The 69,384-nt window shown below is 37.9% G+C and overlaps 3 protein-coding genes across 6 annotated transcripts; 1 reads left to right on the forward strand and 2 right to left on the reverse strand.

The window, feature by feature from the left end:
- Positions 1 to 20,896: 20,896 nt before the first annotated feature.
- On the reverse strand, positions 20,897 to 23,375 carry ccdc25 (coiled-coil domain containing 25). The gene is made up of 9 exons (XM_039692189.2): positions 23,206 to 23,375; positions 22,911 to 22,958; positions 22,779 to 22,818; positions 22,637 to 22,688; positions 22,476 to 22,551; positions 22,297 to 22,400; positions 21,933 to 22,135; positions 21,478 to 21,523; positions 20,897 to 21,393 (listed from the first exon to the last, which is right to left on the reverse strand). The coding sequence occupies exons 1-9, from the start codon at positions 23,228 to 23,230 to the stop codon at positions 21,364 to 21,366; spliced, it is 624 nt and encodes a 207-aa protein (XP_039548123.1). The 5' UTR covers positions 23,231 to 23,375; the 3' UTR covers positions 20,897 to 21,363.
- A 477-nt stretch (positions 23,376 to 23,852) lies between these two features.
- Positions 23,853 to 29,392, forward strand: esco2 (establishment of sister chromatid cohesion N-acetyltransferase 2). Of its 2 annotated transcripts, none has more exons than XM_039693372.2 (11): positions 23,853 to 23,991; positions 24,489 to 24,543; positions 24,635 to 25,532; positions 25,613 to 25,691; positions 26,080 to 26,116; positions 26,784 to 26,922; positions 27,006 to 27,137; positions 28,173 to 28,262; positions 28,346 to 28,489; positions 28,579 to 28,763; positions 28,866 to 29,392. In XM_039693372.2, exons 2-11 carry the CDS (start codon positions 24,500 to 24,502, stop codon positions 28,996 to 28,998), a joined length of 1,881 nt encoding a protein of 626 aa, XP_039549306.2. In that variant the 5' UTR covers positions 23,853 to 23,991; positions 24,489 to 24,499; the 3' UTR covers positions 28,999 to 29,392. The 2 variants fall into 2 exon arrangements, with proteins under 2 accessions (XP_039549306.2, XP_039549307.2); XM_039693373.2 differs by having other exon boundaries at positions 26,083 to 26,116.
- Positions 29,393 to 29,802: 410 nt separating this feature from the next.
- Positions 29,803 to 32,649, reverse strand: pbk (PDZ binding kinase). Of its 3 annotated transcripts, none has more exons than XM_089118828.1 (8): positions 32,631 to 32,649; positions 32,312 to 32,384; positions 32,048 to 32,141; positions 31,803 to 31,942; positions 31,549 to 31,718; positions 30,638 to 30,767; positions 30,374 to 30,550; positions 29,803 to 30,275 (listed from the first exon to the last, which is right to left on the reverse strand). In XM_089118828.1, exons 2-8 carry the CDS (start codon positions 32,379 to 32,381, stop codon positions 30,043 to 30,045), a joined length of 1,014 nt encoding a protein of 337 aa, XP_088974954.1. In that variant the 5' UTR covers positions 32,382 to 32,384; positions 32,631 to 32,649; the 3' UTR covers positions 29,803 to 30,042. The 3 variants fall into 3 exon arrangements, with proteins under 3 accessions (XP_088974954.1, XP_039549308.2, XP_088974953.1); XM_039693374.2 differs by having other exon boundaries at positions 32,561 to 32,647; XM_089118827.1 differs by lacking the exon at positions 32,631 to 32,649 and adding an exon at positions 32,602 to 32,622.
- Between the last annotated feature and the right edge of the window lie 36,735 nt (positions 32,650 to 69,384).

Below are 69,384 nucleotides of genomic sequence, written 5' to 3' on the forward strand. Positions count from 1 at the left end.
TATTACATGGCTCATTTCAACAAAGAGAGCAAATCAAAAGCAAGCGCAAAGCTAAAATAAGATCTATGATCAAAAGTCTGTCTACCCCATCACTAATGTTAGAACGCAAAGTCTGATTAGCATGTCACTGAATGTTTCATCTCGTGATTATGGCAATGAGTTGGTTTTTTTATGTATAGTTTAGTTTTACTTTCTCTTATTGTATCATGGCTAAGTTGTAATAAGGAAACAAACTATTAGCATTAGATGATTGACATTTGAATGTGGTGTTAGATCACTAATTTCTAGTAATTCCCAGTCCCTTTTGTTTCTTTAAGAAATTTGTTTATTCCTCAATCCCATTATTTCTTTCTCAAGTTCAGTACTGTGCAAATTGATCTTCAGCTTTCATTTACAGCTTGCTGATTATGATCAAATCAAAAAAAATTCGATCCAGAAAACTTGTGTACCAAATAGCTTTTCAAAGGAAATTGATTCCTTGTGGGAATGACAACATAATAGTAACTGTGTGGGAACCAGCTGAATCGTTAAACCTCAATGGCAACAGCTATAAGCTTCAAATATTCTAATGAGTTCCAGTGGAACTAGATTTTGGTTGCCTGTGTATTTTGTGACTTTGGCATGTAGAAAGCAGAGGGAGCCAAATAAATATTCAAGCAAGATGTCTACCCCTATAGAACCCTGCAATGGTTGTAGGCAAGTGGATATGATATCATGCTCTGGGGCATTTGAATATTGAATATATTATGAATTATTAATAACAAAAAGTGATAAAACGTGAGTGATGCTATTTTGGGAAATAGTTGCTAGGCTGTTCTGAGTGTTTTAGTACATTGTCATGCAGTTGCAAAGCTATTATGGCTTATTGCTGTGCACTTAATTGGGTGTTTTTAAGCGATTGCTTGGCCATTGCTATGTGATTTCAAAGCTGTTGTTATGTTGCTGTGCAGTCGCTAGGGTTATCGGAGTGATTGCTTGGGCATGCATTTATTAGTGTGTTCTGTGAGGTTATTTAGTCGTTGCTATGCGGTTACTAGCTGTTCTGTTCACTTATAAATTAAACGTAAAAATGTAGACCACTATCTACTCCATTTTTTGTCAACTTGCTCAATAGCTAGCTCAGTGTTCGTGCCGAAAGGTGAATTGCTACAATAGAAATTACCACACCTTGACAGACAGCTTTTGCGACCAATGATAAAGACCAGATTTCACCAGACCCTACCTTTCGTCAAGCCTTATACATTACACACTCTTGGAGGCATATGAATCCCGTGAATCACGAGGCACGACTTGTAGAAACAAGCTAAATTGGCATGGTTGCTTCAGCATTCGGGGTTTTATGCCACAATTGCTTTTGTTGACACCAGGTAGGTTTAGTAGTTTTAAAACACGATGGTGCATTACCTTTTAGCGCCACTGACCGGATATTTCAATTCAGAACAATCAACGTTTGTTTCAGATGAAACTGAACACTCTTTTAGTGCCACTCGATGGACATTTTGCTTTGAAACTGTCACGAAACGTGCAAAGCAAAACGTAATATCACTTCGCATGAATTTCAAGTCAATTCCCCTTTATTTATGTAGTGCTTTTTACAATACAGATTGTTTCAAAGCAGCTTTACAGTTATAACAAGAAACTAATGCAAGTTTGTTTCTGCTGTTCTCTCGAATTAAATACCGTCAGAGTCCACCGTAAGTAAGTTCAGTGATGGTTAATTTTTGTTTAAGAAAAAAATATTAATTTAGTTACATTTTATGGGCATATAAGTGGAAACACAGTGTAATGATGTGAAGATATATATATATCTTCTTATATAGATCTATCTTATATATATATATATGGAGAAAACAGTGATGGTATCGTCCAGCTTAGGCCTATGGTGTCAAGGCAGATCAATAATGTTGTTGAATGTTAAGAGGAAACTAAGCAAGCCAAAAGCCAACAATGGCAAGGAACCAAAACTACATCAGGTGACAGAATGGAGAAGAAAAAAAACCTTGGGAGAAAACAGTCGCGGGCTCAGTTGGGGGGCCAGTTTTGTTGCCACAGTTACGTTTTTCTAATGAGCCTGAGTTGCGAATGGAAGTTAATGAACCACCCAGTACACTAGGAAACAGCGTGCAGAATGTGTTACCCATTCATGAGCTTAAGCTCTCTTGTGTGCTGTGGCCCAGAGTCTCCACAGCTGGCCTGAAGGTTTAGTCCCCATCCTCTATAATCGTGCACGACACTTCAAGGAAGTTTCCTCTTGCCAAAGAAAACATGATGATCTCAATAACAGGTCAGAGATTCTCACAAACCAAAACGTTACAGAATTATTCACTGGCTAACAGCTCAATATTCGAACTTTCCAAGACGTGTCCTTACACCATCCATCAAAGCTGCCAAGCATAATAACCCAGGCAAAGTAATAATGTTCAAAGTTTATATTAATCATCAAAACGCACTCAAATGCTATTTGACACTTCTCTGTTGTCAGAAACAGACCTCAAACTTCAAACCAAATGAATTTTAGCCCAGTATATCTTTAATAACTTGCATTAATGTGTTTGCAGATGTCCCAGTGTCAAACCCTGACCTCCTCTGCTGCTCTACAGCTAAGAAAACTGGATCGACACAATGACAGAATTCACTCAGGAAGTCATGGGCCGTGAGAAAAATGTGTCTACCTCATTTGTCAAAAACAGCGATATGAAAACAATGCACAGTAGGTACATATTTCTTGGGCTTTAAGTTTAAAATAAAAAAAAATGGAAAGCTAGAGGGTGTCATGTTTTCCCTCTCCTGAATAACACATGACTTGCCAGAGTAAACTGCGCCAGATGTTAAGCCAAGGGTTGGGGCCAATTTCATTTTCTTCCATGTTGAATTCATTTCACGCAAGCATTTTCTCACTTAGATTTTTCATAAATTGTCTGTAGCAACAAAGGTGATGTTGAAAGGAGATTAAAAGAAATGTTAAGAACTAATATTAAACTAGTTCATACTAACTAATATTAAAAATTCTGTCCTAAAGGCTATAAAAAAACAAGTTTGTGGGGTTAAATAACTGACCCTATGGAAAACTCCCTGAATGTTATAACTTGTGACATTATTATTGCATGGAAATTAGTTTGGGGACCGAATTTGTGTTTGATATTTTTAATGGTATGCCGTTAGGACAGGGTTAAGTAACGATTTAAACAAGCAACTGCATTACGCAACAAAAAAATTATAATAACTCTACAAACAGATTATGTCAAAAAAGTCTAGACAGCCGCCAGAGTCTGTTGAAGTCAGAGCTAATTTTAAACCATTACTTCAGGGCGCAAGTTAAATGCTATTGTTGTGATGGCAATGGAAATTATTGTACAAAAGCCAGCTTCTAAGTTTAGAGCCAGTAAGTTTTTTTTAAAAAGAAATTAATGTTTTTTTTTAGCAAGGACGCATTAAATTGACCAAAAGTGGCAGTAAAGGCTTTTATAATATTACAAGAATATTTCAATGTCAAATAAATGCTTTTTACTTATCAAAGAATAATCCTGGAAAACACGTATCATGGTTTCCACTATAATTTTTAGCAGCACTACTCTTTTTGATATTGGTAATAATAAGAAATATTTCTTGAGCAGCAAATCAGCGTATTGGAATAGATTGTACGAAACTAAAGACTGGCGTAATGATGCTGAAAATTCAGCTTAGCATAAAAATAAACATGTTAAAATATATTAAAATAATTGAAAAAAAGAGAAATTTTAAACTGCCACAATATTTCTCAAACTCTTTTCACTATCCTTTAACATGAAATACAGCCTTGGTGAACAGAAAAGACTTCTTGCAAAAACACTTTTGAACGTGCATCAGTGTTTTGCAATAAACAATAATACTTCATTTTGGGAAAATGTTACTAATGTGACGTTCTGGTATATGCCTGGAAAAACGATCAAAATATCCAAAATCTTAAAATTTCTCTTTTTTTCAGGCACATCATATTAGGCTAATCAAAAACAGCAGAGCTCTGACTTGACATCAGCACAGATCTGTGGATATTTTATTGGATATATGTCCTTGGAAATGATAGACGCTCTTGCTTGACGTTTTCACAATGCAAGTTAGTGGTTTGTAATCCTTCCAATGCTTTCCTCAGCTACAGATAGCATGACATTGCTCTTTTAAGAATGTGAGAGCATACATAAAACCATGAGTTGAGAGAAAGGCAAGTTAAGAAGCAAATTATGAGCTTCACAGTTGTAGGACATGGCCTGTTAGACATGAATCTTGACTGAGAGCCTGTTTGGTACAGTATGACTTTGTGATTGAGGATATCTAGTGTAATTTACTTGCACAGCTGTTGAAAACGAATGTTCCAGGAAAGGTTCTCGCAGTACTGCTGCATTACTATTTCATTTTCACTTTGCAAATGGTCTTTTTAATAGCGTCAAAAGGGGCAAACAGCGCACCTCATGAAGCCACCTGTAGCTCATGATGTGTTCTAACAACATTGTAGACATCCTGTACAGCATAACTTTCATTTTTAGCCAGTGCTCAGGGAACTGTAAATTACACATAAACCTTAACAGACTATAAACCCAGACAGCAAGCTAACAATTAATAGTCTCAGTGAAAGGTCCTTTTGTGACAACCTGAACAAAACCAGAACCTCTGGAAAGACATGTTTAATATGTACATGGTGGGTTTAAAATCAAATAACACTGCAGAACAAATTTGAGAGGGGGGACGTTTTGGGTGCATTCTCATAGAGGTCCAAAAAGCATAGCATGAACAGTGAACACAAGTGAAGATAATTTGCATAAAATCGATGACACTGGTGGGATTTGATTTGAATAAATAGTGTTAATGTAAATGATATTATAAATATAATAGTATAGTTGCTAGGAATCATTTATGTAATGTTTTACATGAAATACAACTGGAACTGGAATTTACATCAGTCACAACCTCCACCACACGCCACCAATTAGATTAATACAAGAGATGCCGTTTTTTGTTACTTTTAAGCTAAATGATCCAAATAATTGAATTGAAGTTGCAGAAATTGTTTGACACCAAACCAAATAAAACATGAACGTAGCATATTTATTTGGATTTCATTATACAGACACACTCAGAGACTCCTTATTAAAACCATATGGAGGAAATGCTTCTCTCAAAACAAACGCCATCGGTTTGGAGCTTTTGGCAGAGGGAACGGTGTGATGCTTTATTGTAAAGAAAGAAAGAAGGAAAAGAAACAACTCTGGTATGTCAGTAACAGTAAACAAGGGTGGGTTAGATTTTCATCAAGCATAAAACAAATCTGGCAATGGCAGTTGAGTCAAACCTGCGTTCAATTAAAGTGCAGATAAAAGGATTTAACCCTTATTATAATAAGACAAAGTTATTACAGATTTCTGTTTGCAGGAGAAGCATCTATAGGCTAAATACGAAAGATGTGCATTCAGTACATTACATGTACTCGTCCCTGCTGAAAAAAACAATAGAAACCATTACAGAAATGGTAATGGTTTCCACTACAAAACAATCAGCCGTTAACCATTAAAACCATTACAAAATGGTGTCCATTACGTAGTGTGTTTTGGACCATATTCTATTAGGATGTATTGGTTTGTATAGGTTTCCATTACAAATTTGTATTGGTAATGATATATTTAATGGTTTCCATTACAGTTTGTATTGGTTCTGATTTGTAGTGGTTTCCATTACAAACATGTATTGGTCATGATTTGTATATATTTAATGGTTTCCATAACAAATTTGTATTGGTCATAATTTGAACATATTTAATGGTTAGGACAACCTATGTGGGTCAGGTTTTGACCTGATCACTCCCGACTCCCGAGCTGTTAAACCTGAAATTACAGGAGACCAATGGCTATGACCAGTTTTTAAAAACTGTATCTAGCCTATTAATCATGTGTAGCCTACATTAAATTATTATTATCAAACCAAAGGAAACACTAAATTTATTGGAGTCCTAATGGTTCATAATGGTGTACTAACATGTAACCTATAATTTTCAAAAGGTGTTCTATTGGTACTTAATGGTATCCAATAGAAAACACATACCACCAATAGAAGATAGCAACTTACCAATAGAGACTTACTAGGACCATCACAGTTTCAATTAAAACCAATACAGAGAAAAAGACAAAACATGCCACCAATAGAAGAAAGCAAATTACCAATAGAGACCTACTAGGACCATTACAGTTTCCATTAAAACCAATACATTTCCCTTTATAACCATTAAAACCATTATGAATTCTGTAATGGTTTCTATTGGGGTTTTTTTCAGCAGGGGTAAGTGGCTTGAGCTTTGTTGTGAAATTTTTTGCTCCTTACAGGTAGTCTTAAAGAGCCATTTTTCGGACCTAGTTTATTCGCAGCAATAGGTTCTCAAACTCATTTTTTCTTCGCATATGTGTAATTAAATGCTTGGCAAATAGCAAATACCGCACATTTGAAATGGGGAAATCAATGTATTCTTGATAAGGACATTGGGAAGATTCTCATTCTTTTTAGATGAAAAACTTTCCGCAAAAATCTCATTGATTTATTGGATTTAGACAGGCGGAATATTGAACATTTTTGAATAAAATCCCTGAGAGCCCACTGCCTCTGCTAAGACATTTTACACTTATCCATGTGTTGTTTTCGTCAATCGAGCCTTGGAAAGTCAGAGTTGTTTCGTTTGAAATAATTTGTGAAGTGCATGCATGAAGAAAGCCAAGAAATGTTCATCTTCCAGCCATTCAGTTCAAAAGACTATTTGACTAAATCCAAGAAAGTTTTTTTTTTCCAGTGTAATACATTTTTTTTTTTCGGTAATTTTTTTTTTTTTTACATATAAAAAAAGTTGAATTGCAAAATGCAATAAATGCCCTAGTGTTTGTGTGTTTGTCCTCTTGATCCCTGTGGTAGTATCCCAGCTCACACCGAGAGTTCAGACCAATGTTCAGACTGCTTTGTTTGCACTCAGAGAAAAAGGAAAGATAAGCCATGACAAATCTGCCAGACGCCTTACTCCTCTGGAGCCCGGGCAGACGGTACGCAATGCATGGAGACGACCCGTGGGTTTGACAAGCTGGCCACAGTTTCAGGAAATGCCCTTCAACCTAACAGTTATATTGTTCAGTCTCATGGGACGACTTGTGTAAGAAACCGCCGTGACTGAATCATGCTGTCCGGATACCACCATAATGTCCATGATCTCTCCAGAACCCCAAGCAAGGCCATGTACTAGAGCCAGACCGATATATCGGCCGGCCGATATTATCGGCCGATATTAGGCATTTTCCATAATATCGGTATCGGCAGTTATAATGGCCAATAAATGAATATTTAAAAAATAAAATAAAAATGGACGAAACACGCTTCAATCATCTCTCCTTGGCCTGTTATATTGAAAATGTATGTTTTACAATTTGCAGTATGATGTTATCTATTGCTAAATTATGGCTCAACATAGACTAGCCACAAAGCAAGCTAATGCCACTATCATCAGTGGAAGACCGCTAACGTTAACATTAATGAGCTTGGAAACCACAATGAACTTTTTCTGCCTAAATAAAGTAATTATTACTGTGTTTATAACTAGCATATCTCTAGTTACAGTCCCTGCATTGTAAAATGTTATACTTGCGAGGAGTGAACATTTAGACATAGAGAAAAAGTATCAAACGCATCAGAAAAGTTAGCTTTTCTTTTACACGTGTGTGAAATCCAACAATATTCAATAATAAGAAAAAGAAATATCGGCCGATATATCGGACTTTAAAACCCAAAAATATTTGTATCGGTATCGGCCTTCAAAATCCTTTATCGGTCGGGCTCTACCATGTACTGTGACGTCGCCACAAAACAGCGACCGTTCCAGTCAAGAGAATGCAGCTCTACTTGTTGTCACTCGATCAGGAAGGGTGTCCAAGCCTAATTCAAGTTTCAAAGACTTTGTTGTTACACACTGATTGATTTCTCAGTACGTAGATGTTAGCGAGTGTTATATGTTATTATGTTGTTAGTGCTTATTTCTATTTTTGCACTTGTTTAAAAAAAAGATGTAGAATAGGTGGGTGTCGCACCTATTCATAGATGTACGGAGCAGGATATTAGAAAACAAGGTCAGGGGGCGGAGTTTAGTCAGTTGTGGAGAGACTTCATGGAGGATGACAAAGGCAGAAGTGCAAAGCTTGTTTTTGCTATAAACTGACTGTTGTCCTCTTAATCAGCACAAATTGACAATTTACTTGATCCAGAAAGAATATTAAACGGATAGTTCACTCACCATCATGTAATTTACTCACCATCATGTTGTTCCAAACCTGTATGAGCAGAAAAGTAGATATTTTAAAGAATGTTGATCACGGCACAGATTGACTTCCATAATAGGAAAAAAAATACAATGGAAGTCAATGGGTGCCATCAATTGTCTGGTTATCAGAATTTAAAATATTTTCTTTTGTGTTCAACAGAAAGAAACTCATACAGGTTTGGAACAACATGAGGGTGAGTAAATGATGAAGGGACAGTCAAACCAAAAGTGAAAATTTATTTACTTACTGTTGTGTCGTTCCAAATATGTATGCCTTTCTTTATTCTGTGCAAGATAAAGAAGAGATCTGCTGGCAGGTTTTTAATGACATAAGATTTTTGGGTCCCTTTCGTCCGTGGGAGTTATGTATCATCTGAAGTTTCCTGTTATGCATACAGCTCGTCCCCGGATTTTGTATTTTCCCCTAGAAGCGTCTTGACATGATTCCAACCTCCTCCAGCTTAGCTGTGGGGTTTCTGCTATAGATTAATCAGCACTTTTGACTGTTTTGGTTTCTCAGTAATCTTATACAGTGAGCTCAAGTACTCAGATTTTGATCTGAAATGGCACTGCATTGCATCTTCCGTGGGCAATAAACCGCAGCTGTTTCTCTTTTACATACTCTGTTAACATGCCACAACAACATTGCGAGTGGCGGACATAAAATTTAGGCTACATCAGCTCTGGCCTCATTTGGCTGCGACACCTTGCATGTGTTTAAACCCCCTCCTTTACCTCTCCATATGGTTTTTGCAAGGTTTTGGGTGCGTCCACCCTATTGGGTGTGATTGTAATATGATTTTCCACTGGCCTACCTTGGTGCAGAGGAACCCGCAGCTGTAGTAACAGCCCCTGACCCCTTCTTAAACACAGGGGCGACATCTGGACCCTGTTAGCTGCACTTGCCAGTCAAGTCCTGTACCTCCCCGAGGGCTCCTCATAGGCAACCGCAGATGAACAACTCAGCATAAAAGCCAAGACCCTCCTCTTCGTCCCACGCCATGTTGCCATTTTCTCTAATTGTGCTTGGAGGACGTCTCGAGAAGGCTGCGACTGCTTATATAGTCATTTATATAAACGCCTCCACTGTCTCCATGCAGTCTCATGTGTGGCATTGTTTAACATATATGGTAATTAGATGAAATGACAGCTATAGGCATGCCAAGTGTGATGAAGGCATCTATTCTGTGTGATATTTATGTTACATCACATGTAGGTTTGTTTGTCAATGTAATTGTAGGCAATGTAGGCCTGGTTATTGCATGCTAGTAATCAAATGAATACAAATGCATATATCAAAATACAAATATTTATAAAATAACTAAATAGGCATCACATATTGATTTGATTCAATGTTGAACATGTTAGAAGAAAGAAACAACTAAGAACAACTGCCAGAAACATTGAATTACAATGTACAAGAGCTAGTACAGAAAAATAGATTATTTGGTCTATTGGTCTACAAATAGATCTTTATTATATTAATAAAGATATTATTAGTCTTTATACCAAAAATATCAGGCCAGACAGAATAGAGTATTACAGAGTCAAGACCGAGTCATTACAATCTTGATTTCAAATAATTTCTGCAGATTGGGTTCAATCATTTGTCTCTCATATATAAATATAGCATATCCATAAATAACAATATACTGAACATGAGTCAAACATTTTAAGGGGTCATCCCTTGTAATACAATAATATTCATGTAATAAATAATGTAAAAATGTATCATCTTTAATTGGAAAATTAAACAACATTTGATCAAACTTTGATAATTGCCTTAATCTTTTAACCAATTGTTATTATTATTATTATTTTAAATCACCTGTCAAGTTTAATAGGCCTATATATTACATCAGCACACAACAGTCAAATTGGACGACTGGGACTCATCTTTGATCACTCATTTAACAGTTCATCTATTGCCAAATTATGAATAGTAGATCAGACAAGAATAGAAAATTACTGAAAATATTTTAATCAGGAATGTCAGAATCAGAACGCGTAGTTCGTGCATATAAAATAACCGTCAAAACCGACAAGTTGTAGCATACGAAATTCACTAACCTGGCAACATTTTTCAGTTGGATTGCTGTTTATTCTCTTTAGCATGCAGTCAATGTGAATTATTTCACTCAGTTGATCATTCCGATTAACTTTCATCGAATGAAGAACAAATTTATACTTGCATACGTTATGTAGGCTATTACCATAGACTGTAAAAAATAAGCTATTACGTTTTTTTATTGTCTCTGAGACAGCAGGTTGAATTGGGTTCTCCTGGAAATGCATGCACTCGCTGGACCTCTGCTTGTAAGCACTGTGTGTAGTGCACGTTATTTTTGACAGACATCGGTGATCAGTGATGTTCGAATGATGTGAATTTGAGAACATATGGATCGTAAGGTTAAAAAGTTAAGGAATAGGCTACAATTATGTTGCGTGTGTAATATACACATCTGAGATCAATATGCAGTAATTTTGCATTCATCAGCTGTCAAATTTCTGCAAAAAACAAGATGGTGAGGCTGTGAATGCAGTTCTAAAGCATTCTGCAGAAAGAATGTAAAAGGAGGCAGACATGATTTCTGAACATCAGACATGTCTATTTTGACTATTGTTTCCAAAATTACAAGAAATGAATGGTCACCCTGAAATGAGAACCCTTTATAAGCAATGCGGTTAAACAGGCAAAACAATAAAAATACAGACTGTATTGAGTCATTAAAACAGTGTAGCTTTGTTGCTGAGATTCGGCAAGGTTCATTCAGTGAGGCATTGAACCGGTTACTGAGATGAAATTGCAACTTAACTGGACCACAATAAAGCAGCTTTATTTCACAATAGATAAAAATAAACAAGCTCATTTGGACATAAACAGAATGACTTCCAGACCACAAAGATTACACTGACGCCTCCATCTGACAAACCCTCAACCGCAGCCTCATTCTGGGACTGAAACCGCAGCCCCCTCCTTAATGTGTTTTGCTGTAAGTGTCATCAAAAAAGCGGAGGGACTGTATGTATAAAATACTTGATTTGCATTTGCCAATGATTTCATTTACTCTAGAGATCTAAACTCATGAACTGTTCTGTGGGACAGTTTTGAGACAGGAGACTTTCTCCATATGGCATGTTCGTAAGTGATGTTTTAAGTTTTCAGATGCTATGCTAATGTCCTTTGCTGTTGTGCTCCATGGTTCCTCCTGGATTTGTATTCAAAGATCCAGAATCATATGGTTGGACTCCCAAGTGAATCTCAGGGCATGACAGTGCCAAGAGTTTTTTGGACTGATGGTGAGCGTCACATGACCTTGATTTAATGGCTCCCTTTGGTGCAATCCTCGCACATTCTCCAGCTTTCCACACATGGCTGAGCTGCTCTGTGCGTTCTACAGAAATGTCCCTGAAGAAAGAATTTTTACTTTGCCCTACTTAGGATTGTTGAACTTTTGACCCAAATATGCTGTGGAAATGCTGTTGTAACACCGTGAGTTGATATGAATGTTGAATTTCAAATAACTTTACTTGCTATATGTCTTGGTGTTTTGGAACTTAGCAGTGGTTTGTGTGTGTGTGTGTGTGAGAGAGAGAGAGAGAGAGATAAGCTAAGCTAGCTTGGAACAGCAGTGTTATTTAGTATTTTGTCATGTGCTTTTGTCATTTTTATTATTTATAACTATAAATATTTCTGTTTAACTTTAATTTATTGCAGTTTTATTTTGTCATTTTAGTACTTACCATAAAGTTTGGCTAATTGCATTCATTAAAAAAATAAATATATCTAAGTATATTTGTAAATATATATACTTATATATATATATATATATATATATATATATATATATATATATATATATATATACATAATAAATTAATACATAATAAATAAATAAGTTAACAATAAATAAATAAATAAGTTAATACATAATAAATAGAAACTCCAAATATAAATATGTTATCTGAACCACATTAATTATCCAAGTTGATTTGACAAAAGATAAAAGGTAATTTACAGTGTTTAATTTAATTTAAGTAACATAGAAATAACAATTATGCGTATGCTGTATTCTGATGAAATAAACGTTTTTGCAAGCAATATATCACAGATATTTAATTTTAATAAATCTACTGTCAATTTTTGCAATTTATTATTACGATATATTTGAATGTCTGTCAATGTAGAAAGATGCTTTTTGCTGCAAGTGGTGCTCACTGCGGAAACCTAGTCCAGCTTTAGTTCAAGTGTAGGGATAGGGATATGGGCTGGGGGTGTGGCTGGATCTTCAAGCCCCACCCATTATATTTAGAGAGGGTGTGGCTGCATGTCCAGCTCCATCCATTGGCTCTGCAGTGAGCAGCTGTTATGATGCTAACGTCTAGCATGCAGCAGGGGTTAACTGGGCCATGCTAACCATTGCAATGATCTCCAAAACGTGTGAATGAGCAAATATGACAGCAAGCAGGTTGTGTACACTGGAGGATTACACACCACACGAGCAGCTGCCATTCAGATGAATGTTCCTTAGATGTCCTTCTCCCCCAGCTGGGAAACCAACCAGGTACAATGTTTTGAAAAACAGCTACCACCTTAAGCTGATTTTAGCTGGATTTTCTAGCAATGTAAAAAAAAAAAAAAATAGCAAGGTGAGATAAGGTTTTGACTGGAAATCTCATGCTGGTGTAAGCTTTGCATACGTGCCAGAGGAATTTGTGTTGTCAGCTGGATGGGTTGAATAGATCAGTGGGTCATGTCTCTGTTGATCTTGTCCAATCACTGTGTCAGGGGCCTCTGGAGTGAATCATCAGCATGAAGTATGCTGTCGATAAGTCAAGCACAAAATAAACCTCTAACTGTACCCATGGGGAACGCTCATGTGTTATGAAGAATGAAGCTTTAGGGTTTTGACCTCACAAGTGAGGGTGATAAAATGTTAATGTTCATAATTTCTGAAACAGTTATCATAGTTAAGCAGATGTGGTTGGAAATGGGTGTAGGGATTTTGTAAAGATGTTAATGTAATGAAAAGCTAAAATAGTCAAACAAGTGATGCATTTATGGTTTACAAATGTGGCTTTTTCACAACGTCATTTAAAGCTACACTGTGTGAATTTTACCCCCACCTAGCGGTGAAAAGGTATATGACCATCCAGTGAATATTATTTTCTGTTCCTCTCAATTCCAATTTCGTTTTAACTCCTATGGTGGCCAATGTAGTCCAAGATTAACATGGCTTCCAGTTCGACCTCGTCCATGAGTGTTAACTCAAACGTAAACGCGAAAGGCGTTTACGTGAATTAAAGGCGAAGCATGAATTAACGCGTATGTCCCTCTTTGGCTAATGTACTTTCAAGATGGAGGGGCAACATGGCGACCGACATTAGAACCCCTTACCCGTATGTATTTTCAATGGCATGTTATACACAGTCTTAGAAGAAATGGTTCTATTTAGAACCAGAAATGGTTCCATCCCCCGCTTCATATGGAACTCCAAAATGGTTATATATAGAACCATTTTTTTGGTAAAAGGTTCTATTGGCCAAGTACGGAACCCCAGGTTTCTATATAGAACCCAGAAGTACCCTTTTTAAAGAGTGTATAGAACCTTTTAGGGGTTCCAAATACGTAGCACTGATAGAACCTTTTAAGGTTCTATATAGAACCTTTTCTTCTAAGAGTGCACTCACGAGAATACTTTATTACTTGAACGAAGTGAATGTACATTAATGAGCACATATATTTTTGAAAGAACTAAGTGTTTTTTAGCTAAGAATAAACTAAAAGAGTTACACAATGTAGCTTTAACTACATATTTAACATTTCTCCTGTAGAATTCATAGGTGGGGAATAGCTAAATGATGTCATTATATAAACATGTTAAAATGAATTGTGTGTGAGGGTTAGGTTTAGGGGTTGTGCATTATAAAATATTAGCTCAGTATAAAAAACAATAGAAGTCAATGGAAAGCCTGCATCGTGGTAATAAAACAAATGTGTTTGGTCATGTTTATTTAAAATATACATTTTTGGACCAATGTAAAAATCATTACTGTCACGTTTGATCAATTTAATACATACATCTTGAAATTTTTGCATTTTCAAAGAGTGGCATTGCATATATAATGATGAGATGGCCTGTACTGTCTTACTGATATGGTTTCACTACTTTCTTTCTCAAATGAAGTTAATGCTTCATAATCATGACCCTTTGACAGTTGTTTTTCACAGTGGTCCATAAAGCAGCACTGTATCACATTGTTTGCTGTATTCTCACTCCCTGACAGTGTTGAATCAGACCCATGTGTACCACACATTTCCTCACATCACAGTGGCTCTTCTCCAGGCCTGTTCTTTTCTGCACCCACTTTATGACCTTGTTTGCTTTTGTTGAAGGCTCCAGCTGGGCTGACCGGTTCGGAAGACCACAGAGGCACATCCCTTTTCATTTTGTGGGGCGGTCCACGCTTCTCACTGCTTTCCTGCCTCTTCATCCCCACTCTTCCAGTGTGACTGTACGTGTGTGGTCCCTGCCAACAGTTTTGGCCGCAGCATGTGCTAATGGCCAGTGAAGATGTGAAGTATAGCTGACAGGGTCTGGTTTGTGCCCCACAGCCACATCTAGAGAGACTTTTTTTCTAAACATGAGGTTAATGGAGCAGACAGGTTATGTGTGGCAGGCCGTCCACCCAGCGGAGGTCTAACTGGGACGGTGGATGATTGGACTAAACGAGTGTTTGTTAGGATTTCAGGAAGTGTTCTCTGCTTTGTTGATGCTAACTTCAGCCATGCAGCATGTATGTGTATACATGGTCTGATAGTCCAAAAGAAATCCTCCATACACTTTTATAATAAATGTCCCAAAGGTGAGTTTTCGTAGCGATGCCATAGAATAAATACTGTGGGTTCCTAATTTTTTTCTTTGTGTAAAGAACATTTTAATTATTTAAAAACCTGTTTCCACTATAAAGAACCTTTTGTGAAATGGAAAGGTTCCACTGATGTTAAAGGTTCTTCATAAAAGGTTCCACTGATTTTAAAGGGTTAGTTCACACAAAAATGAAAATTCTGTCAGTTTTTGCTCACCCTCATGTTGTTCTAACCCCGTAAGACCTTTGTTCATTTTTGGAACACAAATTAAGATATTTTTGATTAAATCTGAGAGCTGTATCACTTCTCCATAGGCTTCTAAGGGATTGAAACTTGCCGGCCCGAAAAGTTATTAAAGACATCGTTAAAATAGTCCAAGTGACTACAGTGGCTCAATCTTAAGTTTATCAAGCGACAAGAACACTTTTTGAGCACAAAAACAAACAAAAATAACGACTTTATTTCAACTATTTATTTCCTTCTCTGTGGGCCTCGAGTCAGTTAACGTATAGTATGATAGCGTAGAGCTACGTCACACGTAGGCTCACTATTGGCCGACGCTGGTCATGTGTGTGAAGCGTGTGATGTACAACAACAGAACTAGTGAACTGACTCGAGGCCCACAAAAAAATAAATGAATAGTTAAAATAAAGTCGTTATTTTTGTTTGTTTGTTTTTTTTGCGCACAAAAAGTAGCATTGACTTCCATAGCATGAAAAACAAAACAAAACATGGAAGTATGGTTGCCATCAACTGTCTGGTTACTGTCATTCTTTAAAATATCTACTTTTGTGTTCAACAGAAGAAAGAAACGCATACAGGTTTGGAACAACATGAGGGTGAGTAAATGATGACAAAATGTTAATTTTTGGGTCAACTACCCCTTTAAGAATGCAGGGATGTTGCTTCCTTAAAGGTTTAGGATATCTTTTTTATTATTTTTATTCACACAAAAAATGACACCAAATTTGTGCCTATATGATTTAGTCATCTAGACATTTTAACTCCAGGTTTAAATCCAATTTGCTTAATAGGCTGCAAGCCACACTTTTTGTAAATGCATCGCTGCAGGCCTGTGTTATAATAGTGCAATGCCACTGGCTTGAAAACACTGTGACTGAATCTTTCCTATAAACAGAGCAGAAACATCCCACCATATGAAGGACAGCTGAGGTGCCAGTCCATGGTCAAATTTTCCAGCCCGGCCTTGGACAGGAGACGATCGCCTTGACGAACTCCTTTCTTTTGTGTCTGTCTGCAACAAGTGTGCTTGCTCTTAAGGGGTATGTGGTCTGTATGCAGATTTTAGATTCCTAGCTTACGATCTTTGTGATCGCAGCATGGCAATGACAACAATATTATTCTACCACTAAATTGATTTGGATACAACAAAATAAAATTCTGGCATAATGATTTAAAATAAATTGTAATGTTTATTGTGTAAAAATCAAACAAATCAGGGTTCAATGTAAATTGCAAATCTCATTAAACAAATCACTAAGGAAGCGGTTACGTTTAAGAAATGTAAGGTAAATGTCATAATCTAACATGAAATGTGTGGTTTGAAGTTGATCAACATTTCCTGGTAGTGCCTCTTGAAAAAAAGACAGCTTTTTAAAAGAGCTTCCGGACCTGTTTTGTGTCCAATTGTGTTGCTTTAAATAAACCAATAGTTTTAAAAAAATTTATTCAGTGCACTTCTTTATAGAAATTGATCTTGTCGTTTCAAATTATGCGGTAAAATGCTGCCATCTAGTGGATGTGTATAGTGGGGCGGCTAAGCGCAGATTTTCCTCAGAATCGATCACTTTGCGATAAAAGCATGAAATTTGGTACGAAGGCTCACAAAGGGGGTCTGATCAGATTTAGGACCGTAGGCGCTCAAAATTTGGCCCCTGGGGGCCATGTCGGGCATTTTTCAAAATGGACGCCAAATATGGATTTCTTAATGCGAAAATGAATTTAAAGCTGCCAGAAACCTAAAATGCAATAACACAATTCAACATAAATACATGTAAATATGACCACACTTTCACATAGAAGGTCTTTAAACTTTCAAATATAAGATATGTTTAAAAAAAAAAAAATGGCCGCCAAATATGGATTTCATAATGTCATAATGGATAGACGACAGAAATTAACAATTAAAAAAGTTGCACATTTGATCATTAAAAAAATCTAGTTCATTTTTAAACGAAAAGGAAAAGATGTTATGATATCTATCAGAAATTATGTACTTTTTAAATGTACATTTAAATATTTAATATTAAATTGTGAGCATATACTATCATTTTTACTTGGTAGTTTGTCAGGGACTCCTTTTTATTCCGTCAGTAGGTTTCATCTTGTGGTGGCCACAGTTAAATATTATTCTCTTTAAAATCTAGGGAACTGGTGGGTTGTTTTACTCTTGACTACAAGTGAGATAAAGGCAAAGTCAGTTGAATGTGTTTCTCACTGTTACTCAGTAAAAATAGTGTAGGCTAATACTGCAAGTAAGCAAACATAACTCAGACAGGCAAATATAACATGAAATAGATTTTAGTCTGCTTGAATTTAGAGTTAGCATTCTGTGAAATAAAGTGTAGCCTACATTTCCACAGAATTTCATTTAGGCTGGTTGTCTAAACTAGCTGCAATTCACCCCATTTATTTCATTGTAACTCTGTGCTCTTGTATGACTTCTTTGCTCTCCAAATGCTCTAACCTTGACTAGAAATATTAATTGTAAGAACTGTTGAGTCCTGCTGGATTATTTGCAAGTGGTTTAGTAGGTAGGCCTACAAATCACATTGTAGACCGAGTTTTCCTTGCAAGAAAAATGTAAATTAGCACGATTAGCATGATTACCACAATTAGGCCACTACACAAGAACTACTTTGATCCAATGCAATGACTAAAACCTTCAAATTATTTAATCCTGGATATACTGATCCCCCAACACAAATAACTGACTGGGAACTGTTTCATTTGTCAGAATAATACTCAAGAGCCACTCAGATGCCCATCAAATTCCCAATGGCAGGTCAATACTGAACGTTACAAAAATCTGGCAGGGAATCTATTAAAATTTGATTAACTTAAACAACAATATCTTAACAGATTCCACAGTTAGATAAAGGGCAAGGTATAGAGGCCACATTTATTAGGAACAATGCAAAATATCACAAATTATACATGTCGCCTTAGATTCAACAATCAAATACAACAAAGAGCTGAGAAGAGAGCTTCTACAACTGATGAGCATGACACTAGAAAATGAATAAAAATTAGTTTTAAAAACCTCATTCAATGATGACATCGATAAGACTTAATGTGGAGAACCTGCAGGTAGTGAGAGACTTCATAAGGCTGCTACAATTTAAATTGATGAAAAAGTTCGAAAGTGTGCTGTTGTCCTCAATGACATCAAGCTTCTGGCACAGCTCAGTGGAGGTGACATGTTGGCTTTAGAGGCCAAGTATCATTCCAAATGTTTGGCCTCTGTAAAATAGGGCTAGATCCCAAATGACACCTCACCAGGTGAAGAGCAGTTAGGACCAGATGTATCTAGTATGGTCTTTGCATAACTTAATAATAATAATAATTCATTACATTTATATAGCGCTTTTTTCAGCACTCAAAGCGCTTTACATAGAGAGGGGAATCTCCTCAACCACCACCAGTGTGCAGCATCCACTTGGATGATGCGACGGCAGCCATATTGTGCCAGAACGCTCACCACACACCAGATTACTGGTGGAGAGAAGACAGAGTGATGAAGCCAATTGGTATATATATATAGATGATTAGGAGGCCATGATGGACAAAGGCCACTGGGCAAATTTGATTTGGCCAGGATGCCGGGGTTACATCCCTACTCTTTCAAAAGACATCCTGGGATTTTTAATGACCACAGAGAGTCAGGGCCTCGGTTAAACGTCTCATCACAACAGTATAGTGTCCCCATCACTTTACTGGGGTGTTAGGACCCACACAGACCACAGGGTGAGTGCCCCTTGCTGGCCTCACGAACACCTCTTCCAGCAGCAACCTGGCTTTCTCAGAAGGTCTCCCATCCAGGTACTAACCAAGCTCAGCCCTGCTTACTCTAGCATCAGTGGGCAACCAGTCTTGGGCTACAGGGTGATATGGCTGTTGGCTATATCATGTTGTAGTCTTTACAGAGATGAAAACTGTCCACATGTGGTCTGTCCACCAATGATGGGGGGGGGGGGTAATCTATTCACAACTGCAGCTATTGATAATGTTGATCATGATCCATCTTCAACAACATCTCCCTCTTTCAACATCCGTCTTCAGAGAGGAAAGGAGTGAGTCGAAACATTGTTTCATCTCATAAGCCATGATGCTTCAAAAACAATCTACCATTTGCCTCAAAACTATACAGATGTCTTCCCTGTCAACTACAACATTAAGACCTCATCTGTACCATCATCCCATGTTCAGTCCTTGAGCAGGCACAATGCTGGGTATATTAAGCAGGAGTTTGAATGGACAGAATGTGTCAGATCAACAAGTGACAAAGCTGGAGATCTCAGTTATTTGTCACGGGCTGCATACCATGCAACTCAATAGTCACTGGACATTGATGCCACCTGCATTACATCATGCACACAGTTGCAATGATCAGGCACTCAATGGATGTCATCAGAAATGCAATTAATCATTTGCATCCAGAGCAAATCCCTGTGAACCCCTTTGACCAGCCACTATTTGCCTTGGCCAAGCAAATACAGTGGAAATGGCCAAATTGATATGGTGAAATTGTGATTCTTTTTGGGGGTCTCCACATTGAGATGGCATTCTCGAGGACCAAGGAAGTGGTTGGGTAGAGGCTCTTGTTCAAGCAGACGTTACCACAACAGGCACAGCTGACTCTTTCTTAAAAGTGGCCCATGTTGCTCATACGAAGAGAAGTAACAGAGGCTGCATTGTACATTTTGCAATGTGCTGCATATGATAATTACATATGCATTCCTCCACTGATGTGCTGAGCTTTGATGAATGGTGCAAGAGGCAAAAAGATAAAAGATCAGCTCTTAATCACTTGTCACTATGATGTCTAATTTTGATCACATAACATGAATTTACAGATAATTCATGAACCCATGTATAGTAATATTTAGTAGAACAGGAGCAAATATTCAAACATATCTTATATTTTAAAGTTTAAAGATCTTCTATGTGAAAGTGTGCTCATATTTACATGAAATGTGTTATTTTATTTTATGTTTCTGGCAGCTTTTAATCCATTTTCCCATTACGAAATCCATATTTGGCGGCCATTTTGAAAAATGCCCGCCATGACCCCCAGGGGTCAAATTTCAAGCGCCTACGGTCCTAAATCTGATCAGACCCCCTTTGTGAGCCTTCCTACCAAATTTGATGCTTTTATCGCAAAGTGATCGATTTTTGCGCTTAACTGCCCCACTAGTAGCCTTTTCCCAGTGACAAAGTAACCCAAAGCAACGTATTTATCCTCAAATCGAATCGCTTGAGAGCAAAACACATTACTGAAAAGAAAACCTAAACAAAGTAAAACAGGTAATATTATGTAGTTTTCAGTCAACTGATTTTATATTCTAAATCATTTAACACATTTTAATGTGATTCTACATTCATCCAGGCCATCCATAGACCTGAATATTCAAGATAAAAAAGTGTGTGTGATATATAAATATACACACCATCAAACAAACAGAAAAGAATTGAGAATGTCAAAGATTTTTTTTTATTATTTTAGAACATCAAAAAAAAAAAAAAAGGAAATGTTTAAGAGCTTGTCGCTCAATGCTATCATTCCAGAAAGGCATCATTTATAAGCACAAATACCCTCAAGGTTTTAGTGTACACACAGGCATTAACATATCAACTGTGATTATCTTTTAATACGTTCAAAAACATCAACAAAAAAACTGAAGTACAGAATCAGCAGAGATTCTCAAATTCCTTTTGGTTAAATGAGCTGAATGAAAATCTACTCTTATCATTTCAGATTGCATTTCATTTTCAAAGGAATGACAAAGCAAGATGATCTAGAGCGCTCTTGGAATTGTGCTGATTCCTTTCGATTGCTTATTTCTGAAGCCCGCTATGACCTCTTTTTACAAACTTGAAGATACTGTGGGGGGGGGGAGATGGTGGTTCTTCTTTATCACAGATCCATTTATTTATTTTACATGAAGTCATCTGAATCATTGCCATCCTGCAGAGAAAAGTATAATTTCAAGTCATAACAGAATTTATGTCAATGCTCAGCAATATATATTAAACTCTAAGGACGTATTACCTCATTTGTGGTCATGTTGTCACTCTTCATGAGCGCTGAATAATTCCTGCAGGAAAGTAGATATTAAAAGGACTGATTATTAAATGTTATTTTTTTTACATTTAACATTTAAATTTTTGTATATACAGTGGATTTTTGTATACAAGTCTGAGACCACATTGAAAATATTGCACAAATATGTGAAGCTCAAATGCTGCAGTAAAAGTAAAAAAAAAAAAAAAAAATTGATTTAACAAATGTAAATTCTGAAAAGAGATTTTTTTTTACTCAAATTGTTTTGCTGATAATGTAATTTATAATGAAATAATAATTTAAAAAAAAAAAGCATTTTGCAAGCGGTCTCAAACCTTTGGATTCCAGTGTATTTTCTTTCTTTTTTTTTTAACCAAAAAACAAAACAAATGTTTGTGTTGAGGTTATACTATGTATCACAACATCTTAAAAATATGCAGCACCTTAATTCTTCCATCTCTTTTTTATTTCTTATTTCCTCCTTCTCTTTCCTCTTCTGATCTTGTATTTGAGCCTTCTTCTCATTTCTTTCCTCTCTGTCCCGAGACTCCTTCTCAGCGGCCAGATCAGGATAGCGCTCCTCTTTCGTTTTCTCTAGTCTGTTGACAATTTCGTTGATTTTCTTTTCTACCGTCACAATTTTCACCTGTTGATTTTGAATTTGCAATTATTTACAAGATTTCATAGTACAATGGTAATCCCTGAACACTTCAAAATTTTACTTTCTTATAGTTTCAATTATACAAAACAAGAATTGGTTGCAGTGTGCACAAAATCATGGTGCTTATTATCAAAGAAGCATCATACCTCCTTCTGCCGAAGGAAGCCTATCTGACCGACATCCATGTCTGCTGTTTTTTTCAGATTCCCCCATGGTGTGTAGACAACATTAATATTGTTCATTTTGCATCCTGTAAAAAAAATACAGTTGAGATCATACCTTCAAAACACTGTTAACAAACATGTTTCTCATAAAGATGCAGTACCTTGAATACTGTTGTTTTTGACCAGCTGGGCACAGTCAATCAGGACTTCTTTTGGTAAGTCTTCTATCGCTACACCCTTTAATCAATTAACAGTTGTCAACACAGAAATATTATAAATATTTATATCTGTAGGCTAAAATCCATTTCACTTCTCAAAATACCTTTGGCATCCTTAGATATACATGAGCAGACGAAAGCTTGTCCACATGGAACCTGGAATCACAGAAACATTAATTTTGGGTCAAAACTAGAAGAAAAATAATACTTAATTTGAGGTGTCAATCACCAAATGAATGTTCTCACCAAATATCTTCAGGCCATCCATACTTTATCAGATCTTCATCTGTTGAAAAACAAACACAGCTAAAAACGGTCTGCATAGCATAGAAGCATAGAAGACGGAAAAGTATTATTTATGATAAAACAAGCACTTACTTTCATATTTATCTTTGCCCATGTAGATGGTATAGGGCGGTGAGACGACTGTAAAAGATAGCATACATATTGCAACTTTTAAAAAGCACTGTTTATTCTTACTATCAAACTGAAGACACACTGAACCGCCAACAATATCATCTCACCATGTCAAGCTACACATATTGCAGTCCTTTTGTTGTATGCTCTATATTTTGTAGCATTTATTTTCAAGCATTATCATTATTTCGTATTCATACTGTCTTTGTTGACAACATAAACATGATCGTGCCTGGGCACATAATTCACTACTCACCCTCGCTTTTAAAGTAAAACACCATCTTTCCGCAAATACACAACCTTTAAAATGTATTCAAAAAAACAGTGAGCACATCAGAGGTAAATCATCTGAATCAGAGGCACATGTCATGTGTACCATCCATTCTGAGTCCGACCACAACAGGAACCAAGCATCGCTGCAAAGAAGTAGCGATTCCGAATCCCAATTCGTGACAGAATTGTTCGTTTGAATCGGATCTTTTCAATGAATTGGTTGATTCATATTGAACGATCCGAAGTTCCGAACTGTCCTGCAACTGAACTGCATAGTTCTGCCATAAAGATATGGTAAAAGTAGTTAGAGAGACCACTATGCGGTTCCGAATTCAGATACGTTTATCAACACAGACACGAATCAGAGTTTTTTTTTTAAATACTCATTAAAAAAATGCAGACTGATTTAAGATATTTTGTGTTTGATGTAGATGCAAAACATTTTTTAGATTCTAAATTACTTTATTTTTTAGAATAACTAAGTGGCAGCAATAAACTGAATTAGGAAACTTGAACTTACAGTCCGACAGGACCGGCTCTTTAAAACAAACTGAATCGAAAAGAAGAATTCAAAAGAATCGATTCAAATAGATGAATCTGACTTCCCATTACTAACCGGATGTTGTCATACAACATACGCTGTTTCCGTTTCCGTGACTCTGGCGCGCGGCGTTCAAAGTACTTCACGGGTGTGGGGAGTTTTGCCGCGATTATTTTTGTCCAGTGTTTTCACACAAATCAAAAAACAGAAGCGGATTTATTTGACTTGGTAAGTCATCAACTATATATATTGTTGTCGTGTCAGTATTTAAGTGGAATTTGTGATGATGATCATATCCAGCATGCGTTTTTAGGGAGATTTTGATTCTTGTCACTTGGCGCCTAGAAAATAATTGCGGTAAAAACAAGTGAGATGTGAAGTTGTATGCTGTGTGCTTTATACTCTTGGCCAAACTACATATATACATGTAACTTAGGTCCTGTATCATAGCAATACGTTTGACAGGAAAACATTCAGTTTGATTCTTTTAAATCGTTCAATTTAATGACACACAATATTACTACCGACGCAATTGAGAGTTTGTGTGTTAAAATATTGTGTACTAGATTTGCTCATCTTACTACTTAATATAATCTCAATTGGATTTAATGGCGGAAAAAACAATATTGCAGAAATATAAGAATGTTCCAGAAATGCACCCAGTGGCGTCCTATAGAATTGTTAGAAATCACTTCATGCTCTGATTCCCCGTCCTCTCATTTCAGGTGATTTGAAGATGTTATCCCGAAAAAGAAAACATGCCTCCCCTGATGCTGAAGGGTATGTGGTGTAGTTTTGTTTGATTGTGAAATGTTCTTAGCTCTTATGACTCAAACTGCAAACCTTTTTTTTCCTTTGTAACCCTCCTCAGTAACCCATCTAAGAAACAAATAATAAGCCCGAGAAGTTCTCCGAGAAGGACAACACGACACAAAGAGAACATTCCCATCTCGCTGACATCACCCCAAAAAATTCTCAGTACACCTAAGAAGATGCAGAGAACCTCTTCACTAGAGTCTCCTCCAAAACGGATCTCGCCACGCAAAACGATATTGGGAGCAAAATCTTTCTACAGCAAGCAAAAGCCCCTTTATCTCACACCTCTTGAAAGGAAACTGTTGAAGGAAACCAAGTCTCTGCAGTCAGCCCCTAGCAAAGAGCCGTCACACCCCCCTTCAACTGCTGAGAATCCTGTTAAAAAACCAGTGAGGGGGGTTCAGAAGAAGAGCCGCGTCACTGGTCCACAGTCTAACTTGAAAGGTTACTTTACTGCTAAACCCAAAGGGAAAAGTCCCTCTGACACACAAACGGATCAGTCGTCAAAGGTCACGGTTCCTGCCATTTCATTTAGCTCTATGAAATCCAAAGGTAAACCCAAGCTTGTTGTGGGAGCAGCTTTCTTCAGCACTGGAAAAAAGGCCAATTCATTGTACAAGAAGTCTGCACAGAACTCAAAGCCTAAACAGCCCTCAACTTACGAGAAACCCAACTCCCAGAAACCTGTGAAGAAGAAGGAAGTGACGTCAGCGCCAGGACAGCGTTCCCCAGTCCGCCGTGCCGTCTTCTTAAAAAAACACCCGGAAGTGGACGACACAGCCAGAGCTACCAATGATGAAGATGCTGAGAGCAGCGAGTCAAAACAAGTGCTGAGAAGTCCAGAGAATATGTCTCCTCTGGTCCTGGCTGATTTGCATGGTATTACTAAAGACTTGAAGGTGATCTTGAGGAGATCTGTTACCCCAAACAATTCCTTTGAAGCTGGTAACCAGGTAAGATTGAACTATTGAATTATCTGTTAATAACTTCAAAGCTTTCATTATCTGTTTCTCAAAATGAAAATGTTTTTCAGGATTCGCCCTCTAAAACTGATTCAGTGTTTGATGTGAGCGACATTCCATCAGAACACAACAGCTCTCATGATGATGATGGTAACTTAAAATCCTCCTATCTATCTATCTATCTATCTATCTATCTATCTATCTATCTATCTATCTATCTATCTATCTATATAGTGTATAATCTTATCTGTCTCTCTGCCTACTAGTTTCTAATTAGAAAATAATTTAATATTAAATAGCCTAACTAATATTTTTTTTTGATAATCGTATAAATTAAGGTAAATTAACTACATACTATTAATCTACAAATGATCTTTCTATATATATATATATATATATATGTGTGTGTGTGTGTGTATAAATCTATATATTATTGACTGTTTACATATACATCACATATATGTGTGTGTGTATGAAAACTGTCAATAAAATCTGATATTTTTTAAAAGATGATTTATTATTATTACTCTCTGTTTAGAAGAGTCTACTGTATATCCCATCTTTGGCACTAAAAGGTAAGTCCATCATATACTAATATTTCCCCTAATGCAGTTGTGGCAAAATATTGTAAACAATCAAATGTATAGCTCTATAAAACTAGTGTGATATAATAACTAATTAACTTGATTTTGCTGTGTTATATTCTTTTTCATAGTTAAAGGAGAACTCCGGCGCAAAATGAACCTTTGGTCTAATTACACTTTGGTACCTAGTTGAATCATATGGAATGTAAAGAGTTTTATCTCTAGTATATGGGGGCATATAATAAGTAAAGAGAAATCAGTAGTTAATGCCACTAACAAGGCTCAAAATAGGGTCCCTAGATGCAAAACGAAGCATTGAGAACTTTGACAAGTCGAACCAATATCTTCTTATTAAATGGTCTGTACACTTACAAAGTTCTCAATGCTTCGTTTTGCATGTTAGTGGTATTAACTAGCGGTTTCTCTTTACTTATTATATGCCCCCATATACTAGCGCTAGCATATACGCTAAACAGTTTTTAGAAATAAAACTCTTTACATTCGATTATCATGAAAACAAATCTCAGAGAACGGTCGACTAGGTACCGATGTGTAATTTAGACCAAAGGTTCATTTTGCAACAGAGTTCTCCTTTAATGTCATGACCATGTAAAGGCAATAAACTTGAACCTTATTAGTTGTTCTTTCTTGGTCTTAGATCTCAGAAAAAAGGGATTTTGTCACCACCACTGAACACCAGCACTCCTGCTCTGACTGGCACTCCTGCTTTCAAGGCCAAAGAGAGGAGTGCTTTGAGAAGAGAGATGAAGAAGCAAACGGATAACCAGCTCATCATTGTGAGTAGAAGGTGCAGTTGTTAAATGGAAATAAATGTGTGGTTCTTCACCTCTTGTTAATGGTTAATGTGTCTGCTCTTTAGGATGCTGGTCAAAAGCAGTTTGGCGCTACTTCATGCGGGTCCTGTGGGATGCTGTACAGCACAGATAGTCCCGAGGACAATTTCCAGCACACTCAGTTCCATCAGCGCTTCTTGGACACCATTAAGTTTGTGGTGAGCCGTCATGATGTTGTCATCAATGCAGTTTACTAGGGCTGGGCAATAAATATCGATTTCTCGATATTAATCGATTCTCATTTTTACGAACCAATATCGATTCTTAAATCTCAAGAATTGATTAGTCATCCTGTTTCATTTGAATGAATGGAAACATTGTCTCGCGTCTGCGCGCATCCAAAAAATCGCAATAATCTTTGTCCTTTGTTACTATTGATATGAAACAGTCTCAATTTTCAAATTACATCCATTTTTTTTAGAAATTCAAAAACATATATAACGTTTTGGCGCTGTGGTGTGAGATCGCTTTAGCACAGCTCAAGAGAAGCAGCAGCGCTGATCTCTCTTCCGGCTTAATAATACCAGTCACAGCGCGAAATAAACATGAATGAGCCTCTGAAAGTATGTTAAAAGATAGAGTACAACTTATCGAAATCCGTATCATGTCACATTGATTCACTCAATCAGCGTTTTAACTGTGGAAAGACGTCAGTTAAGCAGCTTGTAATCAATGTCATCGTCATATTTACCTCAGAAAACCCACATAAACTCGTTAGTCAGCTAGAAAAAATAACTCTAGAGAGGAGCATTTTGCAAAATGTATACACCATATTACATATGCATTATAATCTTAATGTTCTTCAATATTGAATGCATATTTGAATAAATCTGGCACGTTTTTATGACAGCCACCATTTAAATGTTTATATTTCATACAATCTTCCTATTATAAAAATAAATAAAAGTGTAATTTAAGTGTTTGTATAGCTACAAAACAGTTCATTATTACCGTCATATTAGGCTAATGAAGCCTATAGGCTACAACTAGACTCCCATAGTTTACAGCATTAGTTAAGAGATTTGATTTCCTTGAGAAAATTTGCCATTTATTGTAACTGATATCTAAAATAATCAATATTGAATTGAATCGAAATCGATTCAAATTGTGAAATTTGTGTCAATACCCAGCCCTACAGTTTACCGATTCTGCTACAAAAATGTTGCAATGTCACATGAATTTGTATGTTTTAGGGTTGGAAAAAGGAGAGGGTTGTGGCAGAGTTCTGGGATGGAAAGATTATTCTTGTTCTTCCTGAGGATCCAAAGTATGCCACAAAAAAGGTATGCTGGTAGTTGGTTAGAGCTTAAACACTTCTTCTGCCAAGCTAAATCAATATTTTCTAACTTTTACTGCTTTGTTCCAGGCAGAGGACGTGAGACGGATCGCGGACAGTGAGTTGGGCTTTCAGCAGATCACACTGAGTAGCCCGAGCTCGGCTAAAACCTACCTTTTCATTAACAGTGACAGAATGGTTGTGGGATGTCTGGTGGCTGAGAGTATTAGACAGGCGAGTCTTGGTCTACCTGAAGACTTTACCTCAGAATGGCAGTGATGAACTAAAGTAAAACTGATATTACTGAACCCAATGTTTTCCAGGCCTTTCGTGTGCTGGAGCAGCCAGAGAAACCCAAAGACATGAACAAGGAGGATTTCATGGAGCGCCACAGAGCTTGGTGCTGCTCTACCGTGCCGGAAAAGGCCCTCTGTGGCGTCAGTCGCATCTGGGTCTTCAGTCTGATGAGGAGGAAGGGCATCGCCACTCGCCTTATGGACACTGTCAGGTACCAAACATTTTCAGTGCATTAATAAGATGAAAGGTCTTATAGTGGGAGTTAGCATACATTACTTTAGGTATATAAAACTATTGTTTCTTACCAAATCAGGAATTCTTTCATGTACGGGAGCCATCTGACCAAAGAAGAAATTGCCTTTTCTGACCCAACACCAGAGGGGAAGCTGTTTGCTACAAACTACTGCCAGACACCAACATTTTTGGTGTACAACTTCATCAGTTAAACTGTTAAAGGAAAAACAACTACACTTGGTTTTAGTTTGACTGCATTTGTTAATGCGTTTGTAAGTTTTTACAGAGTTTTTAATAGATTAAAAAAAAAAAAGTTATACGTTCAAGTGAAGTTCAGCCTAATATGATGAGCATCTCATTTTACTGTGTTTTAGAGATTGATGTTTTGCCTTTAATGCCGAGTACACAAATTCATATTTAAGGCATGTTTTACTTCAGCACAAATACTGGCTGATTATTGTAAGCTATCAGGTTCTAAAGATTCCTGTTTGGAAAATTAGGCTGTCATAATTCCTTAAAGTTGGTTGTAAAATGAGCAAAAACGTTCGGTTGAACTGCTACTCGCTTTGTACATATTTTTTTAAAATAAATGGTCTTGTTCATGTATTTTGTCTTGTAATTATGAATCAAGTTGAGTTATACAGCTTAGGTGACTGATCACTAAGTTTTCACTTTATATAGTTTTGTGGTGCAATGACATTTTAAAATATATTTCTAATAGTTTTTTTTTTTCCCAATTTGTCTGCCCATACGAACTTGTATGCATTCAACAAGAATTAGCTAAATGCTTTAAATTGAGCATAGGTTTCAAACTTGAATAATAAAAAATCTTAAATCAAAAACTTTTTATTAGTTCTGTTCCATAAGTAATTGCAAGGTACTAACCCCCTGAACCACCTCTTAAACCAGGGTTTCTTAATTTCTAAGTTGAACCCCAAAAAATAAGCGTGTCAGTAAGAACTTATATTCTCATCAAGCAATGAGTCAGGTGTGCTGATTTTATAGACAGACCATAGTTCAAATAGACACTTTAATTCAAATTGCACTATAACTACAGTATCTAGGAAATGCCTGAACGTCAATAGAGTACATACGAACATATTTAACATGACAAAATCCTCAACAGAAAAATATTTACAATGTGACAAAGAAACAGTTCACAAAGTAAAATTATAGACACAAAAGCAGAGCAGAAACCAGACCCAACCTGTAAACATACCAATATATTTTACATTGATGGGAATGGATTAGTGAATTTAATCAATTACAATGACATTGTTTTTGTCACAAAGCTGGTTGTTTAATTCCAGCACCTGAACGATGTGAGCTGCAGAGGGTCTTTTATGAGGGTCTTCCTCAGTACAGAGACAGAAGAGCTCCACCATCTTCTGGTAAGACCCTCCAAGAGTAGCTGCGTCCAAAGCCGGTCGAGTTCCCAGCCTCTCATAATACGCATCTTCATCAAAACCATCCTCATCGAAGGAGTCATCTAAGAAAAAGACAGAATAGATGATTTGAAAAAGTGTTAAATCTACTCGCTATAGGATATTATAAAACATCACATGGATTTGATTACAGTAACTTTACCATCATCACCACTCTCAGTGTCCAGCAACTCCAGGTGAGGAACAGAAAGTGTCATCATCTCCCACAGCGTGAGTCCATATGCAAAGATATCAGCTTTGTCTGTTATAATCCCATCCTCCAAGGCTTCCTTAGGTTTCCACGGCTCCGTTCCGATGTAATGGGCCTTTGGATCGCTCACTGAGGAAAGATAGGTTTGAAATTATAATTTAATATAGTGGATCTTAAAAAAAGGAGGTACATTAATCATGTTAAATCTTTTCATACCCTGCATGTTTTCATCTAGTGGCAGTGACACACCAACATCGCAGATTTTGATGCTTTCAAAGTCGCCCTTGATGACAACATTGCATGACTTCATGTCTCCATGCAAAAGCCTTTTCTCATTATGCAGATACTGAAGAATGACAACACTAAAACAGTTGTAGATTACAACTTTTTCCAAAATCAAATGTAATTATTATGTAAAGTCCTGTTCACACAAGGATGATAATTATAACGTTAACAATAATAGTGTCTACACCTACACCCAATATCGTTGTGTATTTATAAGTATGTGCCGCAGTTATATCATCTGGCTCTAAAATCCAAATGAATTATAGATGCTTGATTCTGCCACTGAATAAAAAATAAAAGGTAATTGTGACTTTACATCTCGCAATTCTGAGAAAAAGTCTGAATTATTGCAGGAAAATATCAGAATTGTGATATTTGTTAACTTCTTAAAACTGGACTTTATAACTAGCAATTCTGACTCTTTTCCCTCACAATTGCGACTATTTTTTCAGAATTTCAAGTTTATATCTCGCAGTTCTTCTGACTTTGTAACTCGCAATTGTGAGTTTATACCTCATAATTCTGATGGGGGAAAAAAGTCACAATTAGCATTGGTATTTTTTATTCCATGGTGGAATAAAGTTTCCATACTCACCAGCTGGAAAATATCGCTGTGAAAATGATTCCAACAATATCGTTCCTCTGTGCAGTTATCATTATTGTTATGGTGTGGGCTCCGCTATTGTTTTACACTTATAACGACTTTTAAAACTATATCTTTGTTATATAGTAATTGTCCTTGGTGCAACAAGGCCTTAAAAACATCAACAGCCTTAGTTTAGTTATTGTACTGGGTGTGAACAGGCCTTAAAAGTACATTTACAAATGACCCACAACCACACCTGTAAACCACGTGCGACGTGAAGAGCCACTTTTTCAATAGTGGCCACTGGAAATGCCTGAAGACCCTCTTCATTTCTTTTCTCAATGAGGTCATTCAGAGACTGCTCTCCACCGTACTCCATCGCTAGACACTTGGAGCCGTCCTTTGCTGTGGTAAAAGCTCTGAAGCCTTAAAAAAATAATTACAAAAAAGACATTTGACTTATAATCCTTATATTTAACTTTACCTGTAATATTTTAAAGAAATACTTGCCAACAATATTGGGGTGGTGCAGGTCTTTTAAGACCTTTGCCTCCTCGCTCAGACGCTTCTGATAAACATTCATTTGACTTTTTTCACACTTGCTGTTGATCTTCTTAATGGCCCATGGTGAATGATTTTGCTTGCCCATCCTGATGATAACATTATCATAGATGTTTCAAATTGTACATTAACCATTACATTCACATGGAGTAACGTTAGGTAGTACAAATATACATCAAATATTATATATGAACCTGTTCATGAGATAGACATTGACTCCAGTCCCGCAGCCGAGCTTCTTCATAAAGGGAGAGGCAGGAATGGTGACCGGGGTTCCACATGCACCGACTGATAACAAACAACACATTGAAGCTAGTTTTAACTAAAGTTAACTTACTTTAACCAACGACCACATTTGGATCAAAACCATCTCGATGATGAGAAAGAAAATATAACTTGTAAATAATATATGTAGCAGCGTACTTATAGTATCAAACGTTTAAATACCGGCACTCTACCTGGACTTTTCACTTTTGCAGGCTTGCAAGGCGTTTTAAAGGCACCAGGTGATTCTTTGTTGGCCTCCATTGTCTAAAATGAAAGAACAAATGATTATATTTTTGTTAGCAACAGCACAATTCGTACGACAGACGTTAGACAAAAGTTTAGTCACGCTATACGTTACACAACCAATTAAACACAAAAAAATAAACCACAATTCGTAATATAACATATATATATAATGTGAAACATTTATTTTTAATTACAATAGAGATGCTGAAAAACGCGCCCGTAATTCAAAATTCACCGGTTTGGTTGACGTCAAACTCTACGTACCGCAAGCAACAGTGTCCGTAGAGGGACAAAACTGATTGCGTGGGTTTTCGTTTATTTTTTCGTCCTTTTCCTAAGTTCCTTCTCCTGTGTTACTCAACATCTTTTAATCACTTTAGAACATTGTTATACCATTATTTCATACTAAATATATTTTGAAAAAGATATAATGACATATTGCATGATTAATAATTATTATTATTCCCATTATACTTAGCCTACATAAAGGTTTCCCTTAGCATTATTCTATTCAGGGTTGTTATTGTTAAATAAAACTATTAACAAATTTGTGTTAATCAAAATAAAGTTGAAATGAAATATAAAAAGATGAAACACATTGAAATGAGATTAAGCTGAAGCACTAAAAATTAAACATTAATAGTTAAAATAAAAGCCGATTTAAAAGGTCAGTGTTGTTTCAATATTTATTATTATTCGTTTTCATTCATGTTTTTTTAAACAACAAGACACCTTTTATTTCAGAAGGGTTTTGTGCTATTTCTTTTGGTTTAAAAAGTAGAAAAAATGCACACATTTAATGTAGATTAACTGAAATAGTCAGAAGAAACATATGTAGGCCTATTTCTGTACTTAATAGTGAAGTACATAAACTGGTCTCTTAATCATATGCTTATGAATGATTAGCCTATTTTTAAAGTTCTACACAACAGCTTTTGTATCAAAATGGCAACACCATGATTATGTAAACAGATGCAATGGACTCACCTTTGTCCACTAGATGGCAATATGCTTGCATTCCTAGGATAGTTCACCGAAAAATTTAAATTATGTCAATTTACTCACTCTCATGGTGTTTCAAACATGAACTTCTTTCTTCTGCTGAACACAGACGAAGCTATTTTGAATTTGTGTTCAGCATAAGAAAAAAAATTCATACTTGGATCAACTTGAGAGGGTAAATGATGACAGAATTTTTTATTTTTGGGTGAACCAGTTGAAATTGTGCAAACAATAGTAGCCAAGTCTACATAACCAAGTGGCCCACTAAACAAACTAAACATGCTTTTATTGTTGTGTTTCACTGCAGTTCCATTTTCAAGAAGAGAGATAATAAAACCCACTTCAAGGCAAATAAATGAACAGCCTGATTAGGTTAAGATATGCAAATCACTTTTACATTCAAGATTTGAATGTGCGGATTAAAGAAAAAAAAGATCAGAGGAGAAGAATGATCCATTAACCCCCTCAGACCTGACTTATGTTTCAAGTTTCTGAAAAATATAAAAGTACATTTTCCCAGCTCATGAGGCTTCTATAAATGAAAAAAAAAAAGTTATATAATTGCTTTCATTGTGATTTTTTTTTGTCCATTCCAATGGACATAAGGTCAAAACAGGTGTACTTCCCAAAAATGTAACAACATGAAATAAATTAATAAACATAAAATTTGTTGGTCTATACTTTAAGCTTTTTCTCAAGGTCAAAAAAATTCCAGCAGTATACCATTTCAACTATAATTTTGAGGGTTTTGTTTTACAGATTGCACATTGTTTGTAACAAACTAAATATCTTCCAATCAATCAATCTGGTCATATAAGAGTCTGTGTGCATCTTTCTTTTTTTAGAACAAAAACTTGAACATTATAACATTACAACTTTAATCGTGAGGTTTTTCCTTTATATATTGCACATTTGTTTGATTCCTAGGTTTGTTTTGTTATGAATAATCAACGCATTCGTGTTAGAGTCATTTCCAGTGTGCATCGGACGAGTCCCCGGACACGCCCCCGTCCCACAAACCCACTATTTGTCCAATAACCCACTATTTTTGAAAAGTACTAACCCTGGCCTTCATGCAATAAGCTGCAATTGGACATAATCCCGATTCCCGTCTGCAATCTATTGAATGGGGTTTTGGTTAGTGGATTTTTTGGACATTTTAATTAAACTTTCTTTTTAGTTATAAAAACTATTTTAATGCACTCAGCTGGGGCCCCTGAGTCCGTAGCACCATGCGCCATCCCATAATTCCACCGTCCACAAACCCACTGTTTTTATAATGGCATAAATCCTATGTGGGATCTCAATATCTCAGCACTGGAAGGGTCTAAGCCTCCATTTTTGCACTCAGGTCTCACAATTTCGACACGAAAAAACCCAAAGGGGTACCCCTGTCGACTTTTTCGGTGCAAAAAAAAAAAAAAAAAGGTTTCTCTGATCTTCTTAAAACTCTGGATTCTGATAGAGTGCCATGGGACTTAGACCTGAGTGCAAAAATGGAGGCTCTAGACCCTTCCAGACCTGAGATATTGAGATCCCATGTAGCATTTATGCCATTATAAATATCTCAATATCTCAGGTCTGGAAGGGTCTCGAGGCTCCATTTTTACACTCAGGTCCATTTTTGCACCCATGGCCCTCTATCAGAATAAAGAGTTTCAAGAAGATTGGAGAAACTTAATTTTTCGCCCGAAAAAAAAAAAAACGAAAGGGGTACCACTGTCGGTTTTTTTGGGGGGTCGAAATTTTTAGTTTCTCTGATCTTCTTGAAACTCTGGATTCTGATAGAGGGCCATGAGACTTAGACCTGAGTGCAAAAATGGAGGCTCTAGACCCTTCCAGAGCTGAGATATTGAGATATTTATAATGGCATAAATGCTATGGGATCTCCATATCTCAGCTCTGGAAGGGCCTAGAGCCTCCATTTTTGCACTCAGGTCTAAGTCTCAGGGCCCTCTATCAGAATCCAGAGTTTTGAGAAGATTGGGGAAACTTAATTTTTCGCCCGAAAAAAAAAAAACGAAAGGGGTACCACTGTCGTTTTTTTTTTCGGGTCGAATTTTTGAGTTTCGATATCTCAGCTCTGGAAGGGTCTAGAGCATCCATTTTTGCACTCAGGTCTAAGTCTCATGGCCCTCTATCAGAATCCAGAGTTTTTGGAAGATTGGAGAAACTTAATTTTTCACCCGAAAAAAAAAAAACGAAAGGGGTACCACTGTCGTTTTTTTTTTCGGGTTGAATTTTTGAGTTTCGATATCTCAGCTCTGGAAGGGTCTAGAGCCTCCATTTTTGCACTCAGGTCAAAGTCTCACAGCCCTCTATCAGAATCCAGAGTTTTGAGAAGATTGGAGAAACTTAATTTTTCGCCCGAAAAAAAAAAAACGTAAGGGGTACCACTGTCGTTTTTTTTCGGGTCGAATTTTTGAGTTTCGATATCTCAGCTCTGGAAGGGTCTAGAGCCTCCATTTTTGCACTCAGGTCTAAGTCTCATGGCTCTCTATCAGAATCCAGAGTTTTGGGAAGATTGGAGAAACTTAATTTTTCGCCCGAAAAAAAAAAAACGAAAGGGGTACCACTGTCGTTTTTTTTTTCGGGTCGAATTTTTGAGTTTCGATATCTCAGCTCTGGAAGGGTCTAGAGCATCCATTTTTGCACTCAGGTGTAAGTCTCAGTGCCCTCTATCAGAATCCAGAGTTTTTGGAAGATTGGAGAAACTTAATTTTTCACCCGAAAAAAAAAAAAACGAAAGGGGTACCACTGTCGTTTTTTTTTTTCGGGTCGAATTTTTGAGTTTCGATATCTCAGCTCTGGAAGGGTCTAGAGCATCCATTTTTGCACTCAGGTCTAAGTCTCATGGCCCTCTATCAGAATCCAGAGTTTTGGGAAGATTGGAGAAACTTAATTTTTCACCCGAAAAAAAAAACGAAAGAGGTACCACTGTCGTTTTTTTTTTCGGCTCGAATTTTTGAGTTTCGATATCTCAGCTCTGGAAGGGTCTAGAGCCTCCATTTTTGCACTCAGGTCTAAGTCTCATGGCCCTCTATCAGAATCCAGAGTTTTGAGAAGATTGGAGAAACTTAATTTTTCGCCCGAAAAAAAAAAAACGTAAGGGGTACCACTGTCGTTTTTTTTCGGGTCGAATTTTTGAGTTTCGATATCTCAGCTCTGAAAGGGTCTAGAGCCTCCATTTTTGCACTCAGGTCTAAGTCTCATGGCTCTCTATCAGAATCCAGAGTTTTGGGAAGATTGGAGAAACTTAATTTTTCGCCCGAAAAAAAAAAACGAAAGGGGTATCCCTGTCGTTTTTTTTTTCGGGTCGAATTTTTGAGTTTCGATATCTCAGCTCTGGAAGGGTCTAGAGCCTCCATTTTTGCACTGAGGTCTAAGTCTCATGGCCCTCTATCAGAATCCAGAGTTTTGAGAAGATTGGAGAAACTTAATTTTTCGCCCAAAAAAAAAAAACGTAAGGGGTACCACTGTCGTTTTTTTTTCGGGTCGAATTTTTGAGTTTCGATATCTCAGCTCTGGAAGGGTCTAGAGCCTCCATTTTTGCACTCAGGTCTAAGTCTCATGGCCCTTTATCAGAATCCAGAGTTTTGAGGAGATTGGAGAAACTTAATTTTTCGGCCGAAAAAAAAACCGTAAGGGGTACCACTGTCGTTTTTTTTTTCGGCTCGAATTTTTGAGTTTCGATATCTCAGCTCTGGAAGGGTCTAGAGCCTCCATTTTTGCACTCAGGTCTAAGTCTCATGGCCCTCTATCAGAATCCAGAGTTTTGGGAAGATTGGAGAAACTTAATTTTTTGCCCGAAAAAAAAAACGAAAGGGGTATCCCTGTCGGTTTTTTTTTTCGGGTCAAAATTTTGAGTTTCGATATCTCAGCTCTGGAAGGGTCTAGAGCCTCCATTTTTGCACTCAGGTCTAAGTCTCATGGCCCTCTATCAGAATCCAGAGTTTTGGGACGATTGGAGAAACTTAATTTTTCGCCCGAAAAAAAAACAAACGAAAGGGGTACCACTGTCGGTTTTTTTTTCTGGTCGAATTTTTGAGTTTCGATATCTCAGCTCTGGAAGGGTCTAGAGCCTCCATTTTTGCACTCAGGTCTAAGTCTCATGGCCCTCTATCAGAATCCAGAGTTTTAAAAAGATTGGAGAAACTTAATTTTTTCGCCTGAAAAAAAACCGTAAGGGGTACCACTGTCGTTATTTTTTCGGGTCGAATTTTTGAGTTTCGATATCTCAGCTCTGGAAGGGTCTGGAGCCTCCATTTTTGCACTCAGGTCTAAGTCTCATGGCCCTCTATCAGAATCCAGAGTTTTGAGAAGATTGGAGAAACTTAATTTTTCGCCCGAAAAAAAAAACGTAAGGGGTACCACTGTCGTTTTTTTTTCGGGTCGAATTTTTGAGTTTCGATATCTCAGCTCTGGAAGGGTCTAGAGCCTCCATTTTTGCACTCAGGTCTAAGTCTCATGGGCCTCTATCAGAATCCAGAGTTTTGAGAAGATTGGAGAAACTTAATTTTTCACCCGAAAAAAAAAACGTAAGGGGTACCACTGTCGTTTTTCTTTCGGGTCGAATTTTTGAGTTTCGATATCTCAGCTCTGGAAGGGTCTAGAGCCTCCATTTTTGCACTCAGGTCTAAGTCTCATGGCCCTCTATCAGAATCCAGAGTTTTGGGAAGATTGGAGAAACTTAATTTTTCGCCCGAAAAAAAAAAACGTAAGGGGTACCACTGTCGTTTTTTTTTTTCGGGTCGAATTTTTGAGTTTCGATATCTCAGCTCTGGAAGGGTCTAGAGCCTCCATTTTTGCACTCAGTTCTAAGTCTCATGGCCCTCTATCAGAATCCAGAGTTTTGAGAAGATTGGAGAAACTTAATTTTTCGCCCGAAAAAAAAAAAACGTAAGGGGTACCACTGTCGTTTTTTTTTCGGGTCGAATTTTTGAGTTTCGATATCTTAGCGCTGGAAGGGTCTAGAGCCTCCATTTTTGCACTCAGGTCTAAGTCTCATGGCCCTCTATCAGAATCCAGAGTTTTGAGAAGATTGGAGAAACTTAATTTTTCGCCCGAAAAAAAAAACGTAAGGGGTACCACTGTCGTTTTTTTTCGGGTCGAATTTTTGAGTTTCGATATCTCAGCTCTGGAAGGGTCTAGAGCCTCCATTTTTGCACTCAGGTCTAAGTCTCATTGCCCTTTATCAGAATCCAGAGTTTTGAGAAGATTGGAGAAACTTAATTTTTTCGCCTGAAAAAAAAACGTAAGGGGTACCACTGTCGGTTTTTTTTCGGGTCGAATTTTTGAGTTTCGATATCTCAGCTCTGGAAGGGTCTAGAGCCTCCATTTTTGCACTCAGGTCTAAGTCTCATGGCCCTCTATCAGAATCCAGAGTTTTGAGAAGATTGGAGAAACTTAATTTTTTCGCCTGAAAAAAAAAACGTAAGGGGTACCACTGTCGTTTTTTTTCGGGTCGAATTTTTGAGTTTCGATATCTCAGCTCTAGAAGGGTCTAGAGCCTCCATTTTGCACTCAGGTCTAAGTCTCATGGCCCTCTATCAGAATCAAGAGTTTTGGGAAGATTGGAGAAACTTAATTTTTCGCCCGAAAAAAAAACCGTAAGGGGTACCACTGTCGTTTTTCTTTCGGGTCGAATTTTTGAGTTTCGATATCTCAGCTCTGGAAGGGTCTAGAGCCTCCATTTTTGCACTCAGGTCTAAGTCTCATGGCCCTCTATCAGAATCCAGAGTTTTGGGAAGATTGGAGAAACTTAATTTTTCGCCCAAAAAAAAAACAAAAACGTAAGGGGTACCACTGTCGTTTTTTTTTCGGGTCGAATTTTTGAGTTTCGATATCTCAGCTCTGGAAGGGTCTAGAGCCTCCATTTTTGCACTCAGGTCTAAGTCTCATGGCCCTCTATCAGAATCCAGAGTTTTGAGAAGATTGGAGAAACTTAATTTTTCGCCCCAAAAAAAAAAACGTAAGGGGTACCACTGTCGTTTTTTTTTCGGGTCGAATTTTTGAGTTTCGATATCTCAGCTCTGGAAGGGTCTAGAGCCTCCATTTTTGCACTCAGGTCTAAGTCTCATGGCCCTCTATCAGAATCCAGAGTTTTGAGAAGATTGGAGAAACTTAATTTTTCGCCCAAAAAAAAAAAACGTAAGGGGTACCACTGTCGTTTTTTTTTCGGGTCGAATTTTTGAGTTTCGATATCTCAGCTCTGGAAGGGTCTAGAGCCTCCATTTTTGCACTCAGGTCTAAGTCTCATGGCCCTTTATCAGAATCCAGAGTTTTGAGAAGATTGGAGAAACTTAATTTTTCGCCCGAAAAAACAAACGTAAGGGGTACCACTGTCGTTTTTTTTCGGGTCGAATTTTTGAGTTTCGATATCTCAGCTCTGGAAGGGTCTAGAGCCTCCATTTTTGCACTCAGGTCTAAGTCTCATGGCCCTTTATCAGAATCCAGAGTTTTGAGAAGATTGGAGAAACTTAATTTTTTCGCCTGAAAAAAAAACGTAAGGGGTACCACTGTCGTTTTTTTTTTCGGGTCGAATTTTTGAGTTTCGATATCTCAGCTCTGGAAGGGTCTAGAGCCTCCATTTTTGCACTCAGGTCTAAGTCTCATGGCCCTCTATCAGAATCCAGAGTTTTGAGAAGATTGGAGAAACTTAATTTTTTCGCCTGAAAAAAAAACGTAAGGGGTACCACTGTCGTTTTTTTTTCGGGTCGAATTTTTGAGTTTCGATATCTCAGCTCTAGAAGGGTCTAGAGCCTCCATTTTGCACTCAGGTCTAAGTCTCATGGCCCTCTATCAGAATCAAGAGTTTTGGGAAGATTGGAGAAACTTAATTTTTCGCCCGAAAAAAAAACCGTAAGGGGTACCACTGTCGTTTTTCTTTCGGGTCGAATTTTTGAGTTTCGATATCTCAGCTCTGGAAGGGTCTAGAGCCTCCATTTTTGCACTCAGGTCTAAGTCTCATGGCCCTCTATCAGAATCCAGAGTTTTGGGAAGATTGGAGAAACTTAATTTTTCGCCCGAAAAAAAAAACGTAAGGGGTACCACTGTCGTTTTTTTTTCGGGTCGAATTTTTGAGTTTCGATATCTCAGCTCTGGAAGGGTCTAGAGCCTCCATTTTTGCACTCAGTTCTAAGTCTCATGGCCCTCTATCAGAATCCAGAGTTTTGAGAAGATTGGAGAAACGTAATTTTTCGCCCGAAAAAAAAAACCGTAAGGGGTACCACTGTCGTTTTTTTTTCGGGTCGAATTTTTGAGTTTCGATATCTCAGCTCTGGAAGGGTCTAGAGCCTCCATTTTTGCACTCAGGTCTAAGTCTCATGGCCCTCTATCAGAATCCAGAGTTTTGGGAAGATTGGAGAAACTTTATTTTTCACCCGAAAAAAAAAACGAAAGGGGTACCACTGTCGTTTTTTTTTCGGGTCGAAATTTTGAATTTCGATATCTCAGCTCTGGAAGGGTCTAGAGCCTCCATTTTTGCACTCAGGTCTAAGTCTCATGGCCCTCTATCAGAATCCAGAGTTTTGAGAAGATTGGAGAAACGTAATTTTTCGCCCAAAAAAAAAAACGTAAGGGGTACCACTGTCGTTTTTTTTTCGGGTCGAATTTTTGAGTTTCGATATCTCAGCTCTGGAAGGGTCTAGAGCCTCCATTTTTGCACTCAGGTCTAAGTCTCATGGCCCTTTATCAGAATCCAGAGCTTTGAGAAGATTGGAGAAACTTAATTTTTCGCCCGAAAAAAAAAAAAACGTAAGGGGTACCACTGTCGTTTTTTTTCGGGTCGAATTTTTGAGTTTCGATATCTCAGCTCTGGAAGGGTCTAGAGCCTCCATTTTTGCACTCAGGTCTAAGTCTCATGGCCCTCTATCAGAATCCAGAGTTTTGGGAAGATTGGAGAAACTTTATTTTTCACCCGAAAAAAAAAACGAAAGGGGTACCACTGTCGTTTTTTTTTTTCGGGTCGAATTTTTGAGTTTCGATATCTCAGCTCTGGAAGGGTCTAGAGCCTCCATTTTTGCACTCAGGTCTAAGTCTCATGGCCCTCTATCAGAATCCAGAGTTTTGAGAAGATTGGAGAAACTTAATTTTTCGCCCCAAAAAAAAAAACGTAAGGGGTACCACTGTCGTTTTTTTTTCGGGTCGAATTTTTGAGTTTCGATATCTCAGCTCTGGAAGGGTCTAGAGCCTCCATTTTTGCACTCAGGTCTAAGTCTCATGGCCCTCTATCAGAATCCAGAGTTTTGGGAAGATTGGAGAAACTTAATTTTTCGCCCGAAAAAAAAAAACGTAAGGGGTACCACTGTCATTTTTCTTTCGGGTCGAATTTTTGAGTTTCGATATCTCAGCTCTGGAAGGGTCTAGAGCCTCCATTTTTGCACTCAGGTCTAAGTCTCATGGCCCTCTATCATAATCCAGAGTTTTGAGAAGATTGGAGAAACTTAATTTTTCGCCCGAAAATGAAAAAAAAACGAAAGGGGTAACACTGTCGTTTTTTTTTCGGGTCGAAATTTTGATATCTCAGCTCTGGAAGGGTCTAGAGCCTCCATTTTTGCACTCAGGTCAAAGTCTCGTGGCCCTCTATCATAATCCAGAGTTTTGAGAAGATTGGAGAAACTTAATTTTTCGCCCGAAAATGAAAAAAAACGAAAGGGGTAACACTGTCGTTTTTTTTTCGGGTCGAAATTTTGAATTTTTATATCTTAGCTCTGGAAGGGTCTAGAGCCTCCATTTTTGCACTCAGGTCAAAGTCTCATGGCCCTCTATCATAATCCAGAGTTTTGAGAAGATTGGAGAAACTTAATTTTTCGCCCGAAAATGAAAAAAAACGAAAGGGGTAACACTGTCGTTTTTTTTTTCGGGTCGAAATTTTGAATTTTGATATCTCAAATCTGGAAGGGTCTAGAGCCTCCATTTTTGCACTCAGGTCAAAGTCTCGTGGCCCTCTATCATAATCCAGAGTTTTGAGAAGATTGGAGAAACTTAATTTTTCGCCCGAAAATGAAAAAAAACGAAAGGGGTAACACTGTCGTTTTTTTTTTTCGGGTCGAAATTTTGAATTTTGATATCTCAGCTCTGGAAGGGTCTAGAGCCTCCATTTTTGCACTCAGGTCAAAGTCTCGTGGCCCTCTATCATAATCCAGAGTTTTGAGAAGATTGGAGAAACTTAATTTTTCGCCCGAAAATGAAAAAAAACGAAAGGGGTAACACTGTCGTTTTTTTTTCGGGTCGAAATTTTGAATTTTTATATCTTAGCTCTGGAAGGGTCTAGAGCCTCCATTTTTGCACTCAGGTCAAAGTCTCATGGCCCTCTATCATAATCCAGAGTTTTGAGAAGATTGGAGAAACTTAATTTTTCGCCCGAAAATGAAAAAAAAACGAAAGGGGTAAGTAACACTGTCGTTTTTTTTTTGGGTCGAAATTTTGAATTTTGATATCTCAGCTCTGGAAGGGTCTAGAGCCTCCATTTTTGCACTCAGATCAAAGTCTCGTGGCCCTCTATCATAATCCAGAGTTTTAAGAAGATTGGAGAAACTTAATTTTTCGCCCGAAAATGAAAAAAAACGAAAGGGGTAACACTGTCGTTTTTTTTTTCGGGTCGAAATTTTGAATTTTGATATCTCAGCTCTGGAAGGGTCTAGAGCCTCCATTTTTGCACTCAGGTCAAAGTCTCGTGGCCCTCTATCATAATCCAGAGTTTTGAGAAGATTGGAGAAACTTAATTTTTCGCCTGAAAATGAAAAAAAACGAAAGGGGTAACACTGTCGTTTTTTTTTTTCGGGTCAAAATTTTGAATTTTGATATCTCAGCTCTGGAAGGGTCTAGAGCCTCCATTTTTGCACTCAGGTCAAAGTCTCGTGGCCCTCTATCATAATCCAGAGTTTTGAGAAGATTGGAGAAACTTAATTTTTCGCCCGAAAATGAAAAAAAACGAAAGGGGTAACACTGTCGTTTTTTTTTCGGGTCGAAATTTTGAATTTTTATATCTTAGCTTTGGAAGGGTCTAGAGCCTCCATTTTTGCACTCAGGTCAAAGTCTCATGGCCCTCTATCATAATCCAGAGTTTTGAGAAGATTGGAGAAACTTAATTTTTCGCCCGAAAATGAAAAAAAACGAAAGGGGTAAGTAACACTGTCGTTTTTTTTTTTGGGTCGAAATTTTGAATTTTGATATCTCAGCTCTGGAAGGGTCTAGAGCCTCCATTTTTGCACTCAGATCAAAGTCTCGTGGCCCTCTATCATAATCCAGAGTTTTAAGAAGATTGGAGAAACTTAATTTTTTGCCCAAAAATGATAAAAAACGAAAGGGGTAACACTGTCGTTTTTTTTTCGGGTCGAAATTTTGATATCTCAGCTCTGGAAGGGTTTAGAGCCTCCATTTTTGCACTCAGGTCAAAGTCTCACAGCCCTCTATCATAATCCAGAGTTTTGAGAAGATTAAAGAAACTTAATTTTTCGCCCGAAAATGAAAAAAAAAACGAAAGGGGTAACACTGTAGTTTTTTTTCGGGTTGAAATTTTGAATTTTGATATCTCAGCTCTGGAAGGGTCTAGAGCCTCCATTTTTGCACTCAGGTCAAAGTCTCGTGGCCCTCTATCATAATCCAGAGTTTTGAGAAGATTGGAGAAACTTAATTTTTCGCCTGAAAATGAAAAAAAACGAAAGGGGTAACACTGTCGTTTTTTTTTTTCGGGTCAAAATTTTGAATTTTGATATCTCAGCTCTGGAAGGGTCTAGAGCCTCCATTTTTGCACTCAGGTCAAAGTCTCGTGGCCCTCTATCATAATCCAGAGTTTTGAGAAGATTGGAGAAACTTAATTTTTCGCCCGAAAATGAAAAAAAACGAAAGGGGTAACACTGTCGTTTTTTTTTCGGGTCGAAATTTTGAATTTTTATATCTTAGCTTTGGAAGGGTCTAGAGCCTCCATTTTTGCACTCAGGTCAAAGTCTCATGGCCCTCTATCATAATCCAGAGTTTTGAGAAGATTGGAGAAACTTAATTTTTCGCCCGAAAATGAAAAAAAACGAAAGGGGTAAGTAACACTGTCGTTTTTTTTTTTGGGTCGAAATTTTGAATTTTGATATCTCAGCTCTGGAAGGGTCTAGAGCCTCCATTTTTGCACTCAGATCAAAGTCTCGTGGCCCTCTATCATAATCCAGAGTTTTAAGAAGATTGGAGAAACTTAATTTTTTGCCCAAAAATGATAAAAAACGAAAGGGGTAACACTGTCGTTTTTTTTTCGGGTCGAAATTTTGATATCTCAGCTCTGGAAGGGTTTAGAGCCTCCATTTTTGCACTCAGGTCAAAGTCTCACAGCCCTCTATCATAATCCAGAGTTTTGAGAAGATTAAAGAAACTTAATTTTTCGCCCGAAAATGAAAAAAAAAACGAAAGGGGTAACACTGTAGTTTTTTTTCGGGTTGAAATTTTGAATTTTGATATCTCAGCTCTGGAAGGGTCTAGAGCCTCCATTTTTGCACTCAGATCAAAGTCTCATGGCCCTCTATCATAATCCAGAGTTTTTGAGAATATTGGAGAAACTTAATTTTTCGCCCGAAAATGAAAAAAAAAACGAAAGGGGTAACACTGTCGTTTTTTTTTTCGGGTCGAAATTTTGAATTTTGATATCTCAGCTCTGGAAGGGTCTAGAGCCTCCATTTTTGCACTCAGGTCAAAGTCTCACAGCCCTCTATCATAATCCAGAGTTTTGAGAAGATTGGAGAAACTTAATTTTTCACCCGAAAATGAAAAAAAACGAAAGGGGTAACACTGTCGTTTTTTTTTTCGGGTCGAAATTTTGAATTTTGATATCTCAGCTCTGGAAGGGTCTAGAGCCTCCATTTTTGCACTCAGGTCAAAGTCTCACAGCCCTCTATCATAATCCAGAGTTTTGAGAAGATTGGAGAAACTTAATTTTTCGCCCGAAAATGAAAAAAAACGAAAGGGGTAACACTGTCGTTTTTTTTTCGGGTCAAAATTTTGAATTTTGATATCTCAGCTCTGGAAGGGTCTAGGGCCTCCATTTTTGCACTCAGGTCAAAGTCTCACAGCCCTCTATCATAATCCAGAGTTTTGAGAATATTGGAGAAACGTAATTTTTCGCCCGAAAATGAAAAAAAACGAAAGGGGTAACACTGTCGTTTTTTTTTCGGGTCAAATTTTTGAATTTTGATATCTCAGCTCTGGAAGGGTCTAGAGCCTCCATTTTTGCACTCAGGTTTAAGTCTCATGGCCCTCTATCAGAATCCAGAGTTTTGAGAAGATTGGAGAAACTTAATTTTTCACCTGAAAAAAAAAACTAAACGTAAGGGGTACCACTGTCGTTTTTTTTTCGGGTCGAATTTTTGAGTTTCGATATCTCAACTCTGGAAGGGTCTAGAGCCTCCATTTTTGCACTCAGGTCTAAGTCTCATGGCCCTCTATCAGAATCCAGAGTTTTGAGAAGATTGGAGAAACTTAATTTTTCGCCCGAAAATGAAAAAAAACGAAAGGGGTAACACTGTCGTTTTTTTTTTCGGGTCGAAATTTTGAATTTTGATATCTCAGCTCTGGAAGGGTCTAGAGCCTCCATTTTTGCACTCAGGTCAAAGTCTCACAGCCCTCTATCATAATCCAGAGTTTTGAGAAGATTGGAGAAACTTAATTTTTCGCCCGAAAATGAAAAAAAACGAAAGGGGTAACACTGTCGTTTTTTTTTCGGGTCAAAATTTTGAATTTTGATATCTCAGCTCTGGAAGGGTCTAGGGCCTCCATTTTTGCACTCAGGTCAAAGTCTCACAGCCCTCTATCATAATCCAGAGTTTTGAGAATATTGGAGAAACTTAATTTTTCGCCCGAAAATGAAAAAAAAACGAAAGGGGTAACACTGTCGTTTTTTTTCGGGTCGAAATTTTGAATTTTGATATCTCAGCTCTGGAAGGGTCTAGAGCCTCCATTTTTGCACTCAGGTCAAAGTCTCACAGCCCTCTATCATAATCCAGAGTTTTGAGAAGATTGGAGAAACTTAATTTGTCGCCCAAAAATGAAAAAAAACGAAAGGGGTAACACTGTCGTTTTTTTTTCGGGTCGAAATTTTGAATTTTGATATCTCAGCTCTAGAAGGGTCTAGAGCCTCCATTTTTGCACTCAGGTCAAAGTCTCGTGGCCCTCTATTATAATCCAGAGTTTTGAGAAGATTGGAGAAACTTAATTTTTCGCCCGAAAATGAAAAAAAACGAAAGGGGTAACACTGTCGTTTTTTTTTCGGGTCAAAATTTTGAATTTTGATATCTCAGCTCTGGAAGGGTCTAGGGCCTCCATTTTTGCACTCAGGTCAAAGTCTCACAGCCCTCTATCATAATCCAGAGTTTTGAGAATATTGGAGAAACTTAATTTTTCGCCCGAAAATGAAAAAAAACGAAAGGGGTAACACTGTCGTTTTTTTTTCGGGTCGAAATTTTGAATTTTGATATCTCAGCTCTGGAAGGGTCTAGAGCCTCCATTTTTGCACTCAGGTCAAAGTCTCACAGCCCTCTATCATAATCCAGAGTTTTGAGAATATTGGAGAAACTTAATTTTTCGCCCGAAAATGAAAAAAAAACGAAAGGGGTAACACTGTGGTTTTTTTTTCGGGTCGAAATTTTGAATTTTGATATCTCAGCTCTGGAAGGGTCTAGAGCCTCCGTTTTTGCACTCAGGTCAAAGTCTCACAGCCCTCTATCATAATCCATAGTTTTGAGAAGATTGGAGAAACTTAATTTTTCGCCCAAAAATGAAAAAAAACGAAAGGGGTAACACTGTCGTTTTTTTTTCGGGTCGAAATTTTGAATTTTGATATCTCAGCTCTGGAAGGGTCTAGAGCCTCCATTTTTGCACTCAGGTCAAAGTCTCGTGGCCCTCTATCATAATCCAGAGTTTTGAGAAAATTGGAGAAACTTAATTTTTCGCCCGAAAATGAAAAAAAACGAAAGGGGTAACACTGTCGTTTTTTTTTTGGCTCGAAATTTTGAATTTTGATATCTCAGCTCTGGAAGGGTCTAGAGCCTCCATTTTTGCACTCAGGTCAAAGTCTCGTGGCCCTCTATCATAATCCAGAGTTTTGAGAAGATTGGAGAAACTTAATTTTTCGCCCGAAAATGAAAAAAAAACGAAAGGGGTAACACTGTCATTTTTTTTTTCGGGTCGAAATTTTGAATTTTGATATCTCAGCTCTGGAAGGGTCTAGAGCCTCCATTTTTGCACTCAGGTCAAAGTCTCACAGCCCTCTATCATAATCCAGAGTTTTGAGAAGATTGGAGAAACTTAATTTTTCGCCCGAAAATGAAGAAAAACGAAAGGGGTAACACTGTGTTTTTTTTTTCGGGTCGAATTTTTGAGTTTCGATATCTCAGCTCTGGAAGGGTCTAGAGCCTCCATTTTTGCACTCAGGTCAAAGTCTCGTGGCCCTCTATCATAATCCAGAGTTTTGTGAAGATTGGAGAAACTTAATTTTTCGCCCGAAAATAAAAAAAAACGAAAGGGGTAACACTGTCGTTTTTTTTTTTCGGGTCGAAATTTTGAATTTTGATATCTCAGCTCTGGAAGGGTCTAGAGCCTCCATTTTTGCACTCAGGTCAAAGTCTCACAGCCCTCTATCATAATCCAGAGTTTTGAGAAGATTGGAGAAACTTAATTTTTCGCCCGAAAATGAAAAAAAACGAAAGGGGTAACACTGTCGGTTTTTTTTCGGGTCAAAATTTTGAATTTTGATATCTCAGCTCTGGAAGGGTCTAGGGCCTCCATTTTTGCACTCAGGTCAAAGTCTCACAGCCCTCTATCATAATCCAGAGTTTTGAGAATATTGGAGAAACTTAATTTTTCGCCCGAAAATGAAAAAAAACGAAAGGGGTAACACTGTCGTTTTTTTTTTCGGGTCGAAATTTTGAATTTTGATATCTCAGCTCTGGAAGGGTCTAGAGCCTCCATTTTTGCACTCAGGTCAAGGTCTCGTGGCCCTCTATCATAATCCAGAGTTTTGAGAAAATTGGAGAAACTTAATTTTTCGCCCGAAAATGAAAAAAAACGAAAGGGGTAACACTGTCGTTTTTTTTTTTGGCTCGAAATTTTGAATTTTGATATCTCAGCTCTGGAAGGGTCTAGAGCCTCCATTTTTGCACTCAGGTCAAAGTCTCGTGGCCCTCTATCATAATCCAGAGTTTTGAGAAGATTGGAGAAACTTAATTTTTCGCCCGAAAATGAAAAAAAACGAAAGGGGTAACACTGTCATTTTTTTTTCGGGTCGAAATTTTGAATTTTGATATCTCAGCTCTGGAAGGGTCTAGAGCCTCCATTTTTGCACTCAGGTCAAAGTCTCACAGCCCTCTATCATAATCCAGAGTTTTGAGAAGATTGGAGAAACTTAATTTTTCGCCCGAAAATGAAGAAAAACGAAAGGGGTAACACTGTGGTTTTTTTTTCGGGTCGAATTTTTGAGTTTCGATATCTCAGCTCTGGAAGGGTCTAGAGCCTCCATTTTTGCACTCAGGTCAAAGTCTCACAGCCCTCTATCATAATCCAGAGTTTTGAGAAGATTGGAGAAACTTAATTTTTCGCCCGAAAATGAAAAAAAACGAAAGGGGTAACACTGTAGTTTTTTTTTCGGGTCGAAATTTTGAATTTTGATATCTCAGCTCTGGAAGGGTCTAGAGCCTCCATTTTTGCACTCAGGTCAAAGTCTCACAGCCCTCTATCATAATCCAGAGTTTTGAGAAGATTGGAGAAACTTAATTTTTCGCCCGAAAATGAAAAAAAACGAAAGGGGTAACACTGTCGTTTTTTTTTCGGGTCAAAATTTTGAATTTTGATATCTCAGCTCTGGAAGGGTCTAGGGCCTCCATTGTTGCACTCAGGTCAAAGTCTCACAGCCCTCTATCATAATCCAGAGTTTTGAGAATATTGGAGAAACTTAATTTTTTTGCCCGAAAATGAAAAAAAACGAAAGGGGTAACACTGTCGTTTTTTTTTTCGGGTCGAAATTTTGAATTTTGATATCTCAGCTCTGGAAGGGTCTAGAGCCTCCATTTTTGCACTCAGGTCAAAGTCTCGTGGCCCTCTATCATAATCCAGAGTTTTGAGAAAATTGGAGAAACTTAATTTTTCGCCCGAAAATGAAAAAAAACGAAAGGGGTAACACTGTCGTTTTTTTTTTCGGGTCGAAATTTTGAATTTTGATATCTCAGCTCTGGAAGGGTCTAGAGCCTCCATTTTTGCACTCAGGTCAAAGTCTCGTGGCCCTCTATCATAATCCAGAGTTTTGAGAAAATTGGAGAAACTTAATTTTTCGCCCGAAAATGAAAAAAAACGAAAGGGGTAACACTGTCGTTTTTTTTTTGGCTCGAAATTTTGAATTTTGATATCTCAGCTCTGGAAGGGTCTAGAGCCTCCATTTTTGCACTCAGGTCAAAGTCTCGTGGCCCTCTATCATAATCCAGAGTTTTGAGAAGATTGGAGAAACTTAATTTTTCGCCCGAAAATGAAAAAAAACGAAAGGGGTAACACTGTCGTTTTTTTTTCGGGTCGAAATTTTGAATTTTGATATCTCAGCTCTGGAAGGGTCTAGAGCCTCCATTTTTGCACTCAGGTCAAAGTCTCACAGCCCTCTATCATAATCCAGAGTTTTGAGAAGATTGGAGAAACTTAATTTTTCGCCCGAAAATGAAAAAAAATGAAAGGGGTAACACTGTCGTTTTTTTTTCGGGTCGAAATTTTGAATTTTGATATCTCAGCTCTGGAAGGGTCTAGAGCCTCCATTTTTGCACTCAGGTCAAAGTCTCGTGGCCCTCTATCATAATCCAGAGTTTTGAGAAGATTGGAGAAACTTAATTTTTCGCCCGAAAATGAAAAAAAACGAAAGGGGTAACACTGTCGTTTTTTTTTCGGGTCGAAATTTTGAATTTTGATATCTCAGCTCTGAAAGGGTCTAGAGCCTCCATTTTTGCACTCAGGTCAAAGTCTCACAGCCCTCTATCATAATCCAGAGTTTTGAGAAGATTGGAGAAACTTAATTTTTCGCCCGAAAATGAAGAAAAACGAAAGGGGTAACACTGTCGTTTTTTTTTCGGGTCGAAATTTTGAATTTTGATATCTCAGCTCTGGAAGGGTCTAGAGCCTCCATTTTTGCACTCAGGTCAAAGTCTCACAGCCCTCTATCATAATCCAGAGTTTTGAGAAGATTGGAGAAACTTAATTTTTCGCCCGAAAATGAAAAAAAACGAAAGGGGTAACACTGTCGTTTTTTTTTTCGGGTCGAAATTTTGAATTTTGATATCTCAGCTCTGGAAGGGTCTAGAGCCTCCATTTTTGCACTCAGGTCAAAGTCTCACAGCCCTCTATCATAATCCAGAGTTTTGAGAAGATTGGAGAAACTTAATTTTTCGCCCGAAAATGAAAAAAAACGAAAGGGGTAACACTGTCGTTTTTTTTTCGGGTCAAAATTTTGAATTTTGATATCTCAGCTCTGGAAGGGTCTAGGGCCTCCATTTTTGCACTCAGGTCAAAGTCTCACAGCCCTCTATCATAATCCAGAGTTTTGAGAATATTGGAGAAACTTAATTTTTCGCCCGAAAATGAAAAAAAACGAAAGGGGTAACACTGTCGTTTTTTGTTTCGGGTCGAAATTTTGAATTTTGATATCTCAGCTCTGGAAGGGTCTAGAGCCTCCATTTTTGCACTCAGGTCAAAGTCTCACAGCCCTCTATCATAATCCAGATTTTTGAGAAGATTGGAGAAACTTAATTTTTTGCCCGAAAATGAAAAAAAACGAAAGGGGTAACACTGTCGTTTTTTTTTCGGGTCGAAATTTTGAATTTTGATATCTCAGCTCTGGAAGGGTCTAGAGCCTCCATTTTTGCACTCAGATCAAAGTCTCACGGCCCTCTATCATAATCCAGAGTTTTGAGAAGATTGGAGAAACGTAATTTTTCGCCCGAAAATGAAAAAAAACGAAAGGGGTAACACTGTCGTTTTTTTTTCGGGTCAAATTTTTGAATTTTGATATCTCAGCTCTGGAAGGGTCTAGAGCCTCCATTTTTGCACTCAGGTTTAAGTCTCATGGCCCTCTATCAGAATCCAGAGTTTTGAGAAGATTGGAGAAACTTAATTTTTCACCTGAAAAAAAAAACTAAACGTAAGGGGTACCACTGTCGTTTTTTTTTCGGGTCGAATTTTTGAGTTTCGATATCTCAACTCTGGAAGGGTCTAGAGCCTCCATTTTTGCACTCAGGTCTAAGTCTCATGGCCCTCTATCAGAATCCAGAGTTTTGAGAAGATTGGAGAAACTTAATTTTTCGCCCGAAAATGAAAAAAAACGAAAGGGGTAACACTGTCGTTTTTTTTTCGGGTCGAAATTTTGAATTTTGATATCTCAGCTCTGGAAGGGTCTAGAGCCTCCATTTTTGCACTCAGGTCAAAGTCTCACAGCCCTCTATCATAATCCAGAGTTTTGAGAAGATTGGAGAAACTTAATTTTTCGCCCGAAAATGAAAAAAAACGAAAGGGGTAACACTGTCGTTTTTTTTTCGGGTCAAAATTTTGAATTTTGATATCTCAGCTCTGGAAGGGTCTAGGGCCTCCATTTTTGCACTCAGGTCAAAGTCTCACAGCCCTCTATCATAATCCAGAGTTTTGAGAATATTGGAGAAACTTAATTTTTCGCCCGAAAATGAAAAAAAAACGAAAGGGGTAACACTGTCGTTTTTTTTCGGGTCGAAATTTTGAATTTTGATATCTCAGCTCTGGAAGGGTCTAGAGCCTCCATTTTTGCACTCAGGTCAAAGTCTCACAGCCCTCTATCATAATCCAGAGTTTTGAGAAGATTGGAGAAACTTAATTTTTCGCCCAAAAATGAAAAAAAACGAAAGGGGTAACACTGTCGTTTTTTTTTCGGGTCGAAATTTTGAATTTTGATATCTCAGCTCTAGAAGGGTCTAGAGCCTCCATTTTTGCACTCAGGTCAAAGTCTCGTGGCCCTCTATTATAATCCAGAGTTTTGAGAAGATTGGAGAAACTTAATTTTTCGCCCGAAAATGAAAAAAAACGAAAGGGGTAACACTGTCGTTTTTTTTTCGGGTCAAAATTTTGAATTTTGATATCTCAGCTCTGGAAGGGTCTAGGGCCTCCATTTTTGCACTCAGGTCAAAGTCTCACAGCCCTCTATCATAATCCAGAGTTTTGAGAATATTGGAGAAACTTAATTTTTCGCCCGAAAATGAAAAAAAACGAAAGGGGTAACACTGTCGTTTTTTTTTCGGGTCGAAATTTTGAATTTTGATATCTCAGCTCTGGAAGGGTCTAGAGCCTCCATTTTTGCACTCAGGTCAAAGTCTCACAGCCCTCTATCATAATCCAGAGTTTTGAGAATATTGGAGAAACTTAATTTTTCGCCCGAAAATGAAAAAAAACGAAAGGGGTAACACTGTGGTTTTTTTTTCGGGTCGAAATTTTGAATTTTGATATCTCAGCTCTGGAAGGGTCTAGAGCCTCCGTTTTTGCACTCAGGTCAAAGTCTCACAGCCCTCTATCATAATCCATAGTTTTGAGAAGATTGGAGAAACTTAATTTTTCGCCCAAAAATGAAAAAAAAACGAAAGGGGTAACACTGTCGTTTTTTTTTCGGGTCGAAATTTTGAATTTTGATATCTCAGCTCTGGAAGGGTCTAGAGCCTCCATTTTTGCACTCAGGTCAAAGTCTCGTGGCCCTCTATTATAATCCAGAGTTTTGAGAAGATTGGAGAAACTTAATTTTTCGCCCGAAAATGAAAAAAAACGAAAAGGGTAACACTGTCGTTTTTTTTTTCGGGTCGAAATTTTGATATCTCAGCTTTGGAAGGGTCTAGAGCCTCCATTTTTGCACTCAGGTCAAAGTCTCACAGCCCTCTATCATAATCCAGAGTTTTGAGAAGATTGGAGAAACTTAATTTTTCGCCCGAAAATGAAAAAAAACGAAAGGGGTAACACTGTCGTTTTTTTTTCGGGTCGAAATTTTGAATTTTGATATCTCAGCTCTGGAAGGGTCTAGAGCCTCCATTTTTGCACTCAGGTCAAAGTCTCACGGCCCTCTATCATAATCCAGAGTTTTGAGAAGATTGGAGAAACTTAATTTTTCGCCCGAAAATGAAAAAAAACGAAAGGGGTAACACTGTCGTTTTTTTTTCGGGTCGAAATTTTGAATTTTGATATCTCAGCTCTGGAAGGGTCTAGGGCCTCCATTTTTGCACTCAGGTCAAAGTCTCACAGCCCTCTATCATAATCCAGAGTTTTGAGAAGATTGGAGAAACTTAATTTTTCGCCCGAAAATGAAAAAAAAACGAAAGGGGTAACACTGTCATTTTTTTTTTCGGGTCGAAATTTTGAATTTTGATATCTCAGCTCTGGAAGGGTCTAGAGCCTCCATTTTTGCACTCAGGTCAAAGTCTCACAGCCCTCTATCATAATCCAGAGTTTTGAGAAGATTGGAGAAACTTAATTTTTCGCCCGAAAATGAAGAAAAACGAAAGGGGTAACACTGTGGTTTTTTTTTCGGGTCGAATTTTTGAGTTTCGATATCTCAGCTCTGGAAGGGTCTAGAGCCTCCATTTTTGCACTCAGGTCAAAGTCTCGTGGCCCTCTATCATAATCCAGAGTTTTGAGAAGATTGGAGAAACTTAATTTTTCGCCCGAAAATAAAAAAAAACGAAAGGGGTAACACTGTCGTTTTTTTTTTCGGGTCGAAATTTTGAATTTTGATATCTCAGCTCTGGAAGGGTCTAGAGCCTCCATTTTTGCACTCAGGTCAAAGTCTCACAGCCCTCTATCATAATCCAGAGTTTTGAGAAGATTGGAGAAACTTAATTTTTCGCCCGAAAATGAAAAAAAACGAAAGGGGTAACACTGTCGGTTTTTTTTCGGGTCAAAATTTTGAATTTTGATATCTCAGCTCTGGAAGGGTCTAGGGCCTCCATTTTTGCACTCAGGTCAAAGTCTCACAGCCCTCTATCATAATCCAGAGTTTTGAGAATATTGGAGAAACTTAATTTTTCGCCCGAAAATGAAAAAAAACGAAAGGGGTAACACTGTCGTTTTTTTTTTCGGGTCGAAATTTTGATATCTCAGCTCTGGAAGGGTCTAGAGCCTCCATTTTTGCACTCAGGTCAAAGTCTCGTGGCCCTCTATCATAATCCAGAGTTTTGAGAAAATTGGAGAAACTTAATTTTTCGCCCGAAAATGAAAAAAAACGAAAGGGGTAACACTGTCGTTTTTTTTTTTGGCTCGAAATTTTGAATTTTGATATCTCAGCTCTGGAAGGGTCTAGAGCCTCCATTTTTGCACTCAGGTCAAAGTCTCGTGGCCCTCTATCATAATCCAGAGTTTTGAGAAGATTGGAGAAACTTAATTTTTCGCCCGAAAATGAAAAAAAACGAAAGGGGTAACACTGTCATTTTTTTTTCGGGTCGAAATTTTGAATTTTGATATCTCAGCTCTGGAAGGGTCTAGAGCCTCCATTTTTGCACTCAGGTCAAAGTCTCACAGCCCTCTATCATAATCCAGAGTTTTGAGAAGATTGGAGAAACTTAATTTTTCGCCCGAAAATGAAGAAAAACGAAAGGGGTAACACTGTGGTTTTTTTTTCGGGTCGAATTTTTGAGTTTCGATATCTCAGCTCTGGAAGGGTCTAGAGCCTCCATTTTTGCACTCAGGTCAAAGTCTCACAGCCCTCTATCATAATCCAGAGTTTTGAGAAGATTGGAGAAACTTAATTTTTCGCCCGAAAATGAAAAAAAACGAAAGGGGTAACACTGTAGTTTTTTTTTCGGGTCGAAATTTTGAATTTTGATATCTCAGCTCTGGAAGGGTCTAGAGCCTCCATTTTTGCACTCAGGTCAAAGTCTCACAGCCCTCTATCATAATCCAGAGTTTTGAGAAGATTGGAGAAACTTAATTTTTCGCCCGAAAATGAAAAAAAACGAAAGGGGTAACACTGTCGTTTTTTGTTTCGGGTCGAAATTTTGAATTTTGATATCTCAGCTCTGGAAGGGTCTAGAGCCTCCATTTTTGCACTCAGGTCAAAGTCTCACAGCCCTCTATCATAATCCAGATTTTTGAGAAGATTGGAGAAACTTAATTTTTTGCCCGAAAATGAAAAAAAACGAAAGGGGTAACACTGTCGTTTTTTTTTCGGGTCGAAATTTTGAATTTTGATATCTCAGCTCTGGAAGGGTCTAGAGCCTCCATTTTTGCACTCAGATCAAAGTCTCACGGCCCTCTATCATAATCCAGAGTTTTGAGAAGATTGGAGAAACGTAATTTTTCGCCCGAAAATGAAAAAAAACGAAAGGGGTAACACTGTCGTTTTTTTTTCGGGTCAAATTTTTGAATTTTGATATCTCAGCTCTGGAAGGGTCTAGAGCCTCCATTTTTGCACTCAGGTTTAAGTCTCATGGCCCTCTATCAGAATCCAGAGTTTTGAGAAGATTGGAGAAACTTAATTTTTCACCTGAAAAAAAAAACTAAACGTAAGGGGTACCACTGTCGTTTTTTTTTCGGGTCGAATTTTTGAGTTTCGATATCTCAACTCTGGAAGGGTCTAGAGCCTCCATTTTTGCACTCAGGTCTAAGTCTCATGGCCCTCTATCAGAATCCAGAGTTTTGAGAAGATTGGAGAAACTTAATTTTTCGCCCGAAAATGAAAAAAAACGAAAGGGGTAACACTGTCGTTTTTTTTTTCGGGTCGAAATTTTGAATTTTGATATCTCAGCTCTGGAAGGGTCTAGAGCCTCCATTTTTGCACTCAGGTCAAAGTCTCACAGCCCTCTATCATAATCCAGAGTTTTGAGAAGATTGGAGAAACTTAATTTTTCGCCCGAAAATGAAAAAAAACGAAAGGGGTAACACTGTCGTTTTTTTTTCGGGTCAAAATTTTGAATTTTGATATCTCAGCTCTGGAAGGGTCTAGGGCCTCCATTTTTGCACTCAGGTCAAAGTCTCACAGCCCTCTATCATAATCCAGAGTTTTGAGAATATTGGAGAAACTTAATTTTTCGCCCGAAAATGAAAAAAAAACGAAAGGGGTAACACTGTCGTTTTTTTTCGGGTCGAAATTTTGAATTTTGATATCTCAGCTCTGGAAGGGTCTAGAGCCTCCATTTTTGCACTCAGGTCAAAGTCTCACAGCCCTCTATCATAATCCAGAGTTTTGAGAAGATTGGAGAAACTTAATTTTTCGCCCAAAAATGAAAAAAAACGAAAGGGGTAACACTGTCGTTTTTTTTTCGGGTCGAAATTTTGAATTTTGATATCTCAGCTCTAGAAGGGTCTAGAGCCTCCATTTTTGCACTCAGGTCAAAGTCTCGTGGCCCTCTATTATAATCCAGAGTTTTGAGAAGATTGGAGAAACTTAATTTTTCGCCCGAAAATGAAAAAAAACGAAAGGGGTAACACTGTCGTTTTTTTTTCGGGTCAAAATTTTGAATTTTGATATCTCAGCTCTGGAAGGGTCTAGGGCCTCCATTTTTGCACTCAGGTCAAAGTCTCACAGCCCTCTATCATAATCCAGAGTTTTGAGAATATTGGAGAAACTTAATTTTTCGCCCGAAAATGAAAAAAAAACGAAAGGGGTAACACTGTCGTTTTTTTTTCGGGTCGAAATTTTGAATTTTGATATCTCAGCTCTGGAAGGGTCTAGAGCCTCCATTTTTGCACTCAGGTCAAAGTCTCACAGCCCTCTATCATAATCCAGAGTTTTGAGAATATTGGAGAAACTTAATTTTTCGCCCGAAAATGAAAAAAAACGAAAGGGGTAACACTGTGGTTTTTTTTTCGGGTCGAAATTTTGAATTTTGATATCTCAGCTCTGGAAGGGTCTAGAGCCTCCGTTTTTGCACTCAGGTCAAAGTCTCACAGCCCTCTATCATAATCCATAGTTTTGAGAAGATTGGAGAAACTTAATTTTTCGCCCAAAAATGAAAAAAAAAACGAAAGGGGTAACACTGTCGTTTTTTTTTCGGGTCGAAATTTTGAATTTTGATATCTCAGCTCTGGAAGGGTCTAGAGCCTCCATTTTTGCACTCAGGTCAAAGTCTCGTGGCCCTCTATTATAATCCAGAGTTTTGAGAAGATTGGAGAAACTTAATTTTTCGCCCGAAAATGAAAAAAAACGAAAAGGGTAACACTGTCGTTTTTTTTTTCGGGTCGAAATTTTGATATCTCAGCTTTGGAAGGGTCTAGAGCCTCCATTTTTGCACTCAGGTCAAAGTCTCACAGCCCTCTATCATAATCCAGAGTTTTGAGAAGATTGGAGAAACTTAATTTTTCGCCCGAAAATGAAAAAAAACGAAAGGGGTAACACTGTCGTTTTTTTTTCGGGTCGAAATTTTGAATTTTGATATCTCAGCTCTGGAAGGGTCTAGAGCCTCCATTTTTGCACTCAGGTCAAAGTCTCACGGCCCTCTATCATAATCCAGAGTTTTGAGAAGATTGGAGAAACTTAATTTTTCGCCCGAAAATGAAAAAAAACGAAAGGGGTAACACTGTCGTTTTTTTTTCGGGTCGAAATTTTGAATTTTGATATCTCAGCTCTGGAAGGGTCTAGGGCCTCCATTTTTGCACTCAGGTCAAAGTCTCACAGCCCTCTATCATAATCCAGAGTTTTGAGAAGATTGGAGAAACTTAATTTTTCGCCCGAAAATGAAAAAAAAACGAAAGGGGTAACACTGTCATTTTTTTTTTCGGGTCGAAATTTTGAATTTTGATATCTCAGCTCTGGAAGGGTCTAGAGCCTCCATTTTTGCACTCAGGTCAAAGTCTCACAGCCCTCTATCATAATCCAGAGTTTTGAGAAGATTGGAGAAACTTAATTTTTCGCCCGAAAATGAAGAAAAACGAAAGGGGTAACACTGTGGTTTTTTTTTCGGGTCGAATTTTTGAGTTTCGATATCTCAGCTCTGGAAGGGTCTAGAGCCTCCATTTTTGCACTCAGGTCAAAGTCTCGTGGCCCTCTATCATAATCCAGAGTTTTGAGAAGATTGGAGAAACTTAATTTTTCGCCCAAAAATAAAAAAAAACGAAAGGGGTAACACTGTCGTTTTTTTTTTCGGGTCGAAATTTTGAATTTTGATATCTCAGCTCTGGAAGGGTCTAGAGCCTCCATTTTTGCACTCAGGTCAAAGTCTCACAGCCCTCTATCATAATCCAGAGTTTTGAGAAGATTGGAGAAACTTAATTTTTCGCCCGAAAATGAAAAAAAACGAAAGGGGTAACACTGTCGGTTTTTTTTCGGGTCAAAATTTTGAATTTTGATATCTCAGCTCTGGAAGGGTCTAGGGCCTCCATTTTTGCACTCAGGTCAAAGTCTCACAGCCCTCTATCATAATCCAGAGTTTTGAGAATATTGGAGAAACTTAATTTTTCGCCCGAAAATGAAAAAAAAACGAAAGGGGTAACACTGTCGTTTTTTTTCGGGTCGAAATTTTGAATTTTGATATCTCAGCTCTGGAAGGGTCTAGAGCCTCCATTTTTGCACTCAGGTCAAAGTCTCACAGCCCTCTATCATAATCCAGAGTTTTGAGAAGATTGGAGAAACTTAATTTTTCGCCCAAAAATGAAAAAAAACGAAAGGGGTAACACTGTCGTTTTTTTTTTCGGGTCGAAATTTTGAATTTTGATATCTCAGCTCTGGAAGGGTCTAGAGCCTCCATTTTTGCACTCAGGTCAAGGTCTCGTGGCCCTCTATCATAATCCAGAGTTTTGAGAAAATTGGAGAAACTTAATTTTTCGCCCGAAAATGAAAAAAAACGAAAGGGGTAACACTGTCGTTTTTTTTTTTGGCTCGAAATTTTGAATTTTGATATCTCAGCTCTGGAAGGGTCTAGAGCCTCCATTTTTGCACTCAGGTCAAAGTCTCGTGGCCCTCTATCATAATCCAGAGTTTTGAGAAGATTGGAGAAACTTAATTTTTCGCCCGAAAATGAAAAAAAACGAAAGGGGTAACACTGTCATTTTTTTTTCGGGTCGAAATTTTGAATTTTGATATCTCAGCTCTGGAAGGGTCTAGAGCCTCCATTTTTGCACTCAGGTCAAAGTCTCACAGCCCTCTATCATAATCCAGAGTTTTGAGAAGATTGGAGAAACTTAATTTTTCGCCCGAAAATGAAGAAAAACGAAAGGGGTAACACTGTGGTTTTTTTTTCGGGTCGAATTTTTGAGTTTCGATATCTCAGCTCTGGAAGGGTCTAGAGCCTCCATTTTTGCACTCAGGTCAAAGTCTCACAGCCCTCTATCATAATCCAGAGTTTTGAGAAGATTGGAGAAACTTAATTTTTCGCCCGAAAATGAAAAAAAACGAAAGGGGTAACACTGTAGTTTTTTTTTCGGGTCGAAATTTTGAATTTTGATATCTCAGCTCTGGAAGGGTCTAGAGCCTCCATTTTTGCACTCAGGTCAAAGTCTCACAGCCCTCTATCATAATCCAGAGTTTTGAGAAGATTGGAGAAACTTAATTTTTCGCCCGAAAATGAAAAAAAACGAAAGGGGTAACACTGTCGTTTTTTTTTCGGGTCAAAATTTTGAATTTTGATATCTCAGCTCTGGAAGGGTCTAGGGCCTCCATTGTTGCACTCAGGTCAAAGTCTCACAGCCCTCTATCATAATCCAGAGTTTTGAGAATATTGGAGAAACTTAATTTTTCGCCCGAAAATGAAAAAAAACGAAAGGGGTAACACTGTCGTTTTTTTTTTCGGGTCGAAATTTTGAATTTTGATATCTCAGCTCTGGAAGGGTCTAGAGCCTCCATTTTTGCACTCAGGTCAAAGTCTCGTGGCCCTCTATCATAATCCAGAGTTTTGAGAAAATTGGAGAAACTTAATTTTTCGCCCGAAAATGAAAAAAAACGAAAGGGGTAACACTGTCGTTTTTTTTTTCGGGTCGAAATTTTGAATTTTGATATCTCAGCTCTGGAAGGGTCTAGAGCCTCCATTTTTGCACTCAGGTCAAAGTCTCGTGGCCCTCTATCATAATCCAGAGTTTTGAGAAAATTGGAGAAACTTAATTTTTCGCCCGAAAATGAAAAAAAACGAAAGGGGTAACACTGTCGTTTTTTTTTTGGCTCGAAATTTTGAATTTTGATATCTCAGCTCTGGAAGGGTCTAGAGCCTCCATTTTTGCACTCAGGTCAAAGTCTCGTGGCCCTCTATCATAATCCAGAGTTTTGAGAAGATTGGAGAAACTTAATTTTTCGCCCGAAAATGAAAAAAAACGAAAGGGGTAACACTGTCGTTTTTTTTTCGGGTCGAAATTTTGAATTTTGATATCTCAGCTCTGGAAGGGTCTAGAGCCTCCATTTTTGCACTCAGGTCAAAGTCTCACAGCCCTCTATCATAATCCAGAGTTTTGAGAAGATTGGAGAAACTTAATTTTTCGCCCGAAAATGAAAAAAAATGAAAGGGGTAACACTGTCGTTTTTTTTTCGGGTCGAAATTTTGAATTTTGATATCTCAGCTCTGGAAGGGTCTAGAGCCTCCATTTTTGCACTCAGGTCAAAGTCTCGTGGCCCTCTATCATAATCCAGAGTTTTGAGAAGATTGGAGAAACTTAATTTTTCGCCCGAAAATGAAAAAAAACGAAAGGGGTAACACTGTCGTTTTTTTTTCGGGTCGAAATTTTGAATTTTGATATCTCAGCTCTGAAAGGGTCTAGAGCCTCCATTTTTGCACTCAGGTCAAAGTCTCACAGCCCTCTATCATAATCCAGAGTTTTGAGAAGATTGGAGAAACTTAATTTTTCGCCCGAAAATGAAGAAAAACGAAAGGGGTAACACTGTCGTTTTTTTTTCGGGTCGAAATTTTGAATTTTGATATCTCAGCTCTGGAAGGGTCTAGAGCCTCCATTTTTGCACTCAGGTCAAAGTCTCACAGCCCTCTATCATAATCCAGAGTTTTGAGAAGATTGGAGAAACTTAATTTTTCGCCCGAAAATGAAAAAAAACGAAAGGGGTAACACTGTCGTTTTTTTTTTCGGGTCGAAATTTTGAATTTTGATATCTCAGCTCTGGAAGGGTCTAGAGCCTCCATTTTTGCACTCAGGTCAAAGTCTCACAGCCCTCTATCATAATCCAGAGTTTTGAGAAGATTGGAGAAACTTAATTTTTCGCCCGAAAATGAAAAAAAACGAAAGGGGTAACACTGTCGTTTTTTTTTCGGGTCAAAATTTTGAATTTTGATATCTCAGCTCTGGAAGGGTCTAGGGCCTCCATTTTTGCACTCAGGTCAAAGTCTCACAGCCCTCTATCATAATCCAGAGTTTTGAGAATATTGGAGAAACTTAATTTTTCGCCCGAAAATGAAAAAAAACGAAAGGGGTAACACTGTCGTTTTTTGTTTCGGGTCGAAATTTTGAATTTTGATATCTCAGCTCTGGAAGGGTCTAGAGCCTCCATTTTTGCACTCAGGTCAAAGTCTCACAGCCCTCTATCATAATCCAGATTTTTGAGAAGATTGGAGAAACTTAATTTTTTGCCCGAAAATGAAAAAAAACGAAAGGGGTAACACTGTCGTTTTTTTTTCGGGTCGAAATTTTGAATTTTGATATCTCAGCTCTGGAAGGGTCTAGAGCCTCCATTTTTGCACTCAGATCAAAGTCTCACGGCCCTCTATCATAATCCAGAGTTTTGAGAAGATTGGAGAAACGTAATTTTTCGCCCGAAAATGAAAAAAAACGAAAGGGGTAACACTGTCGTTTTTTTTTCGGGTCAAATTTTTGAATTTTGATATCTCAGCTCTGGAAGGGTCTAGAGCCTCCATTTTTGCACTCAGGTTTAAGTCTCATGGCCCTCTATCAGAATCCAGAGTTTTGAGAAGATTGGAGAAACTTAATTTTTCACCTGAAAAAAAAAACTAAACGTAAGGGGTACCACTGTCGTTTTTTTTTCGGGTCGAATTTTTGAGTTTCGATATCTCAACTCTGGAAGGGTCTAGAGCCTCCATTTTTGCACTCAGGTCTAAGTCTCATGGCCCTCTATCAGAATCCAGAGTTTTGAGAAGATTGGAGAAACTTAATTTTTCGCCCGAAAATGAAAAAAAACGAAAGGGGTAACACTGTCGTTTTTTTTTCGGGTCGAAATTTTGAATTTTGATATCTCAGCTCTGGAAGGGTCTAGAGCCTCCATTTTTGCACTCAGGTCAAAGTCTCACAGCCCTCTATCATAATCCAGAGTTTTGAGAAGATTGGAGAAACTTAATTTTTCGCCCGAAAATGAAAAAAAACGAAAGGGGTAACACTGTCGTTTTTTTTTCGGGTCAAAATTTTGAATTTTGATATCTCAGCTCTGGAAGGGTCTAGGGCCTCCATTTTTGCACTCAGGTCAAAGTCTCACAGCCCTCTATCATAATCCAGAGTTTTGAGAATATTGGAGAAACTTAATTTTTCGCCCGAAAATGAAAAAAAAACGAAAGGGGTAACACTGTCGTTTTTTTTCGGGTCGAAATTTTGAATTTTGATATCTCAGCTCTGGAAGGGTCTAGAGCCTCCATTTTTGCACTCAGGTCAAAGTCTCACAGCCCTCTATCATAATCCAGAGTTTTGAGAAGATTGGAGAAACTTAATTTTTCGCCCAAAAATGAAAAAAAACGAAAGGGGTAACACTGTCGTTTTTTTTTCGGGTCGAAATTTTGAATTTTGATATCTCAGCTCTAGAAGGGTCTAGAGCCTCCATTTTTGCACTCAGGTCAAAGTCTCGTGGCCCTCTATTATAATCCAGAGTTTTGAGAAGATTGGAGAAACTTAATTTTTCGCCCGAAAATGAAAAAAAACGAAAGGGGTAACACTGTCGTTTTTTTTTCGGGTCAAAATTTTGAATTTTGATATCTCAGCTCTGGAAGGGTCTAGGGCCTCCATTTTTGCACTCAGGTCAAAGTCTCACAGCCCTCTATCATAATCCAGAGTTTTGAGAATATTGGAGAAACTTAATTTTTCGCCCGAAAATGAAAAAAAACGAAAGGGGTAACACTGTCGTTTTTTTTTCGGGTCGAAATTTTGAATTTTGATATCTCAGCTCTGGAAGGGTCTAGAGCCTCCATTTTTGCACTCAGGTCAAAGTCTCACAGCCCTCTATCATAATCCAGAGTTTTGAGAATATTGGAGAAACTTAATTTTTCGCCCGAAAATGAAAAAAAACGAAAGGGGTAACACTGTGGTTTTTTTTTCGGGTCGAAATTTTGAATTTTGATATCTCAGCTCTGGAAGGGTCTAGAGCCTCCGTTTTTGCACTCAGGTCAAAGTCTCACAGCCCTCTATCATAATCCATAGTTTTGAGAAGATTGGAGAAACTTAATTTTTCGCCCAAAAATGAAAAAAAAACGAAAGGGGTAACACTGTCGTTTTTTTTTCGGGTCGAAATTTTGAATTTTGATATCTCAGCTCTGGAAGGGTCTAGAGCCTCCATTTTTGCACTCAGGTCAAAGTCTCGTGGCCCTCTATTATAATCCAGAGTTTTGAGAAGATTGGAGAAACTTAATTTTTCGCCCGAAAATGAAAAAAAACGAAAAGGGTAACACTGTCGTTTTTTTTTTCGGGTCGAAATTTTGATATCTCAGCTTTGGAAGGGTCTAGAGCCTCCATTTTTGCACTCAGGTCAAAGTCTCACAGCCCTCTATCATAATCCAGAGTTTTGAGAAGATTGGAGAAACTTAATTTTTCGCCCGAAAATGAAAAAAAACGAAAGGGGTAACACTGTCGTTTTTTTTTCGGGTCGAAATTTTGAATTTTGATATCTCAGCTCTGGAAGGGTCTAGAGCCTCCATTTTTGCACTCAGGTCAAAGTCTCACGGCCCTCTATCATAATCCAGAGTTTTGAGAAGATTGGAGAAACTTAATTTTTCGCCCGAAAATGAAAAAAAACGAAAGGGGTAACACTGTCGTTTTTTTTTCGGGTCGAAATTTTGAATTTTGATATCTCAGCTCTGGAAGGGTCTAGGGCCTCCATTTTTGCACTCAGGTCAAAGTCTCACAGCCCTCTATCATAATCCAGAGTTTTGAGAAGATTGGAGAAACTTAATTTTTCGCCCGAAAATGAAAAAAAAACGAAAGGGGTAACACTGTCATTTTTTTTTTCGGGTCGAAATTTTGAATTTTGATATCTCAGCTCTGGAAGGGTCTAGAGCCTCCATTTTTGCACTCAGGTCAAAGTCTCACAGCCCTCTATCATAATCCAGAGTTTTGAGAAGATTGGAGAAACTTAATTTTTCGCCCGAAAATGAAGAAAAACGAAAGGGGTAACACTGTGGTTTTTTTTTCGGGTCGAATTTTTGAGTTTCGATATCTCAGCTCTGGAAGGGTCTAGAGCCTCCATTTTTGCACTCAGGTCAAAGTCTCGTGGCCCTCTATCATAATCCAGAGTTTTGAGAAGATTGGAGAAACTTAATTTTTCGCCCGAAAATAAAAAAAAACGAAAGGGGTAACACTGTCGTTTTTTTTTTCGGGTCGAAATTTTGAATTTTGATATCTCAGCTCTGGAAGGGTCTAGAGCCTCCATTTTTGCACTCAGGTCAAAGTCTCACAGCCCTCTATCATAATCCAGAGTTTTGAGAAGATTGGAGAAACTTAATTTTTCGCCCGAAAATGAAAAAAAACGAAAGGGGTAACACTGTCGGTTTTTTTTCGGGTCAAAATTTTGAATTTTGATATCTCAGCTCTGGAAGGGTCTAGGGCCTCCATTTTTGCACTCAGGTCAAAGTCTCACAGCCCTCTATCATAATCCAGAGTTTTGAGAATATTGGAGAAACTTAATTTTTCGCCCGAAAATGAAAAAAAACGAAAGGGGTAACACTGTCGTTTTTTTTTTCGGGTCGAAATTTTGAATTTTGATATCTCAGCTCTGGAAGGGTCTAGAGCCTCCATTTTTGCACTCAGGTCAAAGTCTCGTGGCCCTCTATCATAATCCAGAGTTTTGAGAAAATTGGAGAAACTTAATTTTTCGCCCGAAAATGAAAAAAAACGAAAGGGGTAACACTGTCGTTTTTTTTTTTGGCTCGAAATTTTGAATTTTGATATCTCAGCTCTGGAAGGGTCTAGAGCCTCCATTTTTGCACTCAGGTCAAAGTCTCGTGGCCCTCTATCATAATCCAGAGTTTTGAGAAGATTGGAGAAACTTAATTTTTCGCCCGAAAATGAAAAAAAACGAAAGGGGTAACACTGTCATTTTTTTTTCGGGTCGAAATTTTGAATTTTGATATCTCAGCTCTGGAAGGGTCTAGAGCCTCCATTTTTGCACTCAGGTCAAAGTCTCACAGCCCTCTATCATAATCCAGAGTTTTGAGAAGATTGGAGAAACTTAATTTTTCGCCCGAAAATGAAGAAAAACGAAAGGGGTAACACTGTGGTTTTTTTTTCGGGTCGAATTTTTGAGTTTCGATATCTCAGCTCTGGAAGGGTCTAGAGCCTCCATTTTTGCACTCAGGTCAAAGTCTCACAGCCCTCTATCATAATCCAGAGTTTTGAGAAGATTGGAGAAACTTAATTTTTCGCCCGAAAATGAAAAAAAACGAAAGGGGTAACACTGTAGTTTTTTTTTCGGGTCGAAATTTTGAATTTTGATATCTCAGCTCTGGAAGGGTCTAGAGCCTCCATTTTTGCACTCAGGTCAAAGTCTCACAGCCCTCTATCATAATCCAGAGTTTTGAGAAGATTGGAGAAACTTAATTTTTCGCCCGAAAATGAAAAAAAACGAAAGGGGTAACACTGTAGTTTTTTTTTCGGGTCGAAATTTTGAATTTTGATATCTCAGCTCTGGAAGGGTCTAGGGCCTCCATTTTTGCACTCAGGTCAAAGTCTCACAGCCCTCTATCATAATCCAGAGTTTTGAGAAGATTGGAGAAACTTAATTTTTCGCCCGAAAATGAAAAAAAAACGAAAGGGGTAACACTGTCATTTTTTTTTTCGGGTCGAAATTTTGAATTTTGATATCTCAGCTCTGGAAGGGTCTAGAGCCTCCATTTTTGCACTCAGGTCAAAGTCTCACAGCCCTCTATCATAATCCAGAGTTTTGAGAAGATTGGAGAAACTTAATTTTTCGCCCGAAAATGAAGAAAAACGAAAGGGGTAACACTGTGGTTTTTTTTTCGGGTCGAATTTTTGAGTTTCGATATCTCAGCTCTGGAAGGGTCTAGAGCCTCCATTTTTGCACTCAGGTCAAAGTCTCGTGGCCCTCTATCATAATCCAGAGTTTTGAGAAGATTGGAGAAACTTAATTTTTCGCCCAAAAATAAAAAAAAACGAAAGGGGTAACACTGTCGTTTTTTTTTTCGGGTCGAAATTTTGAATTTTGATATCTCAGCTCTGGAAGGGTCTAGAGCCTCCATTTTTGCACTCAGGTCAAAGTCTCACAGCCCTCTATCATAATCCAGAGTTTTGAGAAGATTGGAGAAACTTAATTTTTCGCCCGAAAATGAAAAAAAACGAAAGGGGTAACACTGTCGGTTTTTTTTCGGGTCAAAATTTTGAATTTTGATATCTCAGCTCTGGAAGGGTCTAGGGCCTCCATTTTTGCACTCAGGTCAAAGTCTCACAGCCCTCTATCATAATCCAGAGTTTTGAGAATATTGGAGAAACTTAATTTTTCGCCCGAAAATGAAAAAAAAACGAAAGGGGTAACACTGTCGTTTTTTTTCGGGTCGAAATTTTGAATTTTGATATCTCAGCTCTGGAAGGGTCTAGAGCCTCCATTTTTGCACTCAGGTCAAAGTCTCACAGCCCTCTATCATAATCCAGAGTTTTGAGAAGATTGGAGAAACTTAATTTTTCGCCCAAAAATGAAAAAAAACGAAAGGGGTAACACTGTCGTTTTTTTTTTCGGGTCGAAATTTTGAATTTTGATATCTCAGCTCTGGAAGGGTCTAGAGCCTCCATTTTTGCACTCAGGTCAAGGTCTCGTGGCCCTCTATCATAATCCAGAGTTTTGAGAAAATTGGAGAAACTTAATTTTTCGCCCGAAAATGAAAAAAAACGAAAGGGGTAACACTGTCGTTTTTTTTTTTGGCTCGAAATTTTGAATTTTGATATCTCAGCTCTGGAAGGGTCTAGAGCCTCCATTTTTGCACTCAGGTCAAAGTCTCGTGGCCCTCTATCATAATCCAGAGTTTTGAGAAGATTGGAGAAACTTAATTTTTCGCCCGAAAATGAAAAAAAACGAAAGGGGTAACACTGTCATTTTTTTTTCGGGTCGAAATTTTGAATTTTGATATCTCAGCTCTGGAAGGGTCTAGAGCCTCCATTTTTGCACTCAGGTCAAAGTCTCACAGCCCTCTATCATAATCCAGAGTTTTGAGAAGATTGGAGAAACTTAATTTTTCGCCCGAAAATGAAGAAAAACGAAAGGGGTAACACTGTGGTTTTTTTTTCGGGTCGAATTTTTGAGTTTCGATATCTCAGCTCTGGAAGGGTCTAGAGCCTCCATTTTTGCACTCAGGTCAAAGTCTCACAGCCCTCTATCATAATCCAGAGTTTTGAGAAGATTGGAGAAACTTAATTTTTCGCCCGAAAATGAAAAAAAACGAAAGGGGTAACACTGTAGTTTTTTTTTCGGGTCGAAATTTTGAATTTTGATATCTCAGCTCTGGAAGGGTCTAGAGCCTCCATTTTTGCACTCAGGTCAAAGTCTCACAGCCCTCTATCATAATCCAGAGTTTTGAGAAGATTGGAGAAACTTAATTTTTCGCCCGAAAATGAAAAAAAACGAAAGGGGTAACACTGTCGTTTTTTTTTCGGGTCAAAATTTTGAATTTTGATATCTCAGCTCTGGAAGGGTCTAGGGCCTCCATTGTTGCACTCAGGTCAAAGTCTCACAGCCCTCTATCATAATCCAGAGTTTTGAGAATATTGGAGAAACTTAATTTTTCGCCCGAAAATGAAAAAAAACGAAAGGGGTAACACTGTCGTTTTTTTTTTCGGGTCGAAATTTTGAATTTTGATATCTCAGCTCTGGAAGGGTCTAGAGCCTCCATTTTTGCACTCAGGTCAAAGTCTCGTGGCCCTCTATCATAATCCAGAGTTTTGAGAAAATTGGAGAAACTTAATTTTTCGCCCGAAAATGAAAAAAAACGAAAGGGGTAACACTGTCGTTTTTTTTTTCGGGTCGAAATTTTGAATTTTGATATCTCAGCTCTGGAAGGGTCTAGAGCCTCCATTTTTGCACTCAGGTCAAAGTCTCGTGGCCCTCTATCATAATCCAGAGTTTTGAGAAAATTGGAGAAACTTAATTTTTCGCCCGAAAATGAAAAAAAACGAAAGGGGTAACACTGTCGTTTTTTTTTTGGCTCGAAATTTTGAATTTTGATATCTCAGCTCTGGAAGGGTCTAGAGCCTCCATTTTTGCACTCAGGTCAAAGTCTCGTGGCCCTCTATCATAATCCAGAGTTTTGAGAAGATTGGAGAAACTTAATTTTTCGCCCGAAAATGAAAAAAAACGAAAGGGGTAACACTGTCGTTTTTTTTTCGGGTCGAAATTTTGAATTTTGATATCTCAGCTCTGGAAGGGTCTAGAGCCTCCATTTTTGCACTCAGGTCAAAGTCTCACAGCCCTCTATCATAATCCAGAGTTTTGAGAAGATTGGAGAAACTTAATTTTTCGCCCGAAAATGAAAAAAAATGAAAGGGGTAACACTGTCGTTTTTTTTTCGGGTCGAAATTTTGAATTTTGATATCTCAGCTCTGGAAGGGTCTAGAGCCTCCATTTTTGCACTCAGGTCAAAGTCTCGTGGCCCTCTATCATAATCCAGAGTTTTGAGAAGATTGGAGAAACTTAATTTTTCGCCCGAAAATGAAAAAAAACGAAAGGGGTAACACTGTCGTTTTTTTTTCGGGTCGAAATTTTGAATTTTGATATCTCAGCTCTGAAAGGGTCTAGAGCCTCCATTTTTGCACTCAGGTCAAAGTCTCACAGCCCTCTATCATAATCCAGAGTTTTGAGAAGATTGGAGAAACTTAATTTTTCGCCCGAAAATGAAGAAAAACGAAAGGGGTAACACTGTCGTTTTTT

Source organism: Pimephales promelas, chromosome 13 (assembly GCF_988280905.1).
Source record: "Pimephales promelas chromosome 13, fPimPro1.hap1.1, whole genome shotgun sequence".
Lineage (NCBI taxonomy): Eukaryota > Metazoa > Chordata > Actinopteri > Cypriniformes > Leuciscidae > Pimephales > Pimephales promelas.

Excerpts from the sequence above, each read along its gene's own strand:
- esco2 (XM_039693372.2), top strand. The coding sequence starts at position 24,500 with ATGTTATCCCGAAAAAGAAAACATGCCTCCCCTGATGCTGAAGG. Across the intron at positions 25,692-26,079 it reads CAGCTCTCATGATGATGATG|AAGAGTCTACTGTATATCCC; the intron begins GTAACTTAAAAT and ends CTCTCTGTTTAG. Across the intron at positions 28,490-28,578 it reads TGGCTGAGAGTATTAGACAG|GCCTTTCGTGTGCTGGAGCA; the intron begins GCGAGTCTTGGT and ends AATGTTTTCCAG.
- pbk (XM_089118828.1), bottom strand. The coding sequence starts at position 32,381 with ATGGAGGCCAACAAAGAATCACCTGGTGCCTTTAAAACGCCTTGCAAG. Across the intron at positions 32,142-32,311 it reads TGCAAAAGTGAAAAGTCCAG|TCGGTGCATGTGGAACCCCG; the intron begins GTAGAGTGCCGG and ends GTTTGTTATCAG. Across the intron at positions 30,551-30,637 it reads ACTAGATGAAAACATGCAGG|TGAGCGATCCAAAGGCCCAT; the intron begins GTATGAAAAGAT and ends ATCTTTCCTCAG.
- ccdc25 (XM_039692189.2), bottom strand. The coding sequence starts at position 23,230 with ATGGTGTTTTACTTTAAAAGCGAGG. Across the intron at positions 22,689-22,778 it reads GGATGGCCTGAAGATATTTG|GTTCCATGTGGACAAGCTTT; the intron begins GTGAGAACATTC and ends CTGTGATTCCAG. Across the intron at positions 22,552-22,636 it reads TATATCTAAGGATGCCAAAG|GGTGTAGCGATAGAAGACTT; the intron begins GTATTTTGAGAA and ends AATTGATTAAAG.